Genomic DNA, 72,089 nt, shown 5'->3' on the forward strand with positions numbered 1-72,089 from the left:
ATCAGATATCTTTGAATTCCTGCTCATGAGTCTGATAGTGTTTTAGAATAGGCAACCATTACATAAAGCTGAGAATCACCAAAGTCGTACCATTAGCCCCTACCAAGATTAGTTTCTTGTGAGGGAAAATAGTTAATGATGGCCGCGTCCAAGCTCATGACTGGGGGACTTGAGGAGATGGCTAGCTTGATGCCCGAGTCGACGGTCAAGAGCGGAGAACTGAGCCTCACCCCAAAACCTTCAGATTTCTGGGAGGAATCAAGTTCCAGTCCTGAGGTAGAGGAATCTGATGATGGGGGAGAGCCAGAGCAACTGGCACCCAGTGAATCTCCCACAGAGTTGATCACCTGGGATGAAATGGGAGAGCCCCAGCCAGGAACGTCCCAGGCGTCCTGGAAGTATTGGTTCCTGTTGACCCCAGACATAGAATCTACCACGGTATCAACAGAGAGACAGCCTAACACGCAAGGGAGGGAGGAATCGCAAACCCCTGAAAGGCTAAGAGTGATGGAGGCCAAGATAGAATTGATGGAGTACATGCTAAGAAACCTGTCTCTGTCATTGGGGGGGCAGGGGAGGCACGGAGGAGAGCCCAGCTTCATGCAACCATCCCCCATCCTCCCATCTGGACCACCGGTGGAGTGGGGCTGGAGACAGCTCCGGGATGAATCTCCACCCCGCAGGGCTCGACCACCAGTGTCCCCACCCCGAAGAGGGAGAGCTACTGTAACCTGGGGCCCAACCACTCAAGCAGCCACTGATTCTGCTCCAACCAGAATGGGGGTGAGAGACTTTTCTGTCAAGTTTGATGGGGATCCAACCAAGTTATCCTTCTTTCTAACCATTGCTAAAAGTTACATGAGGCAGTTTGGAGCATATTTCCCTTCCGAAGAGGCTAAGATAACTGCCATTGCCACCAAGTTGAAGGGTTGAGTGGCTGACTGGTATGTTCAATTAAGTGAGGCTGACTCCCCTGTACTTGATTATTTCGAGGACTCCTTGTGGGCATTAAAGCTGCATTTTGAGGATCCTCTGGCCAAGGCAAGAGCTAAGAAGGTGCTGAAGGATCTTACCCAGGGCCAACTGTCTGTAGCTGATTACGCCCTGGAGTTTAAGGCTGTAGCTGGGAAAATTCCCGACTGGTCTCAGTCAACCTTAATAGAACGGTTTAAAGAGGGATTCAACTGGGATGTCCTACGGTGGGCATTGTGTAGGGACGACCCAGAGTCATTGTACAAATGGATCTGTCTGGCAGGCAAGGCTGAGCATGCTCAGCATACCTTCATGCAAACCAGAAGATCTGAAAAACCACCAGCCACCATGAGGGGACCCCGAAGTGCTGAGACTACTGCCCGGCTAGGCTATAGAGCCTGGGATGAGGAGAGAGATCAGTGCTACGCGAGGGATCAGTGTCTCCGATGCGGAAAGGAAGGGCATTGAGCAGCTGATTGCCCAAAAGCCAAGGCTGGAGATCAAGCGGGCAAGCCGCCAGCCAAATCGCCCCCCCCTCGCGGCGGATGACAGCAGCCAAGGGCGCAGCCAACGCTGAGGAAGTATTCTACTTCTCAGGAGACTGAAGTCGACTCTAAGGAGCCGGCGGGAAATGCCAGCCACCTGCCATGAAGAGCGCCTGCGGGCAGGTGGAGGAGGATGGGCGTGAGGATGCTATGGTGAGTGCTGACTGTCCCACTTTAGCAGTACAAGTGAAATTGGGCTCCCGCACAAAAACTACAGAAGTCTGGGCTTTGGTTGACTCTGGGTGTTCCAGGTGTTTAATTCACCCTGATCTGGTTGCTGCTTTGGACCTGCCTAGCTTCCCCCTCCAGCAGCCTTTGATCTTCACACAGTTGGATGGTTCAACAGTGGGGGGGGGGCGGCAACCCATTTCACAATGCAAATGGGCAGCCACCATGAGGCTTTAAAATTCGTAGTAGCACCTGTTGGCAATCCCTTGGTAATTCTGGGGATCCCCTGGTTGACCTATCAAAGCCCATATATAAACTGGGAACACAGAGCTGTGACGTTTAAAGATGGGTTTTACCAAGCTCCTACAGCGGAGAGAGCTGCACATGCAGGGGTTGGAAGGGCTGCGGCCGCCATGCCGTGCCCTAACTTGGCACATTTAAAAGGCTTGCCCAATTGATACCAAGACTTTGCAGACGTTTTTGGGGAAATGGAAGCAGATCAGCTACCCCCCCCACCCCATCGGAAAACTGACTGTGCAATAGAGTTGGTTCCCAATGCTCAATTGCCCAAGCCAAAAATTTATCCAATGACTCAGAAGGAGCTTGAGGCATTACAGGACTTTATTGACAAAAATCTGTCAAGGGGGTTTATTGAACCTGCAAATTCCCCAGTTGGGGCCCCTGTGCTATTCTGGGAAAAGAAAGATGGCATGCTTCAACTCTGTATGGACTATCGAGGGTTAAATTCCATCTCAATTTTCAACAAGTACCCTGTTCTGCTCATGAAGGATATGTTAGCTCATTTGTCTAAGGGAAAGATTTTCTCCAAGCTCGATCTTTGTGAAGCCTATTTCCGCATCCGCATACGAGCTGGAGATGAGTGGAAAACTGCTTTTAACTGCCCACTGGGTTCATTTCAGTACAAAGTCCTCCCTTTTAGGTTGGCAGGGGCACCCGGAGTCTTCATGCAATTGATTAATGAAGTATTACATGATCATTTGTTTAAAGGGGTCCTGGTTTATTTAGATGATGTTCTCATTTACACTGAAACCAAGGAGGAACACGAACGCCTCCTCAAACAGGTGTTAAGCAAGCTTAGAGATGGCACACTTTATGCCAAGCTTTCCAAATGTGAATTCCACAAGTCCCAACTTGACTATCTGGGCTATAGGGTGTCTGACAAGGGCATTGAAATGGACCCTGCAAAAATTCAGGCGATTTTAAGTTGGGAACGTCCCCGCACCAGGAAGCGATTGCAAAGTTTCCTCGGGTTCAGTAATTACTATCGCCAATTTATCCAGGGGTTCATTAGGATTGCTTTGCCCCTCACTGATTTACTCCATACCAAGGGCTTGGGAGAGACACGCAAAGTAAAAAACCCCAGGGCAGTGTTGAATTGGACGCCTGAATGCCAGGCAGCATTTGAGAAATTAAAAACCCTTTTCACTGCTGAGCCTATTCTACAGCACCCCGATCCTGAACGCCCATTTGTGGTCCAGGTTGATGCTTCTGACTCCTCAGTTGGGGCTATATTGTTACAGAGAGATTCTGAAAATCACTTAAAACCCTGCGCTTATCTGTCCAGAAAATTTTCTGAAACCGAACGCCGGTGGCATGTTTGGGAAAAGGAAGTGTTTGCTGTAAAAGCCACTTTGGAAGCCTAGTGTCACCTCCTTGAAGGCACTAAATTCCCTTTCGAGGTTTGGACCAATCACAGGAATTTGGAAGCCCTCCGCACCCCCTGGTGTCTCAGTCCTAAACAAATTCTCTGGGCTCAGTTTTTCAGTCATTTCAACTTCCAGTTAAAATGTATCCCAGGAAAGAAAAACTTTCTGGCTGATGCTTTGTTGCGTTTACCTCAGGATTTTGACCAGGGGGCAGATGTGGTTGGGACTGTTCTCACTGAACCACAACTGGGTTTGGTTGCTGTCACTCGGAGCCAGACCCATGCGCAATCAACCCCGCCCCCAGGCCAGTCTGGGAAGCGGAAGGTGCAAGTTCCTTGTCAGTTACAGAAGGACTTTCTCCAGGCGCTGAAATCTGACAGTTGGTTGCTAGCTAATACAGACACTGTTCCTTTTGAAAACGGTCTGGCATGGGTGGAACACCGCCTTTATGTACCCGAAACTTTAAGAGCTGAGATTTTACAGCGTTCCCATGATGATAAACTTGCTGGGCACTTTGGTTTTATCAAAACGTTACATTTGGTTTGTTGTCAATTCTGGTGGCCTACTTTGAGATGTGATGTAAAAGACCATGTGGCTTCCTGTCCTGTTTGTGCAATGTCAAAACGTAAGGGGGGGAAACCACAGGGGCTTCTACAGCCTGTGGCCAGCCCGTCCCATCCCTGGGATGAGATTTCTATGGATTTTATTGTGGATCTTCCTCCCAGTCAGAAGAAAACTGTCATTTGGGTTGTAAAATATTTTTTTTTCTAAACAAGCACATTTCATTCCATGTGCATCCATCCCGTCAGCCCCGCAATTGGTGTGCCTATTTCTCATCCACATCTACTGCCTCCGTGGTAGCCTCTCCCATTTGGTCAGTGACCGCGGGACACAGTTTACTTCCCAGTTTTGGAAATCATTTTTAAAACTGATTGGCACCAAACAAGCACTATCCACGTCTTTCCATCCTGAGACTGACGGTTCTACTGAGATTTTGAACTCCACACTTGAACAATTTCTTAGAGCATACATTAACTACCATCAGGATGATTGGGTGGAGTTACTGCCTTTTGCTGAAGTGGCTTACAAAAATGCTGTCCATCAAAGTACTGGGCAAACCCCTTTTCATGTGGTTTCTGGTCACAACTTTGTTCCCATCCCTGAACTGCCACAACCCCCGTCCCAAACATGTTCTGCCTCTGACTGGGCTGTTAAGCTGGCTGATTCCTGGCTGGTGATTCAACAAGCTTTGGCTGATGCCCAGGCTGCTTACAAGTTTCAAGCTGATAAGCATTGTTCCTTGCAACATGACTTCAAGATTGGGGATCAGGTGTATCTATCTACCAAATTTATCAAGTCACCACAACCCTCTAAAAAACTTGCTCCTAAGTGCATTGGTCCTTTCCCTATTGTTGGTCTTATCAATCCAGTTACTGCCTCACAATTTGAAACGCTTACACCCTGTTTTCCATTGCAGCTTGCTCAAGCCTGTCCACCACTCCTCCCGCTGGCATCCCCAACCTCCTCCTCCTGCTCCAATCATGATTGACGGCCAACAGCACTTTGAGGTCAAGGAGGTCATTGATTCTCACAAGCTTTGAGGCATCCTCCAGTATCTGGTCCGATGGAAACACTTTCCTCATCCTGAATGGGTGTCTGCTCGCCATGTTAATGCTCCTGATTTAGTTCACTGTTTCCACCTTGCTTACCCTTTGAAGCCTGCTGCTTAGTGTTTTCTTTCTTTTGGGGAGGCAGTATGTCATGTTCACTGTTTCAATGTATCATGTACATCGTAATGTTTCACATGCCATGGCACTGATGCACATTTCTGTTTGGGAGGGAGCTGCTGTGAAACCTTGTACCAAGCTCTGTATCTGTCTTCATTACAATGGAATGCATTTGTGTTATGTTCTCTGTTCAAGGCCTTTTCCCACAGACCATCAGAAGCCATTAGGAGCACCTGGGATTGTGAACTTGGGAAGATTCTACAGGGGGAGGGATCTCATTTGCACCGAGGGTTTTTAGTTTGCATTTGGTGCACTTTTATCATTCTCAGCTTTCTCTGTGATCCTGCATACTATTCTTTAATAAATCAGATATCTTTGAATTCCTGCTCATGAGTCTGATAGTGTTTTAGAATAGGCAACCATTACAGCACCATTTGGTTAAAAGTAAATTACCGACATCCTTTGGCATTGTCCATAAAGCTACTGGCCACATGATAAATGGACTGTATCAGATCTTAGAAGGGGATGTCTTTAAATACATCTGGACTTTCTGAAAACATGTCCTGTATGTTCTGTCACTTAAAAGAATGCAAATGAAATAACTAAATAAGGAAGAAGTGAACAGAGAAGTCGGCTTAAATTACAAATTCATGTTCTACTTTCCCAAACATTTGTGTTCACACAGATACACAACTACACACATATACAAACAATCCTGCATTGTTATATTGTAACAAGCATTGCTTCCTGTCACATGATGATGACTTAAAGTTTCAGACCTTCTGTGACAGAGCTTTCATTTTTTTTTTTTAATCTTGTCAGTATATTCTATCAAAGCATTTTCATAAAACAAGAGCATGTTGTACCCTAGAGGGATTTTATTTAATATTCAATTTCCAATGAGCTGTTTCTATAAAAATGCAGCATTTCCCAGAGTTTAAGCCATAAAATTGGTTACGATTTTCCATCACAAATAACTTTCCCCAACTTTTTACAAGGCATTAAATTTTAATATTTGATACATTTGATATTCTGCTGGATATACATTTTCTCTACTAATTATTTTGCTGGCAACATCTGCGTTCAGAAAATTGGAGTTCACTGAATAGGGTTACATGTACTAATAAGCCTAAAATCTCTTCATCCTGATGTTTAATTCATTATTTTTATGAGTATATTTGCAGGAAAAGATTTAATTTGTACGTATTAAGCATCTCAACCATGTAGCATCGTATTCAGGATGTATTTCATTACCTATAATCCCCAGTAATAAATCTCAGGTAAACATACTCAATCGTCTATCCATTGGTTTATTTTAAAAAAAGGGGGGGGACTATGAATTCATTAAGAAGGGAAGATAAAGATTCAGCATTATGTAAAATATCATGTTCATTTCCGCAGACAGCCTCTTATCCCTTTTAATTACTTCAGTCCCTCTGCAAGGCTTTAACCATTTAGTTAAATCTGAAATCTTAACGGGAAGTATATCAGATTGAACTTAATGGGACTTACTTTGGAGTAAACATGTTTGCCTAGGTTTGCACTATTAGGGAATAGGATAATTAATTTGTCCATAGAAACTGATTCTGCCAAGTGGAGCAATACCTGCTGAAACATATACTGCTGTGAGTCCTTGGCTTTGTCTCAAAGGATGAATTATACTTTAGTGCAATTAATCTTTCTTACACACTGAGCAGAAATGCAATCTCATAGTGAATATTAGTAAGATGGAGAGGTACCTCCTACCCTAAATGCAGTTTTCTGATGAAGCAAACCCAGCTGGATCATCATCATCATCATCATCATCACCCCCCACCACCACCACATTTCTTTATTTAAAGCATTTATATATCAGTTTTATATCAGTCTGTGATTAGAAGCTTATCCAAGTCTGTTGCAGCAAATCTAATCTTTTGCCATTCTGATAAACTGTGTTATAATAGTTTTCCCCATTCATTATACACTTATGAGGGAGCCAATACAGAAACTCCTACAGAGAACCAAACTATTATATGAAAGTTCTAAAACCATCCAATGCAATCATAATTTAAGTGGCAGTGGAAGCCATAGTACAGAGATTCCCAAAACCCCTGTTAAGGACATACACCAGACCTAAACAACTCAAAGAGGGGAAAGGGCCACATTGATAAATTATGAATAATTGTGGACCGCAGACAATAGCTGGTACACTGATCAGCTGTTTGGTGGCTCGGGTGTGGCATCAGCAATGGAGCTGGTGGTGTTGATGAAGCTTGGAGACACTGGAGGCCCTTGACTTTGGGGCGGCGGTAGATCTTTCCTTGTGGTGGCAATGTTTCATTTCAAATTTAAATTCCTTTTTTTTCTGCATTTTACTATGTACATCTTTTTTTACATGGGATTTTTACTTTAAGTTATGGCTTGGTACAGATTTTATAGATTTAGTCCATCATTCTTCCCCTTGTTGTGTTGTGACTGTTTCTTTAAAATGTTGCAACCACTTACAGTTTTTTGTTTGTCTGTCTCTGTATCATATCTAAGTAAAAGTTTATGTACACACCCTAACAGGTATTGCTGGTTTTCTACAAGCATTTCAAATTCTGTCTTTTTTCTTAATATCCCTCCTTCCTTCTTGAGATCTGATTTTATCCTTCCAGCAATTTGTAAGTACATCAACCATGTTATCTTCCAGCCTTCACTAAGTAGTTCTTGCTGTGTTTTTAATCTCTTCGTAGAGTCTGAGTGAACCATATCTACATATGGAATTACAGTTTTCTTGCTATAATTGTATCCAACATGAAAAGCATTTGAGGGAGAAGCTAGAGGTGAAATTGTTGGGCTTATTATTCCCTTTCTAGAATTCCATGCTTTTATCAAACTGTGTCTAATAATGTGTCCTTTTAAATTTTTATCCTCCTTTATATCTCTGTACCATAAATATCTATGAAGTCATTGGCTAATCCGGCTCCTTCCAAGACTGCCATTGTGCTATTTGGAGGTTTTATCCACTCTGTTATCCATGCCAGGCAGCTTGCTTTATGATACAGTTAAAAAAAATATGATACAGTTTAAAATTTGGAAGACCACCTCTCTCTTTGGAATCTTGTAGTATTTTCCCACCCCATATAAATTTATTGACAGTTTCTTGCCATTCTTGTAAAGTTCTCTCTGAAATTCTAATTGGTGCCATTTGAAATAGATACTTTATCTTGGGTAGTACATTCATTTTGATGATTGCAATCAATCCTACCCAAGGAAGCCAGACTGTAAGTGATTATGCTGCAATACTGCATCATGGGAACCATTCTTGCTTAAATTTGGTTAAACTTCTATTGTGTATATATCTGAAACTGAAACTGCAGAACCTGGGTTCTTTAACAAGCTGGATAAATGGTCACAATAGATGGAGTTGTCCATAGGATACAGCAACCATCCCCAATGTTTCCACCAAATATTGGTGACTATTGTATGGTCAGTTCTATACATTCTGTACACTCCATCTCTACAGCTCTATGGTCAGCTTTATATACTCCACAATTAAATTTAAACCTTATAATTCCTCAGCTAACATGGTTATTACTGAGAATTCTAGGAGTTGGAATCCACACCTTGGGAGAGGACCCAGGTTGTGAAAAACTGGTGTAGAGCATGACTACTTTTTGGCTTCATTTGACTTCAAAGTATTGAAGAATATTGCAGGATGCTAATCAAGTGGAAATGTATCAGGATTTGCTTTGAGCTATCCAAGATTCTGTTTCCTGCTGCTGTCTGCTTCACCGCACCTTCTGTGCCTGTTGCTGTCTTCACTGAGCACTTGTCTCAACCTTGCTGTATGTGTTTACAAGCCTTGGGTAGCCAGAGAGCAGGAGAAAAACAAGTGAAAAGCACTTCCAAATGAAAGAAATCTTGAGCAATAAAATATGGTTTCTTTCCCTGAAATATCAATATGGATCACTATATGGCAGAGACACTGCTTTTATTTCACACTTTTCCCCAATAGCTGTAGTAGGCATAACAATGCTATAATGATGTCACCATCTAGAACAGAGCTCAGATTTCTGACTCTTTTCCCCCTATTTCTTAAAGATCCCTCTCCCCAGTTTTCCAGGTATGTGTTTAGCCTATGCAGACATTAACACACCAGTTTGTCTTTTACTTCCAGCCAAAACTGGGGGCTTCCTACAGTGAAAAAAAAGAGAAGGTTGGAGCAGATGCAGCTTGTGAGCCTTATATTTTCCACCCCCTGCCTTGCAGATTTAAGACTTAAGATTGTCCATCCATTGATGGAATACTATCAATAGAACAGACTGCATTCTCCTCTACATCCCAGTGTGCATCCTAAATATGGGTCAAATTAATAATGTGATTTGTTTCACTAAATGTACTACTACATTTAAAAGTTCAATTGTACATATCACAATAAATTGTTTTTTAAAAAAAATCTAAGTTATATAAAGGTATTTTAACTAGAGGTAAAGTCAGAAAAAAGAAAGAGAAGTACCATAAGAAAGGTAAGAAGCTACCATAAATTATTACTATCAGGAGGAGGAAGTGTTCTCATAACACTCTTTATAAAATAATATATTCGGTGGTCTTCATACAGAACCTTACAATGGAATGGAAAGTCAATTCAAAGAATTGTGCCTTATGCAAGAAATTTAGTTGGAGGGCTGAGAGTTAATATTTGAAAGAGGTCATAAAAGTGTTAGGTATAACTTACCATTTGCTCCAAATCATGTGAAAATCAGATATTACATTATACTTCTGGGTAAGTTATTGGAAAAAGACCAAATAAGATATATAGGAGACATTTGTTTGTTTGTTTAATTACTATATTTCTTTGCTATCACAATCAAAACAACTTTCTTTGACTTCCATAAAAATGTGTAAGATAAAGGTAGGGAGGACCAAAACAATGAAGCAGCAGAAATGATATATTCAAAATAATCAGCAGGGGCTGCAGATGCCCAACACATTCTTCATTGATTCTTTTAAAGGACAGTTGCAAAGTATCAACTAAAGAAGCTGAATTAACTTTGGCATGTCTAGATTCAGAGAACAAAGGATTCACTATAAGCAAAATACTCTTCTTTATATATGCTTTCTATAACATATATTTATTTTTATTATTATTAGAGGTTAAAGCTTAGCTCTCTGACCATAGGGACTTCAATATACTTATATGTTAGGAAGAATTAATGGCTGTCTCCTTGTAGCTACTGATACTGGAAACCTCCATAGGGATGAGGTGTGGATTTTGTCCAACCACACAATAAATCTTAGGAAAGTTTCACAACGTTTCTTATTAGGAATAATAATAATAATAATAATAATTTAAAAGTTTAAAATGTTACAGAGCTGATCTTCAATTACAGATTATTGCTCTCAAACAACTGTAACATTCTCACTTACCCCAAAAGTACAAGTTCTAAAAAAAAATAAAGTAATTTTCTTATTTTGCAGCTTACTATTTATTTTAACAGGATAATTGATAAAGGGCTGTATGCCAATTATTTGCTGGCCTTTGTCCTTTTCTCCATAGTTAATATTCCAGTAAGTGAGTTTCCATGGTTGAAATCACTAAAATATAATAGAAACTGTTTTATGCTTTGGGAGTAATATGTAAGCACTGGCACATTCAAACATTCATTCAATTACATTTATGAGACAGGGCTCTTTCTACTGTTTTAATGAAGCAAAATGACCAGTACAAGAAGAAAGCTGTGAATGCCCAATTCCAACTCAAACCTACATTTAAAACTACATTCACTAAATTACCCTCTGCCCCTCTTCCCACTAAAGCATGTCACCCCCCTTCCCAATCCAGGTGGCTTCTCTGATATATCTTGCTTGCATGGCCTTGGGGTGCTCATGCCATAAATCCATAGCCATAACAATGCAGGTCACACTCCAACCTGGCACCCCCTCCCATCTGGTAACACGAAGTCTGTTACCACTGATAAGAGACTGATGGAAGATGCTCCGATAAGGGGTTCTTGGAACCTTTTGATCAGAGGGTCTGACATAATATGCATTCTATAGAAAGTATGTATTTAGGACACAACCTGGAAGATATAAAATCACAGGATCAGAAGAAAATGTCTTTTTTATGGGATCAGACTACAGACTATTTTTTCCAGACTATTTGGGGATGCCATAATTAAAAGTAGGACATTTTGCATGCAGAATTCAGGTCCCTGAGTGACCTAAAGCTGTTCTCCAAGCCATTGTTACTTACAGGTAGTCCTCATTTAGCAACCACAATTGGGACCAGCAACTAGCTGAAGCAGTTGGTAAGTGAAACCACACCTGTGCTTATGATCTTACTTCAGCTTTCCTTTGCTTTACAGACCTGCAAAGGTCATAAATGTGACGATTGGTCGCAAAGTTACTTTTTCATCACCATTGTAACTGTGAATGGTCACTGTATGAGGCAGTCACTAAATTAGGACTACCTGTACTGCATTGCACCATCTTCAATGCTTGAAATATCTCTATTCCACTCCTAATAGTTGCTATAAATTCTGGTTTAGAAGGGAACATTCATAGCTGCCATTTTGGGGTGCCTTTTCATATATAAATTACAAAAGATGTTTTTTCTAGCAAATTTCCCTAAGTCAACAGATGGGTTGGCTTGCTCATGGCTTGAGCTCATAAGAGAACCCTGCCAGTGTCAATGGGTGTTCTGCATAAATTCATTCACTGGAACGTATTCAATGAAGAGTCTTGGTGCAAACCAAGTCACTGAATAGTATAACTTAAAACTATTTTTGAATCTCCTTTGAGTTTCAGAAGGCCCAAACATCACTAGGCACAGCGAACTGATTGTACGATTCTTTGGAGGTGATATAGTAATTCTTATGTTGTATATATGCCATTTTCAGTGCTGAGAAATCTCTAGTCATTCAGCTTACGACTTCTATATTCACCCATATAATTATTTGAAATACATCACTGCCACTTAAGGTACCCCTACATTCCTCACTATATCCTAGCTAAAACTTGATCATGTTTCATGTTTTGTTTTTCATCTGCCTCTCTACAGTACTGAATATGTCTTCTAATTAATACATGAATACATAATGTGCTGTAATGCTCGGCATCTGTCCAAAGACCAAGTAGCAGATATTTAACTATCCATTAAAGCTCATCTATCCCTAGCTCAATGACCAGTATAACTGCTATAAAAATCAAGGCTATTTGTCACATTTGTATAAAAAACATAACATAGTTTAGCAGAGTCACTGACTAGTGCATTGACTGAGAGTATTGACTGGAGCTACTTTTGCAAAGCTAAATAGGATGATGGCTATTTAGGGTAGGGAGAAGCAATTAGACCAGATTACTCCCAGTCACATCAGGGAACACACCTCATTAACTTTATAGCAGGATTCCCCATGTCTTACCATTTCTCATGTCATATATTTGCATGGCTGAGAAATTTAGAAAAAATTAAACATAATGGTTGGGGGCACACATTATACTACACCATAACATGATTTGTTAGTTAGAATGATGGTTTACAAATCCCAGTGACTGGGTTCACACATCCTACAGGTTCACACAGAATAATGTTACGGCTTAGCACAAGGCGTGAATTCAGCCACTGGGACTTGTAAACCATTGTTTATGGCTTAGCATTGTGTGAACTACTTCACCTAAAGTTCATGGCCTATGGCTTAGCATTGTGCTCAACAAACCTTGGCTTAACATGATGTGCAAATTTAGCCATTAAAAATATAGAGCCTAGAAATAATAAAGCATAGTGGAATCCCATTTCACATTCATTATAACACAGTTTTTCCCCAGCCGCTTTTTCTAAATAAGAGGATCTAACATACAGTATGACCAATAAGTTGTTCTTCAGAACTCCTTGCTTAACAGAGATTAGAGTTTAATTATGAAGAAAGTGACAGTTGTGATGAATCGCTCCTTGAAACAGGTATCTTTTCTCTTGTCTCCGTTATGCTAAGCTGTATTCATTTGGTTCATCCTTTGAGAGGAAAAAGCAGGATGCCTCTTCCTGCCAAAGCCCTTCAAAACCAAGAGGACAGCTGATTGACACAGGATCTGATACTGTATTTCTCAGACAATGGAACAGAGACTTACATTTTGTTCCCTTTTTTAAAAAAAATGCTTGGAGCAGTGGCTTTCCCCCCACAATAAATTACTGTAAGTAAATATGTAAATTTATATTGTTTTCAGTGGAATATAAAAGGTGAAGTAGGATGGAAGCTATTATAACATTTTTCAAAACATTTACAATCTATCCCATTGGCAGAAGGAAATTTGCAAGCTGCTAACAAGATACAATAGGGAAGTTCACTGTGTACTGCAAGCATATTTCCCAAAGGTTATGGAAGAACGTTTAATGGAGGGAATCCAATGGGAAGATTTTTTATTGTGCATGCATCTCTCTCTACCATCCCTTTGCCAGCTACTCCCTTTGTTTCCATTCATTCAAACAAACAAGCTGAATGTGATTTTTATGAACACTTCTATGTATGGGATAGCTTTTCCAAAGAATTAGAAAGTATTGAACAAGAATGGAGAAGGGAGGGGGGGATCCAAGCCTCCAATGCCAAAACTGTTTATGAAGTTAATAGTTTTAGGGATCTCTAGAAATAGCTTGGATACATTTACATATCTGAACCCCCCACCCCCAAAAAATTTTATAAAGGCTGACCTCCATTGGAATTGTTATTAGAGTTCAGAGCTTTAAAACAAAAAAACCTGAGATCTCCTTGACCACATTCCCTTTAGTTGTAGGTTATGAATCTGTGAATCTATTGCTTCTCACAAATTGATTTGTGACTTTATATTCCATTCTGTTTTAGAAAATCTCATAGGAATCTAAGTGAATCAATACTGAATCAACCCAAGAGATCAACAAATCCAGCCTTTTCTTTCCATCATATTCAGCAAGGAGTACTAACTGTGGTGTTCAGTCCAGGAATGATCAGTTCCACATGAGTTGAAATAATAAGTGGTCCTACTCTAGTCACTAAAGGTATAATGATTTATAACTTTATCTAATAGACACATTCCGTATGAGGAAATAATATCTCACCATTTCTACTATAACTGACATATGGTTAACTGTCAGTGCAGGGATTTTACAGAAAGCTAGTTAGAAGTATAGGGAAAAAAGAGAAAACAATATAGTCCAAGGTAACCTCACTAGAGGTTTACCTGTGTAAACATGTAGCTGCATTTATAATTAGGTGCATATGGAAGTTAATTGTATTGGGATGGTGAGATGTCTTTGCCCTCTGTAAACAGGAATTACACCTGGGATATAAGCAGAGCTTGAAGTTAATTAAGTCTGCATAATTTTATGATTATTAAATTCATAGTGAACAAATATTGCAATGCTAAATTGATGTACAACTGCCAAGAAAAGTCTGCTAAACAAGACTAGAAGAGGATTATCTCACCAAGTTAAATCTATAGTGAACCATTATTAGACTACAAACAACACACACAAAAAAAATGATGGATACTCTCTTTCCTATTGTCTTGTAAATTTCAGTTGCATCTGGAAACGAGATGCAAAAGCCTATGCTACTTCTGGTGGTATTGTCCTACTCAAATCATGTAGACACTATAAGGTGAGATGTCTCAAAGAACTTTCAATAGGTAGGCATCAAAGTCACCCATCTCATTGTTTCCAGGATTTTTCATGGGGGAAAGATTAAAACAAAGAGAAAATCATAAAAAGTTTCAAAATGTTCAGGTGAATCACCTATTTAATTTCAATAATTATCAAAGCTTACATTCTAAGGCAAAATTTGCCAAGCCGCCAATCTAATTCTCTAAAATAACAACTAGCAGATAAATTACATTTCAACACAACCTGGAAAGATATGGAAAAGTAAACAACTGTAACAATATATTGACATTGGGACCTGGTGGCATTGTAGGGAAAGGCTTAAGGCATTCCTGGCTTAGGGCAATTGTTATCCTGTGGCCACTCTTATAGATACCTGGACTAGTATGGAAGATGCAGGGGAAGTAGACAGAAGCAGCAGAAGACTATTTTTTTTCAGCTCAGCTGATCTCCACATTTAAGTAGGTTGACATTGAGTTTAACAATATTCAAATCTAAGGCTAATCTCATTTGATCAGTAGTCCTACTCAGGTATTTGTATGCAATCCAAAAGAATTAGATTCCAAATGGGAGGTAAGAGCCAGTATGGTATAGTGGTTAAGGTATTGGATTAGGTTTGAGAAGACCCAGGTTCAAGTTCATTCACAACCATGGAAACTCAGTTGGTGACTTTGGTCCAATTTTCCTTATAAGGTTGTTACAGGGAAAACTGGGGGAAAAAAGAATCCTACACATGATGCCTTGAGCTATTAGAGAAAAGGTAGGATATAAATCTAACAAACAAAATAAACAACAAATTTAAGAGCATGTGCAAACCCCATTCCTATCTCAGCATTTTTCAAATGTGCTTTCAAAGCTTTCCAGAAAACCTGGCTTATCAGGGTTCCTGTTTCTAGGTAGGTTATCTGTGCATTCAGATCTTTTCTATAAACCAAGTAACAACCAAGTATGAAAGCTGTCATGACATGAAGGCAGGGCTTAGATGCCTATTCAGTTTAACCCTTCCGTACTGTAGACAAGCTAGTATATAAAACATGGGGTAGCAATCTGTCCCTCCAGTGTACCTTGGTATCCCTCAGATTCTCTTCCACAACTAACTTTAGAGTTAAGTTCCAGACTCCTTTGAAAATAAAAAAGAGAAACTGTATTTAGGAATTTGCCTGCCTAACCTGTGGGGTGATAGGGAACATCCTGGGAAGCTAGACGGGACCGGAAGGATGCTAATCTCCTCCCCATCAGAGGAGATGAACAGTGATATAAATTTAAATAAATAATAATAATAATAATAATAATAAACAATATGAGCAGCTTGGTTTTGAGTGGACCTGTGCACTTTCAAGGGGATGCTTTTTATTGACAAGCTTTAATCCCTTGCAACACTCAAAGGACTGGAGTGGGTCTTCACTGAAGAGCATCAGTTCAGAGTAGATATGTCTCCCCACATCCCAACACAGCTATTTTTCCACACCCACCATGCCACCTATTTGTGAAGCTATTCGTGAATACCCACAACATGCTCAAATATTCAGAGTCTGCCCAGCAGCCCAGAAAAAAATGTGTATCTTTAGTCTACAGATTCATCTAATTTTATTTATGAACATTTTAAGAAATATTTATTAAGTTGAAGACTGCCAGTCATTTGAAATGCCTGTAGGCAAATAGCATAGTTTTGAGCCTGAAAAAGAAAAACAGATTATCTTTATGGGTTGTACTTTACTGTGAGAATGTTTTTTTTCCATCATATTTTCATTTACTTATCCCATATTGGCTGGGAATTTTGTGAATTGTGATTCCAACACATATGGATGAAACCATGGGAGGGGAAACTGTTATAATAAGAGACATAAAGAATTTAACACGTATAGCCAAGACAAAGAGGAGACAAGAGTGGGCATAAATGTTGCAACCACTTATTTGGATTAAGCAGAGCATTGCCACATACATGTTCTTTTTGTTTGGTTGGTTGGTTGGTTGTTTTTATTGTGAGCACTTAGAACGTTTTCCTCTGGATGCAGGGAGAGGTAGAGGAGCATTGCTTTCTCCAGCAAATGCTATATGGATGGCCAGTGGTCATATTTACAGTATCTAAGTATTTGTAATAGCTATGCTATCTTCATGCTACTAGCAACTGAAAGTTGAATGCAAATAGCCTTCCATTTTAGCATTGACTATACTCAGCCACTTACTGCTGACACTGTAGATTTATTTGGTTCCATCTGAGGGTCAGATGGAGATTTAATCAGCCATTTGAATCTAATTTGTATTTGTGTTTATTTGTAGGGTTAATGGCTTGCTTTTATCTCAGTCCAGCCTTTTGTTTAAGGCTGTCAGAGTAATTCATTTATATTCCCAGACAGATAAACCTTTACAAATTTCATTATTTTGTTAAATAATGAAAATTCTCCAAGATATGCAACCTTTGGGGCTTGAAAGACTCCTAGGATGATTTGCAACATACTGCTTAGGAATGTCAAAAGTATTGCTTTGAGAGAGTGAGAGTTGAAGCTGGTGAGGCAGGAACCTCTGATTCTCACACCCAAAAAAGCCATTTCATAAACAAGGCACAGATGTTAGAAATCCTCCAAGCTGAGAAGCAAGTGGCCACTTGGCTTTTGTCTTGACAACAAAGGAAGAACAGAGACAGATTTCAAACATATAAAGACAGGATACTTGGACATTTCTAGACATAGAATTTCTTGGATGTATGGTTTTTTTATTCTCTGCAATAAATCTTGAAGCTGTTTGGGAATACAGAGCAAGAAGACAGTGTAATGGCCATACACCCTCTCATCATTTAGTGCCCACAATCTGTTCCTTAAATCAGAAGCAAAATGGTCACTAAGCGAACATGTGACTGAGAGAAAGAGAGAGAGAGATGCTGTGAAGATAACTGGTTCCTGCCATCTCATTCAGATAAAGTTCTCTCATGGAGCTACACCAGCATTACTCCCACTGTGGTGTGCACTGTTGTCAGGCACATAAATTTGGTCTTAAATGCTTGCATTGGTCAGAAAATGATTTTTTTTAATTACCATCATACTTGTGAATGGCTGCTAAATTAGGAGTGGCTGTACCTGGTGGAGGCCCTGACATCAACTACTTCATCCTACAACTCCCATTACTACAGGGGAACAGCTTGATCTCTGACCCCAAGATTAAGCAGTGTCTCCTGATCCTCAGGCAACCCTGCTGGCCATGGTTCAGTCCTCTAGTGCCTTGCTCCAGCATCAGAATAAAGTAGTGACTCTGTTGGGTTAATTATCCCAAATGATAACCAGCTAGCCCAGTCAGTGGGACAGAATTTGGCACAAGAAGCAGCTCTGAGACTGCTTCTGATTCAAAACCCTACAGAAGTTGCTGCTTTCTTTCATTCAGACATTTTATCCAAATAAGGCATCAGGCAAGAAAGCAGGAGACCTTAAATTCTAGTCCTGCTTTAGGCACAAAGCCAGCTGGGTGACCTTGGGCCAGTCCCTCTCTCTCAGCCCTAGGAAGCAGGCAAGGGCAAACCACTTCTGAAAAACCTTGTTAAGAAAACTGCAGGGACTTGTCCAGGCAGTCGCCAGGAGACTAACTTGAAGACACCAAAGGGAAAAACAAAACAAAACAAAACAAAAGCAGTCTGACTGATATGCAAAAGGAGCACAAATATTAACTGTCTTCCATATGTATTATGGAAAGTTTGAATACAGTATACAGTAAGAGTCTTCAGATGTCCTTCAGTCTTCATGCAACTTATCAATCATAACTTTCATGACATTGCAGATGACTTTTGGGGGGGATTACTATGGATGATTTCTTCATTTACTGAGGATCCTGCTCTTCACATAAAACAAGTTCAAGTAGCCCTTTGGTGCTTCACAGCAACAGTCTCTATGCTTACCTAGAAAAATACATCTTTATTCTGCTGCATTGGACCAGTCTAGCTACTGCATTTCCTCAGAAGGACCTCAGATGGATCTAGCTAAAGCTGAAACTATTCTGTCTTGTGAATTACTATTATGCACAGCATGTACAGTGCTTTGCCCATTTTTATCATTAACTTGTTCCTAATTTTGCTGTTCTCACTCTATTTTACCAAGAAAGGGATACCCCTTAAATGGGCTTTCAAGTCCCAACAAGCTTTCCTTCTGCTCAAATATCCATACAGTTTTGAATACACTTATCAACCCATCCTGTCCTAACAGTCAGGAATCACACTGAGACGAGGAATAGGGCTCTAGTGTTTATTGCTGCTACATAAGACAGAAAATCCTAACAAACTGAAGAAGCGTGGGAAAAACCCAGACAGATAAACCCCAAAAGTTAAGGCAGGTCTGATCTGTGTCTCTTTGAATGGCTGCTTAATTCCTCAGTACTACCCATGCGTTTTCCCCCCTGGATGGAGGCCCCCTCCTGCTCGCCATCAGTACTCATGACACATCCTCAGACATACATATCTCAAGGGTCCCCTTTGTGGTTTAGACTGATGTTTCTGGTTTGCCTATGGGTGCTGTGCTTTTATAAACCACTGGAGTTTGATGGCAACCTTGCTCCCCAATGTTTGCTTGTTTTTTTTTCCTCAAGGGCTACTTACATTTTACAGATAGTCCTCATTTAGTGACTGCAACTAGGGCTGGCAAACTGGTCATTAAGTGAAGTGGTTGCTAAGTGAAAATCACATGACTGTTGACTGTGCTTACAATTTTACTTCAGTTTTTCTTTGCTTCTTGCTACTTCCTTCAGCTGAACTGGGGTTCTTCCTCTTTTTCTTTGAGGACATCTTGGTATGAGGTAAATAAGTAAGTGAAAATAAGAGCAGAGAGATGCTGCAAAGGTCATAAATGCGAGGACTAGTTGCTAAGTTGTTTTTTAGCACCTCATAACTTCAAACAGTCACTGAATGAGGCAGTTGCTAAGTGAGGACTACCTCTAGTGAAATTATGACAGTTTTAACAAGGAGCTTCTGACTTTTGAAGATGCTTTTCAACATTGGTGACATGTCCTTTAAGTCATGAAACACCTAACAAGGTCTAAATTGTTCTCAGGAATTTGTAACACTTTACAGACTTCATACAGACCTATGCAATAGCAAGGCACATTTCTTTTCCCATATTAACTTTCATATGACTTACATACTTAGCTTGTGGAACCAGCAGGCTGATATTTTATCATATAAGCCATGGTATTTCTTGTGCTATAATCCTCCTCTCATGTTTATTGTGCAACCAGAAAATGTGGCTGACCACAAATCCTGCCCTGTGAGACTTATGGAGCCAGAAGGAAGATGTCTTCCCTAAAAGATCAATTGGGGGTCAGTTACAGCAGGATTCCTAGGCATAGGTTTGGGTAGATGACCTTCAGGGAGTGCCATCAAGACAGCTGGGCAATTTGGAGCATTTAAAGCGATCCTCCTCCTTGACTTTGCATTAGCATATGTATCAAGGCCTACCTTCACTTCATCATGTCAACATGCCAAGCTGGTCTGTTACAGACCCTCCCCTCAGAGGCCTTGAGACATAGTTTCCTTGGACTTTATTACTGTCATACTATGGGTCAAGGATTGGATGCCACTGTAGTAGTAGCTGACCACTAAGATGGCCTATTTTATTCCTTCCTGTGGCCTCCCCTCTACTTCAGAGGCAGTTCATCAATTTATTCAACATATTTCTTGGAGCTACAGTTTGCCTAATCATCTCATTTCTAATAGAGGCCCACAGTTCATGGCACAATTTTGGAAAGCTATGTTTCACCTATTCAGTGTACAGTAATAGTCTATTTGTCCTCTACCCATCATCTGGGTTGAAACAGAGGAGAAAAGATAAATGCAAATATTTTAGAGCCATCCCTTCATTTCAATGAAAACTACTAGCAAGACAATGATCCTGATTATGGCTGTGTTCATTTATTATAACTCAGCTCATACCTCTACTCATGTTCTGCCAATTCAAGCCATGCATGGTTACATCTCTTACCTACTACATAATGTTTTACAGCCCTTCCATCCCCTGGAGGCCTTCATTATCTCTAGGAACTGCATGTCACTACTGGATCATGTCAAGGCCTCCTACGAATGTTCTAATGACCATCATCATCAGGAATGTCCCACCCCACCCCACACTGCTTTTGGAGACCATACCTGTTTTTCTACCAAGATTCCTCCCTTCCACATAACTATCTAAAATGCCAAATGTATTGGATATTTTTTACCATATCGCACAGATAATTACAGTAATCCTTTTCTGCCATTTCTACTTACACTGAAAATATTGTTATTCCACTATTTCCTTCTGGTCCTCTAACACCCTTTGTATCTTTCTGCCATGCCATCCACTTCCATTTTGGTTGAGGGAGGAATAATTTGAAGTGTAATTATTGTAGATTCCCATCATTGGGGTGGGGGTGAGGATACATTTAGAATATTTAATCCATTGTAATAACTACCCAACAGGGTAAACAGTAGAGGATATGCACGCACCCCTCTTCTTTCAGTAGATCCATTTGCACTATCCTCATAAACCACAACCCCCTGACTGGCCACAAGTGTCTGTCAGAAACACTAAGTGACAACAAAAAACAAAACAAAACTGTAGGTGGTGAATTCTTCTCAACTCTAGCTGAGTATATGAAAATTCCTCCTCCTCCTCCTGAAAACTTCAAACAAGAGAGGAAGAGATTGAAAGAATTACAGGGGGGAAGGGGGGACTCGGTTACTCTAGTTGATGAAATGGATGAAGGGGCTTTCACCTTCCAATCTCCCATGTGTGGAGATAAGAGGAGGGAGAAGTTCCTGGCCACCATCAGGTCCATAGAGTGAGAAGAAGGTGAAGATAGAGAGGAAGATGATGTAAGGACTGAAGACGGTGATGTAGAAATCTGTGATTCTCATGAAAGAGTGACAGATAGCCAAAATCTTGAAGGCTAGGAAATAGGTGGTCACATAGGCTTGACTCAAAAAGACAGAAAGAAGAAATCCAGGGTTCAAACCTTTGGACTATCATATGTAAAGAAGAGGATTCTTGGACATTATTATTTATTTATTTTATGTATATGGCTGCAAATGAAATGCTGGGTGGCTAATAACACATTAAAAGCAATACAAAAGACAACAACGCAAATATAAAACCTGCAATGGTTGCTCAAAACAAACCCAGTGAACCTCATCAGTATCAATAACATTTCCCAGGCCAACTAACCACCTGACTCCTATGCTCTAGAGTACATGAAGGTCCTCAGAACTTTCTGAAGGTCTGAAAGGGTTGGAGCCACTCTAATCTCAGGGGGTGTTCCAGAGGGCAGGCACCACAACAGAAAAGGCTGTTTCCTAGGTCCCATTAGATGATATTCTTTAAAAGTGTGTCTCTCCTGTCAGACCTGGTAGGTTTGGGGGTGGACTAAAGTTGTACTGTAAATAACACAACCCCATTACATGAAGGTGACAACCAGCACCTTAAATTCTATTGGGAAGCACAATGGGAGCCAGCACAGACAGCAGAGGTGTAACATGTGCATATGGAAATGTGTCCATAACTGATTTAATCTATGTATTATGGACCAGTTGCTGCTTTCAGATGGTCTTCAAGGGCTGTTCCTTATCAAGAGCATTGCAATAATCCACTTAGAAGGTCACAAAGACATGAGTGACTGTGACCAGTGCCTCCTGGAGAGAGCACAACTGATGCATAAGACAAAGTTGTGCAAAAGCCCTCCTATACAGTAGAACAGAATATCTGCAGCTCAGGGTTGAGCTGTGGAGTTCTTGGTGCTGTCTGAGCTTGGTTGTTTGCTTGGTGAGCTTGGTTGTTTGCTTGCAGACATTTCATTACCCACTGAATGCACTAATGTTGTTACCTAGTTGGGTAATGAAACAACCATGCAAACAACCAAGCTCAGACAGCAGGAAGAACTCCAAAAGCATTCCTGCTCTGGCTGCTATCTGTTTTTTGAGCAGGAGTCATGAGTCCAGGAGGACCCCTGGATTGTACAGCGGTTCTATTGGGAAAGTGCAACCTCATCCAGAATCAGAGATGGAAGAACACTAAAGGGCCCTAAAATCCAAAGCTTCTCAGTTTGCAAGGGTTGAGAGGTTAAGGCAACAAGCTAGAAACCAGGAGACTAAGAGTTCTAGTCCCGCCTCACACATGAAAGCTGGCTGGGTGACCTTGGGGCAGTCATTCTCTCTCAGCCCAGCCCACCTCATAGGGTTGTTGTTGTGGGGAAAAGAGGAGGAGGAAGGAGTATCTAGTATGTTTGCCACCTTGAGTTATTTATAAAAATAATAAAGGCAGGATAGAAAATATAAATCAATCAATCAATCTAGACCTGCACAGCCTCCAAACACTGAGACATCATTTGGTCCATCTGCAGTGGGGATGTAGAGTTGGGTGTCATCAGCACACTGTTGATATTTCACCTTGTGCCGTTGGATGACCTGGCCCAGTGGCTTCATGTAAATGTTAAATAGGTACAGGGAAAGCATCAAGCCCTGAAGGATCCCACAGGGAGAGGTCCATGGGCTACATCTCACTCTTCCCATCAACACTGATTGGAACCAGCCTAGAGGATATAGGAAAAACAGAATAAACCTGTGTCTCCCATTCTTAACCCCTTAAGCCAATCCAGAAGGATACCAGAACTAATGGCATTGAAGGCTGTCAAGATATCAAGGAGATCTAAAATGGAAGCACCACCCTTATCCCACTACCACCAGAAGGTATCCACAAGTGTTATCAATTCTGTTTCAGTCCTTTACCCAAGTCTGAAACCTGACTGAAAAAAGTCCAAAAGTCTTTTCTTCCAGGATTCTTTGAAGCTGCAGTGCAATCACCTTTTCAATAAACTTCCCTACAAAGGGAAGATTGGAGATAGGGTGAAGTTATTAAAAATTGTCAGATTCAGCAATGGCTTATTGAGGAGGTAAACAACTGCTTCTTTAAGCATCAGCAAGACCAGCCCCTCCCTCAAGGATGAATTCACCACTTCCAGGATCCAGCCACAGTGGAATAATAGTGATCTCCCCAACTCCAGATCATGCTGCACACAGCCCCAACATGAAAAACAGAGCTGGTGACTGACCTTCATTATGTGTTTGGTTCTTGATGACATTGATCAAATCCACAGCAGTCACTGTGGTTATGAATTCCTGAGCTACCTCAAGTTTTTCTACCAAAAAGGCAAGTTGAAGTCACCCAAGACCATAAGCCTGAGAAATTCCACCACCAACCCAGCCATGGAGTCAAGGAATTCAGGAAAGGGGTTGCAATGCAAGAAGGGTGGTACAAGAGTAACAATCCTAACAATTAGATGAAGAATTTCATGTATTATGGCTTCATAATTCTCTGAAATAAATGTATCCATCTATCCTTCTTAAGTACATGTAGGATTTTGGAGTAAGAGAAAATCTAATCTCCATACCTGATTAAAAAAAACTGACAGTATTTATTTTGACCTTGATGCACCAGATGAGATGCTGAAGATCCTTGCAAATACAATAACCCTTTAATCCTTAATTTGCCCATGGACCTGCTCCTACCCCTGTTGCAGATCCATTAACTATAATTTCATCTTTGAGTGAAAGTCCTGATACTCAAGAATCAACTTTTTAGCATCATAAATCAAACATCTCCAAGAGGTTAGTTTTCCAGTTTGGGCTGTTATGTAATGGTTGCCCTAGCCCCAAATACTCAGACTCACAAGAGGCTGCTAAATGAAATCTGATTTATTTAGAGTACTAAAGGCAGATACAGAGAAAGCTGAGAATGAGCAAAAGCGCGCCAAATACAAACTTAAACCCTTGGTGCAAACGTATCCCGCCTCCCTCGCAACAGTCCCGCCCGACACAGGTGCTAGCAATCGTCAGAGTTGCTAGCCTGGGAAAGTAACCTTGAGCGCAGTAGATAATACAAATACATTCCAAAGCAAAGCCAAAAGATAACCGTTCCCATCCTCCCGAGAAAGATGAAACACGCATCCAATTAATGACATGCGAAACGTTACGATGCATCAAAGACATTGAAACGGCGAACATGACATACCGCCCTCCTAAAAATACACTTAGGGACCCGGTTTTGTGGGATAAGCAGAGTGGAAGCGGGCTACCAAAACAGGGGAAGCCACATCTGGTGCAGCGACCCACTCAGGATGAGGGAAATGTTTCCAACGAACTAAATATTGCAAAGAATTGCGAAGGCGTCTAGAGTCTAGAATTTCTTTAACTTCGAAGTGTTGCTGACCATCAATCATGATGGGGGTGGGAGGTGGAGGTTGACGATGCCATCGGTCAGAAGGAATAGTCGGTTTGAGTAAGCTGCAATGAAAAACAGGGTGTAAGCGTTTAAGGTTATGAGGCAAGTCAAGTTTAAAAGTCACAGGGTTAATCTGAGCGATAATCGGGAAAGGACCCACAAACTTAGGCGCAAGTTTCTTTGAAGGTTGGGATGACTTGATAAACTTTGTTGAAAGGTACACAGAGTCACCCACTTGGAATGCCGGTTGGGGGGCCCGCTTCCGATCAGCATATAGTTTATAATCTGCTTGTGCATCTGCCAATGCCTTTTGAATCATTGGCCAGGAGTCAGCCAGTTGTGTTGTCCAATCATCTGGAGTGACTGCACCAGCCGGAGGTTGTGGTAGATCAGAGATAGGTACAAAGTCTTTACCCAGGGCTACCCGAAAGGGGGTTTGGCCAGTGCTTTGATGCACTGCATTGTTGTAAGCCACTTCAGCAAATGGTAGGAGGTCTACCCAATTGTCCTGCTGGTAATTCACAAAAGCTCGAAGGTACTGTTCTAGAGTCGAGTTAAGCGCCTCAGTGGCCCCGTCCGTCTGAGGATGCCAAGCCGTGGATAGGGCTTGTTTCGTGCCCAACAGCTTGAGAAACGCCCGCCAAAATTGCGAGGTAAATTGTGTACCTCTGTCCGAAATTAAGCGGGAGGGACATCCGTGTAACCTGTACACGTGTACAAGGAATAGGCGAGCCAATTGACGGGCCGACGGAATGGACACGCAAGGGATGAAGTGAGCCTGTTTGGAGAAATAGTCTTTGACCACCCAAATGACCGTTTTGCGTTGGCTGGGCGGGAGCTCGACAATAAAGTCCATGGAGATTTCCTCCCAAGGGGAAGAAGGGGCTGCCACCGGTTGCAGCAGTCCTTGGGGCTTGCCCACCTTGCGCTTGGACATTGCACAAACCGTGCAGGAGGCAATGTAGTCTTTGACATCTTTACGTAATGTGGGCCACCAGAATTGCCTCCGAACGAGGTGCAAGGTTTTTACAAACCCGAAGTGACCTGCAAGTTTGTCATCGTGTGAACGGAGTAAGACATCTTTTCTGAGACTTTCAGGGACGTAGAGGCGGTCGGATTTCCAAGCAAAGCCTCTGTCAAAAGTAACATTGTCTTTATTTGCAAGCAACCAAGTATCCGTTTTCAGTTCTTTTAGAAACTTTTGTTGCAACTGGGAGGGAATTGACAAAGGACTTGGCTGAACAGCGCTTGTAGTGGGCGGCTGCTGCGCGCGCGTCTGGCTTCGCGTCACAGCCTGCATGCCCAATTGGGGCGCCGTCCATAGGGTGCTTACCACATCTGGCGCTGCCCCAGAGTCCTGAGGTTGCCTTGACAAGGCATCAGCCAAGAAGTTCTTTTTCCCTGGAATAAATTTAAACTGAAAATTGAATCGGTTGAAAAATTGAGCCCAACGAACTTGTTTGGGGCTCAGTTTTCGAGGGGTACTAAGAGCCTCCAAGTTTTTATGGTCAGTCCATACTTCAAAGGGATGATTTGCCCCTTCTAACAGATGCCTCCAAGCTTCTAATGCAGCTTTTACTGCAAATGCCTCCTTCTCCCAAACATGCCAACGCCTTTCAGTCTCAGAGAATTTGCGGGATAAGTAGGCACAGGGCTTGAGGCATCCTGCCTCATCCTTCTGCATCAACAATGCCCCAATGGAATAATCGGAAGCATCTGCCTGTACAACAAACGGCTTGAAGGGATCAGGATGCTGTAAAATTGGCTCTTTGACAAAAGCTGCTTTCAGGCGCTCAAACGCCGTTTGACAAGCAGGCGTCCACCTCAACAGCGCTCCGGGATTCTTGACTCTCCTAGTATCTCCCACCCCTTTGGTTCGCAGCAGCTCAGTTAGGGGCAAGGCAATCTCAGCGAATCCCCTTATGAACAATCTGTAATAGTTGCTGAACCCCAAGAAACTTTGAAGTTGCCTGCGGGTGCGGGGACTCTCCCAGTCCATGATAGCCTGCACCTTGGCAGGATCCATTTCTATGCCTTTATCAGAAATTCTATACCCCAAGTAGTCAATTTGGGTCTGATGAAAGGCACATTTCGACAGCTTAGCATACAATTCAGCCGATCTGAGTTTACACAATACTTGCTTTACCAGAGCGACATGCTCTTTCATGGTTTCAGTATAAATCAATACATCATCCAAATACACAAGTACACCTTTGAACAGATGTTCATGCAAAACCTCATTGATTAATTGCATAAATACCCCAGGGGCCCCAGCCAACCCAAACGGCAACACCTTATACTGGAAAGCTCCCAACGGGCAATTGAATGCGGTTTTCCACTCATCCCCCTCCTTGATCCGTACACGATAGTAGGCTTCTCTTAAATCCAGTTTAGAGAAGATCTTGCCCTTGGCCAGATGTGACAACATGTCCTTTATCAATGGCAAGGGATATTTGTTGGAAATTGAGACGGCATTTAATCCGCGGAAATCCGTACAAAGTCTCAATGTCCCGTCCTTTTTTGGGCGAAAAAGAACCGGCGCCCCCACGGGTGAATTTGCCGGCTCAATAAATCCGCGCGCCAGGTTTTTGTCCACAAATTCCCTCAACAGAGTTAGTTCCTTCTGAGTCATGGAATAAATTTTTGGTTTAGGCAATTGGGTGTTGGGCAACAGTTCTATGGCACAGTCCGTCTTTCGATGGGGGGGCAACTGATCGGCTTCCTTTTCACCGAATACATCAGCAAACATCCAGTACTCGGCCGGCAAGCCTTCCAGAGGAGAGGCCGGGTAAGGCGGAGTCGCAGCTGCCGCAACCCCCACCATCTCCTCTGGGGCACCCTTCCCCTCGGCCGCTTGATAGAACCCATCCCTAAACGTGATAGTTCGGTAGACCCAGTTTATGTGGGGGTTTTGCTGCACCAACCAGGGTACCCCCAACACCACCAATGGCCCCCCAACCGGAGCCACCACAAAAGACAGCTTTTCCTGGTGACTGCCCAGTTGCAAGGCTACACGCCCTGTAAAATGGGTGACCGGTTGGCCCCCTGCCACGGACCCATCCAGCTGAGTAAAAGCGATGGGTCGCTGTAAAGGGAACGTGGGGAGCTCCAAAGCCGCCACCACGTCGGGGTGCATAAGACAGCGGGAACACCCCGAATCAATCATGGCCCATACTTCCACAGTCTTGGATTGGGAGCCCAATTTCAATTTCACCATGAGTATGCGGTAAGTGCCACTCACCGATGGAGGCTCGCGCCCATCCTCTACCACCTGCCCAGCGGCGCCCTTTAGAGCAGGTGGCTGGCGTTTCCCGCCGGCTGCGGGATTTCGGTCTCCCCCTCAATTTCGAAGAACATCACATCGTCTCCCTCGGTTTCAGCCACCGCAGCTTTTTGCTTCCTCGGCAATGCAGGGGACTTTGCTGGCGGTTTTCCGGGCCGTTCCTCCACCTTTGCCTTCGGGCATGCTGCCACTCTATGCCCCTCCTTACCACATCTCAGGCACAAGCCTTTTGCGTACCGCTTCTCCCGCTCCTCGTCCCAGGGTCGTTGTCCCGGTTTCCCCCCGGTGGTCGATGGGCGGCTGGGCTTCACCTCCCGCCCCGACTTGGCGGTCCTCCGCTGGGCAAAGATCTCCTGTGCATGTTCAGCCCTCCCCGCCAGCAGGATCCACTCATACAGCGTGTATGGGTCGTCCCTCCCCAGGGACCAGCGCAGCACCTCTGTATTCAAGCCATCCTTGAAGAGCTCGATAATGGTGGCTTGGGACCAGTCATCCACCTTCCCAGCTAGCGCTTTAAACTCCAAAGCATAATCGGCCACTGATCTGAACCCCTGCTTGAGTTCCTTCAGGGCTCGCTTTGCTCTCTCCTTTGCTAAGGGGTCCTCGAAGTGTTGCTTCAACGCCCAGAGGAACTCCTCGAGACTGTCCAGTTCGGGCGCCTCCGACTGGCACATCTGGACATACCAGTCTGCCGCCCTCCCCTTCAGTTTGGTGGCAATGGTGATGATCCTTGCCTTTTCCGATTGGAAAAACGCCCCCCATTCTTCCATATAGGCTTTCGCGTTCGTCAGGAAGAACGAGAGTTTGGTCGGGTCCCCATCAAACTTGACAGGGAAGTCTCGCATGCCGCCTCCCGCCGCGCTGCGCCCCACCACCGGGGCTGCCGCGGCTTGTGTTCCCCTAGCTTGGGGCGGCACGGGGCCCCGGGGCGATCGCCCTGGCGATGCTGCGATTTCCATCCGGACCGACTGGTCCCCTTCGCGCCTCCGCACCACCCGTCGCCGTTCCGGGGACAGCCCCTGGGAAGAGGGGGTTGAATGCCTTTGGCTTGATTCTTCCCGGACCTCTCGCAACGAGGTCACATCCAAGCTCAGCTGTTTCAATATAGCCTCCAACGAATCCATTTTGGACTCCAACACTCGGATCCGATCCGGAGTGGGTGAGCCCTCCGTTGGCTGCACCTGCACCACGTTGGGGGACAATGGGTATCTCTGCCTCCAGGAGGGACCCCCCGCTGCCGTGGCATCTCCTTGGGTCGTATCCCAGGTGAGCAGCTCGCCCGGAGAATTTACGGTGGTCTCTGGGGCCGTTTTCAGCCCCCCGGCTTCACTCTCCGACTCGGAGCTCGCCTCCTCTCGGATGGCTGACAGCTCCCCACCTTGGGACGGTCGGCCGGACTGCCTCACGGTCGAGTCCGGTTCCCCTTCCTCCATCATCATGATGTCGGGTTCAGTCATCGCGGGCTCTCTCCCTCACAGGGTTAGACGCTTGTCTTTCCTGGACAGGGGCCAGCGGAGTTAGGAACTTAGATTCTCAGCTTTATGTAATGGTTGCCCTAGCCCCAAATACTCAGACTCACAAGAGGCTGCTAAATGAAATCTGATTTATTTAGAGTACTAAAGGCAGATACAGAGAAAGCTGAGAATGAGCAAAAGCGCGCCAAATACAAACTTAAACCCTTGGTGCAAACGTATCCCGCCTCCCTCGCAACAGTCCCGCCCGACACAGGTGCTAGCAATCGTCAGAGTTGCTAGCCTGGGAAAGTAACCTTGAGCGCAGTAGATAATACAAATACATTCCAAAGCAAAGCCAAAAGATAACCGTTCCCATCCTCCCGAGAAAGATGAAACACGCATCCAATTAATGACATGCGAAACGTTACGATGCATCAAAGACATTGAAACGGCGAACATGACATGTTAATACTGAAGAAAGCTATACGGTACTTATTATACTTATTAATATCACATGTCTTTGAACAGCACTCAAGAAACTTACAGCATCAATAAAAACTAATATTTCAAACAACCAACAATATAAAGCATAATAAGATCACCCAAAAAAGAAAAAAAAACCCAATAAAATTGTTGATTTGAATGTATTAATTGATTATCAAATTTCTCTTCTTCTCAGCAATAGATGGTTCGTGGTCCTGAGCCATTACACCATGCAAATGTAAACCATAGCATGTGCTAAATGACCCACTGTACTAAATAGCACCCTTCATGAATTTAGGAACTCAGAGGGCTCTATATATTCAATTCCCTATCCACTTATCTGGGAGACAGCATATCTGAAGTCAATGTGGTTTATTTTTTACAACACATGTATATATTTATATGATTATTGTGGTCAACAAACCTGAAATGAGCCAGAGAACTGTGAATAGCAGATACCAGTCCCTGTGGAATACATTTTTCTCTTTTATTGTGCTTAATATATATTTCCACATTTTACATTACATTATAGAAAATGTTCCGGTTTTTTACCTTTCAATTCTTAAATGCAACTATCTTATGACCCTACAGGGACACATTAAGCCTGAACATCTGGACTCACCACATGTTCTCTATTGAAAATTTAAAAATCAGTTTTGATTTATGAGCATTAAAGCTTAAAGTGGAGGTAAGATGCAATATGTTTAATGGAAGATATGTTAAGTCATCTCAAGTTTATAGAAACCTCATAATTATACGGATTATGAATGCATGGAAAATTCATTTTCCTTGTCCCTCCACACTTCTTGAAGCTAAATCCATTTTCCCAAGTCATAATCTGTATGAAGGTAGTATGCATGCATCACTGTACGTTCAACCTGTGTAGGGCTGGTCAAAGGTGCAAATTCTACTTGAATTTACTCAGCTTGATCTAGCTCAGCTGCTAGATTCCTTACAATGTGTCATTTCTACATATATTATTTTAAAAGGGTGGGAAAGCTTCAATTGGAACCAATTATCTTTGATATTTCAGATAATATGCAGCCATCCCTACTCATAACGATTGGCAGCCTTATCCCCCAAAAGCTTATCTGAGCCTCTTTTTAAACACATTCCCATATTCTATGGTAGCAAAACCCATTGTTTAACTAAAAGCTTTAAGAAGTACTTCCTTCTATCCATCCTGCAATCTCCAATCATTTGGTTTGGATGACCACAGTTTCTAATATTATGAAGGTAGAAAAGGGGGGAAAATATTGCTTCCCTCTCTGCACCAAGAATAACGTTGATAGCATTGTTGTTGTTTATTCGTTTAGTCACTTCCGACTCTTCGTGACTTCATGGACCAGCCCACGCCAGAGCTTCCTGTCGGTCATCAACACCCCCAGCTCCCCCAGGGACGGGTCCATCACCTCTAGAATATCATCCATCCACCTTGCCCTTGGTCGGCCCCTCTTCCTTTTGCCCTCCACTCTCCCTAGCATCAGCATCTTCTCCAGGGTGTCCTGTCTTCTCATTATGTGGCCAAAGTATTTCAGTTTTGCCTTGAATATCATTCCCTCAAGTGAGCAGTCTGGCTTGATTTCCTGGAGGATGGACTGGTTGGATCTTCTTGCAGTCCAAGGCACCCTCAGAATTTTCCTCCAACACCACAGTTCAAAAGCATCAATCTTCCTTCACTCACCCTTCCTTATGGTCCAGCTCTCACAGCCATATGTTACTACAGGGAACACCATTGCTTTAACTGTGTGGACCTTTGTTGTCAGTGTGATGTCTCTGCTCTTAACTATTTTATCGAGATTTGTCATTGCTCTTCTCCCAAGGATTAAGCGCCTTCTGATTTCCTGACTGCAGTCAGCATCTGCAGTAATCTTCGCACCTAGAAATACAAAGTCTTTCACTGCTTCTACATTTTCTCCCTCTATTTGCCAGTTATCAATCAAGCTGGTTGCCATAATCTTGGTTTGTTTGAGGTTTAGCTACAGGCCAGCTTTTGCACTTTCTCCTTTCACCTTCATCATAAGGCTCCTCAGTTCCTCTTCGCTTTCAGCCATCAAAGTGGTATCATCTGCATATCTGAGATTGTTAATGTTTCTTCCAGAAATTTTAACTCCAGCCTTGGATTCCTCAAGCCCAGCATGTCGCATGATGTGTTCTGCATACAAGTTGAATAGGTAGGGTGAGAGTATACAGCCCTGCCGTACTCCTTTCCCAATCATAAACCAGTCCATTCTTCCATGGTCTGTTCTTACTGTTGCTACTTGGTCGTTGTACAGATTCTTCAGGAGGCAGACAAGATGACTTGGTATCCCCATACCACTAAGAACTTGCCACAATTTGTTATGGTCCACACAGTCAAAGGCTTTAGAATAGTCAATAAAACAGAAATAGATGTTTTTCTGAAACTCCCTGGCTTTTTCCATTATCCAGCGGATATTGGCAATTTGGTCCCTAGTTCCTCTGCCTTTTCTAAACCCAGCTTGTACATCTGGCAATTCTCGCTCCATGAATTGCTGAAGTCTACCTTGCAGGATCTTGAGCATTACCTTACTGGCATGTGAAATTAGTGCCACTGTTCGATAGTTTGAACATTCTTTAGTGTTTCCCTTTTTTGGTATGGGGATATAAGTTGATTTTTTCCAATCTGATGGTCATTCTTGTGTTTTCCAAATTTGCTGGCATATAGCATGCATTACCTTGACAGCATCATCTTGCAAGATTTTGAACAGTTCAGCTGGGATGCCGTCGTCTCCTTCTGCCTTGTTATTAGCAATGCTTCTTAAGGCCCATTCAACCTCACTCTTCAGGATGTCTGGCTCTAGCTCACTGACCACACCGTCAAAGCTATCCCCGATATTGTTATCCTTCCTATACAGGTCTTCTGTATATTCTTGCCACCTTTTCTTGATCTCTTCTTCTTCTGTTAGGTCCTTGCCATCTTTGTTTTTGATCATACCCATTTTGGCCTGGAATTTACCTCCGATTTTTCTAATTTTCTGGAAGAGGTCTCTTGTTCTTCCTATTCTATTGTCTTCTTCCACTTCCACGCATTGCTTGTTTAAAAAGAATTCCTTATCTCTTCTGGCTAACCTTTGGAATTTTGCATGTAATTGGGCATATCTCCCCCTATCACTGTTGCCTTTTGCTTTCCTCCTTTCTTGGGCTACATCTAGTGTCTCAGCAGACAGCCATTTTGCCTTCTTGGTTTTCTCTTTCTTTGGGATGTATTTTGTAGCCGCCTCTTGAACAATGTTGTGGACTTCTGTCCATAGTTCTTCCAGGACCCTATCTACTAAGTCCAGTCCCTTAAATCTATTCTTCACCTCCACTGCATATTCCTTAGGAATATTAGTGAGCTCATATCTAGCTGATCTGTGGGTCTTCCCTAATCTCTTTAGTCTGATCCTAAATTGTGCAATAAGACGTTCGTGATCTGAACTACAGTCAGCTCCAGGACTTGTTTTTACCGACTGTATAGATGTCCGCCACCTTTGGCCGCAAAGGATGTAGTCAATCTGATTTCAGTGTTGTCCATCTGGTGAAGTCCATGTATAAAGCCATCTCTTAGGTTGCTGGAAGAGAGTGTTTGTTATGCAGAGTGAATTGTCTTGGCAAAATTCTATCAGCCGATGTCCTGCTTCATTTTGTTCTCCCAGGCCATGCTTACCTGTAATTCCAGGTGTCATTTGACTGCCCACCTTAGCATTCCAGTCTCCCGTGATGAAAATAACATCTCTTTTAGGCGTGTTTTCCAGGAGGTGCTGCAGATCCTCATAGAACTGCTTTACTTCAGCTTCTTCAGCATCTGTGGTTGGGGTGTATATTTGGATCACTGTGATGTTAGATGGCTTGCCCTGAATTCGAATTGAGATCATTCTATCGTTTTTTGGATTGTATCCAAGCACTGCTTTCGCCACTTTACTATTAATTATGAAGGCTGGGGAAGGTAATGGCAACCCACCTCAGTATTCTTGCCGTGAAAACTAAATGGATCAGTACAACCAGAGATATGTCGGTATACCATCGGAAGATGAGACCCCCAGGTCGGAAGATGGTCAAAATGCTACTGGGGAGGAACAGAGGATGAGCTCAACTAGCCCCAGACGTGATGGCGCAGCTAGCTCAAAGCCGGAAGGACGGCTAGCGGCCGACGGTGCTGGTGGTGAACGGCGAATCCGAAGTTCTAAGGATCAACACACCATTGGAACCTGGAATGTAAGATCTATGAGCCAGGGCAAATTGGATGTGGTTATTGGTGAGATGTCAAGATTAATGATAGACATTTTGGGCATCAGTGAACTGAAATGGACTGGAATGGGCCACTTCACATCAAATGACCACCAGATCTACTACTGCAGACAAGAGGACCACAGAAGAAATGGAGTAGCCTTCATAATTAATAGTAAAGTGGCTAAAGCAGTGCTTGGATACAACCCAAAAAACGACAGAATGATCTCAATTCGAATTCAGGGCAAGCCATCTAACATCACAGTGATCCAAATATACGCCCCAACCACAAATGCTGAAGAAGCTGAAGTAGAGCAGTTGTATGAGGATCTGCAGCACCTACTGGACAACACGCCTAAAAGAGATGTTATTTTCATCACAGGAGACTGGAATGCTAAGGTGGGCAGTCAAATGACACCTTGAATTACAGGTAAGTATGGCCTGGGAGAACAAAACGAAGCAGGACACAGGCTGATAGAATTTTGCCAAGACAATTCACTCTGCATAACAAACACTCTCTTCCAACAACCTAAGAGACGGCTTTATACATGGACTTCACCAGATGGACAACACCGAAATCAGATTGATTACATCCTTTGCAGCCAAAGGTGGCGGACATCTGTACAGTCGGTAAAAACAAGGCCTGGAGCTGACTGTAGTTCCGATCACGAACTTCTTCTTGCACAATTTAGGATCAGACTAAAGAGATTAGGGAAGACCCACAGATCAGCTAGATATGAGCTCACTAATATTCCTAAGGAATATGCAGTGGAGGTGAAGAATAGATTTAAGGGACTGGACTTAGTAGATAGGGTCCCGGAAGAACTCTGGACAGAAGTTGGCAGCATTGTTCAGGAGGCGGCAACAAAATACATCCCAAAGAAAGAGAAAACCAAGAAGGCAAAATGGCTGTCTGCTGAGACACTAGAAGTAGCCCAAGAAAGAAGGAAAGCAAAAGGCAACAGTGATAGGGGGAGATATGCCCAATTAAATGCAAAATTCCAGAGGTTAGCCAGAAGAGATAGGGAATTCTTTTTAAACAAGCAATGCGCGGAAGTGGAAGAAGACAATAGAATAGGAAGGACAAGAGACCTCTTCCAGAAAATTAGAATCATTGGAGGTAAATTCCAGGCAAAAATGGGTATGATCAAAAACAAAGATGGCAAGGACCTAACAGAAGAAGAAGAGATCAAGAAAAGGTGGCAAGAATATACAGAAGACCTGTATAGGAAGGATAATAATATCGGGGATAGCTTTGACGGTGTGGTCGGTGAGCTAGAGCCAGACATCCTGAAGAGTGAGGTTGAGTGGGCCTTAAGAAGCATTGCTAATAACAAGGCAACAGGAGACGACAGCATCCCAGCTGAACTGTTCAAAATCTTGCAAGATGATGCTGTCAAGGTAATGCATGCTATATGCCAGCAAATTTGGAAAACACAAGAATGGCCATCAGACTGGAAAAAATCAACTTATATCCCCATACCAAAAAAGGGAAACACTAAAGAATGTTCAAACTATCAAACAGTGGCACTCATTTCACATGCCAGTAAGGTAATGCTCAAGATCCTGCAAGGTAGACTTCAGCAGTTCATGGAGCGAGAATTGCCAGATGTACAAGCTGGGTTTAGAAAAGGCAGAGGAACTAGAGACCAAATTGCCAATATCCGCTGGATAATGGAAAAAGCCAGGGAGTTTCAGAAAAACATCTATTTCTGTTTTATTGACTATTCTAAAGCCTTTGACTTGTGGACCATAACAAATTGTGGCAAGTTCTTAGTGGTATGGGGATACCAAGTCATCTTGTATGCCTCCTGAAGAATCTGTATAACGACCAAGTAGCAACAGTAAGAACAGACCACGGAACAACAGACTGGTTTAAGATTGGGAAAGGAGTACGGCAGGGCTGTATACTCTCACCCTACCTATTCAACTTGTATGCAGAACACATCATGCGACAAGCTGGCCTTGAGGAATCCAAGGCTGGAGTTAAAATCTCTGGAAGAAACATTAACAATCTCAGATATGCAGATGATACCACCTTGATGGCTGAAATGAAGAGGAACTGAGGAGCCTTATGATGAAGGTGAAAGAAGAAAGTGCAAAAGCTGGTTTGCAGCTAAACCTCAAAAAAACCAAGATTATGGCAACCAGCTTGATTGATAACTGGCAAATAGAGGGAGAAAATGTAGAAGCAGTGAAATACTTTGTATTCCTAGGTGCAAAGATTACTGCAGATGCTGACTGCAGTCAGGAAATCAGAGGACGCTTAATCCTTGGAAGAAGAGCAATGACAAATCTCGATAAAATAGTTAAGAGCAGAGACATCACACTGACAACAAAGGCCCGCAGTAGTTAAAGCAACGGTGTTCCCTGTAGTAACATATGGCTGCGAGAGCTGGACCATAAGGAAGGCTGAGCGAAGGAAGATCGATGCTTTTGAACTGTGGTGTTGGAGGAAAATTCTGAGAGTGCCTTGGACTGCAAGAAGATCCAACCAGTCCATCCTCCAGGAAATCAAGCCAGACTGCTCACTTGAGGGAATGATATTCAAGGCAAAACTGAAATACTTTGGCCACATAATGAGAAGACAGGACACCCTGGAGAAGATGCTGATGGTAGGGAGAGTGGAAGGCAACAGGAAGAGGGGCCGACCAAGGGCAAGATGGATGGATGATATTCTAGAGGTGACGGACCCGTCCCTGGGGGAGCTGGGGGTGTTGACCACCGACAGGAAGCTCTGGCGTGGGCTGGTCCATGAAGTCACGAAGAGTCAGAAGCGACTAAACGAATAAACAACAATGAAGGCTACTCCATTTCTCCTGTGGTCCTCTTGTCCACAGTAGTAGATCTGGGGGTCATTTGATGTGAAGTGGCCCATTCCAGTCCATTTCAGTTCACTGACGCCCAAAATGTCTATCATTAATCTTGACATCTCACCAATAACCACATCCAATTTGCCCTGGCTCATAGATCTTACATTCCAGGTTCCAATGGTGTGTTGATCCTTAGAACATTGGATTCGCCGTTCACCACCAGCACCGTCGGCCGCTAGCCGTCCTTTTGGCTTTGAGTTAGCTGCGTCATCACGTCTGGGGTTAGTTGAGCTCATCCTCTGTTCCTCCCCAGTAGCATTTTGACCATCTTCCGACCTGGAGGTCTCATCTTCCGATGGTATACCGACATATCTCTGGTTGTACTGATTCATTTAGTTTTCACGGCAAGAATACTGGGGTGGGTTGCCATTACCTTCCCCAGGGATCGCATTTAGTCTGACCTCTCTGTCATGACCTTCCCATCTTTGGTGGCCCTTCACCGTTTAGCTCATGGCATCACTTAGCTGCTCAAGCTCCAGCACCATGACAAGGTAACGATCCTTTGCTGAAGATAGCATTATCACAAATATATCTTTCTATTTATACTGTGAATTCAACCATGTTTAAAGGGAAGAAGTGGAGGTCTAATCTGATTGATAGATCTTGCTATTTCAATCAGACTAAGAAATCTCTTGGTAAAACCAACCTTACAAATCATGGGGGTGGAGGCAAGTGATTTATAACAGTTGGCTTTGTGTGCTCTCAATATGATTCCTGTTACATCAATCCTAAATACTTGAGAGCACTCTCCAGCAACTCATGAAGACCAAAACTACCCCATTTGCTTCTCATGAGAGCAACAATAAATACAAATTGATGGTTGTAGTTATTATTACTCACATCCTCACCTGCACAATTTGTCTCAGATCAATTAAAACTACTGGTGACATAATTGCTTGCACCTGTCATTGAAAGGCTTTGGCTGGAAATAGCTTTTCAATGAACAAGAGACATTCCTTTTATGCTTCATTCTTGGCATCATTCACTTTGCATTGTGAGTTTACTCTGATTATGCAGTATTGTCCAACTTTTTCCTGACTCAGTTGTGTAGATTCATAAGTACAGATCTTTCAATGCAAAAATCTATCAATGTGAACAAATCTATCACTTCTTGGTCTTTTGGCTAAGAATGAGTGTAGTATCCTATCTATCTATCTATCTATCTATCTATCTATCTATCTATCTATCTATCTATCTATCTATCTATCTATCTATCTATCTATCTATCTATCTATCTATCTATCTATCTATCTATCTATCTATCTATCTATCTAAGATGCTTTGGAACCAGACCTCCCCAATTTTTTAGCCCAGCCATGCTGACTAGCAATTCTGGATGCTGCAATCCCAACATACCTAAAGGAATCGAGACAAGGGAAGTCTGCTTTTGGATACATCCATCCATCCATTATCATTGCTAAACAAAATATCAGGATGTGTTTGTGCAGAAGAACTTAGGTAGAACTTAGAAAATATGGCCCCTACCCAGACATTGAAAAAATGTTGATTTGTGACCTCAGCTGTCTAAAACATCTTTCAGTGTTGCAGGAAAATAATCAGAGAGTATGGGTTTTGTCTCAGCACTTTCGTCTGTGAAATTTATTTTGATATGGAAATAGAGCCCCACTGGGAAAAAATGTCATTTAAGCACATAGAACTGTTGCCACTTGGCTTTCACAGATGAAAGTAGCACAGCACATTTCATAGAGGGGAAATGGATTCACTTTCTGGTGGAATTATATCTATTTTAACGGTCCATTTCTCTATAGCATAAGTTTGGGGCCTGGCTTAAGAACCTTATAATTTACATTTTGACAGCATGGTTAAGCTACAAAAGTAAGAGGGGAGGCAAAGAAACAAGAACAAAACAAAGATAAGTGGAGCTGTAAATGAGTAAAGGATCTCAGTGGACAGATATGAGTTTATGGCTGCACTAGCCAGAGATTTCTAAAGCCACTGAAACTAGACTGTCATGCAGCTCTAGAAGCAATGTACTAATTACTCCTTGGGAACTTGCAATTTGTTCAAGATGCTGCACTTGGAAGATATACAAAGGAGAAATAATCTATCCAATTTGTTCAAGGCAGCAAACTGAATAAAACACTAAAGAAATGATGGTCTACAGGTATGCCTCTTAAAGGACAGTATCACATAAGGTTTCTATATTTGTTTTAATTTTTAATCTGTTCTGTTTCTCAGTGGCTTTCAAATAACCAAATGTTTAAAGTATTTCAGGTGCTTAGATTTATGGCATTTAGCCAACTGTATGAATACTTGAATGGAACACGATAAGGCAGATGTTGGAAATTATGCCTCTCTACCTGTTCCTAAAATAATGGCCAGCATCCCTCATGTGGCTGGAACTTATAGGAGTTCTTCCAGGAACATCTGGAAGATCAGTGGTTTGTAAACTCTACTATAAATTTAGTGAACAACTGTGAGGTTTCATTGGCTAAGCAGGTTTATTTCATGGTGTTACCTAAAATTACCACTTTTTCCAAATACTATTTTCTATCAGTTGATAGAGAATATGTCTGTTAATAAGACTAGAAATATTGCCTGTTCTACATTCATATCACTTGACAGCCAACTAGGAATAAGTCAATGCACATGTACAAGCTTCATTTCCCTTGTTTTGTTTTGTTTTTGTTATTTACTTTGGAAACTATTAATATCATGCTGGCATTTCAACTTTCTTTCATCTCCTGTCCAATTCTAATATCATTCCAAAACACTTTCTGCTTTAGAAAAGCTAACCAACTATGCACTGCAAAGATTCTAGTTGGGTTTATATCCACATTATTCAAAGGGATCATTGGAAAGTTTCTTCACCTTATTTGTATTCTGAGCCTTAGTTTCATAAGAGTTAGTTTCATAACTTTCATCATAAGAGAAAAAGAAACAGTAATTGGTTGGTTTGTTTTTCATTCTAATGACAGCTTTAACAAATAGACAATGGCTAGAGAAAAGAATTCAGGTGGAGATTAATTTGAGCAGCACTGTATACTAAGGAGACATGAGATATTTTAAAAAGGGGGCCATCTATTTTAGGGTTTGCAAAATACTATTACTAATTTTGCAGGATGATTGTTGTGCTAATCTATTGGGACATCAGCATAGTCTACAGCTATATACAGTACATACAGTGAGTTCAAATGAGAGACAAAACCTGATATCTTGATATCAGGAAGAGTAATAATGAAAAAAAACATAGTATTTTTCTTAAGTATTACACACATTTTTGGTCACTTAATTCCTACATACAAAATGGGGCATATTGGTTTTATGGTGCTCTGGATGAAAATTGTTCATGGCAAATCTTTGCAAATAGCTGTGAAAAATCCATTTTTTTTTCTTATTTCTTTTGAAAAATCCATTTTTTCTTATTTCTTTTACTATGACCAATGTGCATCTCTTTCCAATCAAGCAATTGGAACTGGACACTGGGCTCTAAATATGAAATCAATAGGACTGAACACAGCCTGCTTTCTTGTCTAGATATCAATACAAGTAAAAAAAAATCTGTTCTCCTTCAGATTTAGGCAACTAAGAGGAAAGCTTAGCCAAAATCTATTCTCATTTTGCTCAGTGCCAGCCTTGTGGTGATAGGAATTAACAAGTGTCAATTCAGATAGGATGACCAGTCTTCTGCATCATTTTTATGCTGACAAAGTGCTGAAATGGAGCTCTTTGATGAACAATCAAACTGCTGGGTGAAATGGGGAAAGATTGAAGCATGACACTTGCAAAGAGTGAAAAACTTTCTTTGACAATTTGTTACAGCTAAGTCCAAGACATTTCACACACACCCCACATCCCTGCTTGCAAAAAGAAACCCAAAGGAAGGATTTTTAAATACACATACCTTTTTTTTTACTGTACATGAGGCTTTACAGCCAATATCTCAATATATTCCTTTACCTGGTTAGAGGTAAATGCAGTGCCTGTTTAGCTTATGTCTTGTAAGTGAGAGAAAATGGGACAGCTGGCAAAACAACAGAAGCCTGTTTCTTCCTACTTTGATAAAAAGTAGAGAGGAGGCAAGAAGTAAGAAGCACTCATCCACCATTCATCCTAAAGGAACATTGTCTAATGAGGATTTCAGTATCATTCTATTGAACCAGGGACCTCCCACTATGGGGATTAGGTTGGGATGTAGACATCATATCTGTAGTTTTGGGCATAAGCTGTGTGCTTCCACAAAATTGCTTTTATTAGGAGGCTGGACTATTTACAAAATGGTTTCTGCAGTGGGGATGATAATAAAACATTCATTTACCAGTAGGCCAGTACTTCCTACAATTCCCTCCCTCCCTCCCTTTGACAGAAAAGGCAAGTGTCCAAATTAACCTGCTATTTTTATTTTCTAAGTAGTCTTATAAAATCCATGTGACTCCCACTGATATTTTGGGAAGATGAAGCTTGAAACTCTTGCTTTGCTTTATAGAATGATACCTACCAGTTTTTTTAAAAGGCTCATTTGTTTAAGTCAAGTTTAGTTTGGAAACACAAGAGGTATTCTGAAGTTTATCATGGCAGGTCCAAATTTACCCTGATATGTTTTAGTAGAGGAAGATTTCAAATAATTTTGAAATGGAGAGTTAAAGCTACGATAACATATAATGCAAGTGAAGCCATCCAGATTATTATATGGGTCATCCAAAACTATTGTGTGAATCCAATCATGTGGTTTAGTTAAACTGCCATGGTTGAAATAAACCTGGCTTTGCATGACATGAATCTTGTCACTGTACAGAAGTGGAGACATGCTGTCTCCACCATTATGTAACCACAGAGATCCTGGATTTGTCTGACAATGGAAGGCATGAGTTCTAGACAAATATTTATTCTAGTTCCTATTTCAGAAGTCAAATATTATAAAATAATGCAAATTGTTCAACTGCATGTCTGACTTCTTCCATGTACATGAGTATATTTTCTCAAATTAAGATCATGGAGGATACCAAAGTTTTTATGATTTATATGCAGCTTTTCAAAATGTCCCAAAAGTTCTGAGGTCATGGTCTGTGATAACATCTTTATAGAGCTTCAGGCCATTGTTTGTAAAGGGCATATCTTCTGAATCTTGCCCATAGAAATTGCTATGATTCTAATGGAAGAAGGATGCACTACTACTTCTTGTACTATATTGTATACACATTATACTGTTCCCTCTCAAGGTAAATAGTGTTATGAATAAGCAGAAAATAAGAAAGAAATAGCAATGCAAAGAAATTTAGACACAAAATAAGAAAAAGGATGGAAATGTAGCTAAATCTACTTTTTACCAAACCACTCACTACACATCTCCATACTTTTCTATCCTTGTAAACCATGTCTGCTTCCTTACTTCTTCCACATCCATGCACTGCTTCATATATGCCCCACATATTAACTTGATGGTTTGTAGAAACCTGAATTTTTCTGTACCTTTGTTGAAACTTCTACCTGCAAAACACTTCATTTAGGGATTTTTTTTCCTTTCAGTCAGTGTCCCTACAGCGATGTATGCTTTGTTTACTTGTAAAGTGGAAGGAGCCATGTAGAGTTGTAAACAACTCAGATCTATAGGGATAGAATTTCCAGGTATTTGGGAAATGCAGCCTCCCTCATAATGACAGTGGTTGTTATTTGGATGACAGCATTAACATGACACAATATTTTAAAAAGACCTTTAAAAATAAATAGGAGATGTGATAAACTTGGTAAAATTATACAAGAAATAAGTTTGATTTCCTGCATGTGGGCAACTGTGGTGACTAGCATCTCTTAAATAATGAAATTTTCTCCAAATGCCTCATATAAAAATCATATGATAATGCTAAGACAGCCCAACAATCCATCAAAGTAATTAAGTCAGTTAATTAAAAGTAGCTTCAGAGAACTATAATTTTGAACTGGGTCATAAAACTGGGGTATGCATTACTTTCTTACAATAATACTGAATGCTTAATGGCAAGTGAAAAGTTGGAATGGTCAGAACGTAGTAGTGTCCACATACTATATTCAGATAGCACATCAAAATTCCAGGGAGTTAGAGAGAAACAATTTTGACTAAATCAAAATTTATGGTACCAACAAAGAAATGAGCAAGATATGACTGAAAGCAGGTAAAAATATCATCAGAATTTAGGTATACTGTACATGTCTGGATACATGTAAAGTTTAAATAGTCAGCATATAATATCTTATTGTTTAATGTAAACTTCCTCCTCGGTCATTTATCTGAAGATAATTTGTCCCATAAAAGCACAAAAATGCCACAATTTCTATTCATCTTCAAAATGAAACTTCCCTTCCAGCTTCCATCTCTGCTCAAAACATGTTTAGATAAGCTTATTTCTCCCTATGGCTCACCTGCTTACTGACCATATCCAAGCTGGTGCTTGCCAAAATTAAACTTTTAGTTGACTGGAAATTTGCTTCACTCAGAGAAGAGGCTTCCATTTTTCTGCCTCATGCTCAGGATGCTTTATAATTTCATGTGAATTTCTTTGGGAGTTGTTTTTGTACTTACACTATTGTTATGTAGTAGCCAAGGATTGTAGCAGTGGTGGTAGAAGCAGTCTTCACCATCACTGTCATTCATCTGTAGTTATTCTTGCTTTCTACACTTCATGATCTGAAAACATCCTAATGGAGAAGGTCCCTCATGACATTTCTCCCAGTTTTTAACTGAAGTGAGGGCAGCCAGGGAGGCTGCAGACCACTGGTGAGATGATAATAAAATGAAATGCCTACATAAAAAAATAAAATTCCCTTCTGACCCTTATGGGTGGTATGTGTCTTTCTCAACCTTGGGTCCTCTACCAGAGGCCTGGGAGTTTGAGGGTTCTGCACAGTATCTTAGCTGTTCCTAGCACTGTACTCTTCTGGACAGAGAGTTCTGATGTTGTTCCTGGGATCTGTTGGAGCCACTCTCCCAGCATGGGGGTCACAGCCCTGAGTGCCCCTACCAGCACTGGGACCACTTTGGCCTTCACTTTCCACATCCTGTCTCATTCCTCCTTCAGGCCCTGGTACTTCTCCAGCTTCTCATACTCCTTCTTCCTGATGTTGCTGTCACTTATTATTTTGGCACTGCTACATCTATCACCTACATTATACCTAATATACTACATTAATAAAGCTTGTGTCATCCTTTCACTTTTTTGAAATATCTTTTTTTTTAATTGCATTTGTGATCAAACTAATTTATCTTGTTCTATTGTTAAATCTTGTCTCAATTTCCTTTGCATTTCCAAAATGTTTACATTTATTCCAAAATAATATACTATTTCATTGAGTGGGTTGATAAAGAAGAACATTTTCAAAAGCAGTTCTTCGGAATGAAAGACATTAGAATCATTTGTACAATTGTTTTCAAAACAGCACAAAGATAGACTCAGAAAGTTCAGTTATGATTGTATAGAAAAAATGATCCACAAAGAAAGAAAACAGGAAGACTGCTGAATATTGAACTGCTTTTTTTCAATCATATCAGTTTAGTGGGCAATGCTGACCCAAAATAGGGCAGAGAGAGAAAAATCAGCACAGTGCCTCTTGATGACCTTGGGTTGCATCAAAGTAGTGTAACATCTTTGGGTAAAGTAATATTATTGGAAGATCTGTCTCAGTACAGCATATATTTAAGTTAAATTACACTGCTTTATGTAAACATGTAAAGAAAACAAATATTTTATCTTCAAGTTTATATTTCTACAAACTGAAACTGGTATAAATCTAAGGAAACAAAACAAATTGTATTAAAATGTTATCCAATAGTTATTTAAAGATACCAGATGTGGAACATTCAATGGCCTTTAAAATTATAGTGTTAATGGGTTATATACTGTCTTTCTTATACACATATACCATGAAACACCAACTATGGGCACTGATACACATGGAGATGCAAATGGGATGACTGGGGGCGGGGGGGACTTCACAAACTTTGCAGAGACAGCAGTGGGCTGACTATTAAAAAAAAAGTTTAACCCAGTAACGTTTTCACATCTGAGCAGAATTATCAAGCAAATATTCAAGTTAAATCCAAAGATTATTCATGAAGAAAAGAACTTAGAATATCCAAAATCAGGATCTGCATATCTGAGTTTCCAGGGACACCAAAAGCAGTAATAAAGATTCAGTCATTCAATATCAGGTTAAGAAAAAGATTTAGCTTAAGAAAAACACCCCAAATGGGGAGCACAGATTTTGTAATCTCTTACCTGCCTGATGAGAAACTCCCTTGATCCAAGCTGGAGTGTGGAGGATGTCCTTAGGTAAATCAGAGGCAAAGGTGTGCTTAGCACTTCCAGGTAGAAACCAAGTCCAAGGACTTCCTGCCCAGTTTGGAGATGAAATGTTCAAAGTCCCTTTTTCTAATGGAAAGAGTTCTAGTCAGTTCTTCCCAAAGGCTGCTGCTTCTATTCCTTCTGCCTTTACAGAGAGAAACCCAGTGCAGAGATATGTCAAAGAGCATCTTTTTCTTCCTCACCTTTTCTCACCCTCTCTCTAATTGTGACTTCAGTTTTATTCTGCAGACATTAGTCAAGTGGTAGCTGACAGACAATTGTGCTGCCTCCCTCCCGGCTTAAGTGAATGTGCCTGTGGTGAAAGGAAGGCAAACCCCCCTACCAGAGCATCACATCACTCTGTAGACAAGAGCAGCAAGGATGTGCTGTGCTGCTCTTCAGCAGCTAGACAAGCTTTAAAGGGATCCCGGCAAAGTCATCCTGCTCTACTCCTAGAAGTCTCACACTGATAACTTATGGGTGGCTTCTGTGCACTGGGATGTCTTTCTTGTTTCTCAGGCATTGCTCAGACGACCTCTTCTGAGGTACTTTTTTTTTGGGGGGGGGGGATTTTTATGTGTTATATGTTAAAGTTGTTTCCTATAATGGGGAGGGGGGTGTTTAATGAAACTGGAGTTCGAACTTGGGCATGCGCACAGAAACTGAGTCTAAAACCAAGCTGCTTAAAATTGTTAAAATTAAAATATGTGTCACTCTATGGAGGGAAAGGGCTGCTGCTCAGGGTGAGAGAACATGTTTTATTCTGAGGGGGCAACCTTTTGGTGAGCAGGGGTTAAACCTTCTGTTTTTGGTGTGGGGAGGAGGGTTGAGAACTGCAGTTGGCAAGACTGTGATATAAAGTACATGGAGCACCTTCACTAATGTCAATAAGCCCAGATCTTTTTTTCTTTTCTTTTCTTTCCTTTCCTTTCCTTTCCTTTCCTTTCCTTTCCTTTTTTCTTTTTTCTTTTTTCTTTTCCTTTCCTTTCTCCTTTTCTTTCCTTTCTTGTCTTCCCCACCCCCCATCTTCCATTAGCAGGATGTTCCACACTTTTGATCTCTGCAGAATTTACCTTCAGCATCATAACCAGAGATGAGAAAACTCATCATAGCCAGAAGAAAAGAAAACTTGCAGATAGAAGTAACATTTTATTTTAAACCAGTCATCCAGTTCCAGTTTTGGCCAGCTATAACATAATCAAAGTCTGGAATACTTGTCCCTGGTGTTGACATATGAAAAGCTGTATCTCATAAGAAAACAATCTAAGCCTCTTTTTAAACTTATTTAATTAGCTGAAAAGATTTGTCAGCTTACTTTAAACTAAAAAGCTGTCCAAGGCAAGTTCTGACATACAAGCATCTAACGACTGCTTCAAACTAAAATATTTAAATTAAGTAACGAAAACTAGTAAAAATGCCAGTGTGACAACACTTCATCCAGTAGTAATAGTTACAATAAATTACATGTTAAATATTATTGTATTCCTGCTTAGATGGGTCTTTTAAAAAAGTCACTAATTAGTTCTATGCAAAATCTAATGAAACTGTCACTGAGATTACCTCCTATTACAAAATAGCACAAAGTACATGTTTGAAGAGTTCCAGTCTGCAGCACTGTGGCTTCAAACAGCACCCAAAATAACACTAATGAAACTTTCCCTTTATTGTTTCAGTCTCTCTCCTCCTTCCTTCCTTCCTTCCTTCCTTCCTTCCTTCCTTCCTTCCTTCCTTCCTTCCTTCCTTCCTTCTTTCCTTCCTTCCTTCCTTCCTTCCTTCCTTCCTTCCTTCTTTCCTTCCTTCCTTCCTTCCTTCCTTCTTTCCTTCCTTCCTTCCTTCCTTCCTTCCTTCCTTCCTTCCTTCCTTCCTTCCGGTAGATGGTGTTAATACTAAATTCCTTTATCTATATTATTTAAATGTTTGTGTTTTCCCAACCAACTACTCAAAAATAGGAGGGGGAACCAAAGGAGGGAGGAAGGGAGGGAGGGCAGGAGCCCTATTTCATACCAGTTAACCCACATCCAACTGTTCTTCTGTGCTTCTGATCTACTCTACTTTCTCCATTTCAACTCAGATGATAATTAATTGACTCGGCGTGATCTTTGGTAAGAACCAGTGGTTTACTGACTCATTTATTGATCTGGGATGGACTTGGCAGTTCTTCAAACTTCTGAAATAAGGAACATATTGATAAAGGAAGTCAAGTAAAGAGTGGGTGGTCCATTTTCCTTACATCTCCTAGTTCACAGAACAGACTGCTTGTGCTGGAATGAATAGGCTACCAAAGTAAACCATCAGGTCATGTAAAGCAACATACTGGATTCTACACAAACTATTATTTGTTAATCTTAGCTGATTTACTAATAGTCCAAACCATGCCTCTAGAGAAGTTCTTCCTCAAAGAGATGGTCAGATATAAACATAAGCTCTTTGAATTTCTCCCCAGATTTTTAGGCACTGTTCCTCATCTCATTCATTTCCTTCCATGTACTATTTGTCATTCATCCTGCACAAGCATGGCACAAAAACAGTAGATTCTTTCCATTTTAGAAAAAAGAAAGTGTTCTCCCTAAAAATCCACAAGCATTCATTTTACTATAATAAAGATTTTTTTTTTATAATAACTTTATGAATTTTTTAGCCAAGAAAGATAAAAAAACTAACAGAAACTAATGTTTAGGATAAGGAAAAGAGAAAAAGTAAAGAAGGGACAAAGAAACAAAGCCAAAGGTTCATTTAAAAAGTAAGACAAGAGAAATATAAGGAACTGACTACCATTTTTCTTTTACAACAATTATAAATTTAAATTGAACTCTTACTCTAAGGTTACAACATAACTTTCATTTTTTCTATATTCTATCATCTAGTATTTTTCTAATCATCAAACCTATATAGCATAATCCATTTTTTTTTTCTGTTTTACACAAAGAGCCCTTAAGGGGTTTCCAATCAGTATTGAACTTAATCAGTGTCTTTTCTTTAATCAAAGCTGTCAGTTTAGCCATCTGACAAGCTCCATCATCTTCATGATCCACTCTTCCATTGTGGGTATTGTCAAATCTTTTCACCGTTGTGCACATAAGAGTCTTGCTGCTGTTATCATATATAAAAACAATGTTCCATGAGTTTTTTCCAACTCTTTATCAATCAGGCCCAAAAGAAACATCTGTGGCTTCAGTGATATATTAATCTTCCAAATCCTCTGACTTAATATATGTGTTTGAATTCATTTTTTAAGCTTTTTTACATGTCCCCACCAAGCATGTACAAAGTCCCCTCTTGTTGTTCAAATTTCCAGCATAGATTTCCACCTTTATACATTTTAGACATTTTTTCCAGTGACAAACAACACATCATGACTGGACTTTACGTCAAGGGAAACCTTTACCTTTACCTTTAAGAAGAAAGTATTGAGGACCATTTTCAGTTCTTTGGAGAGAACAGATTGAATCCACAGAATACATTTTTAAATCAACAAAGGAAGCAACAAATACTGTCTAATGCACATCACAAATTATACAATGGAGACTGGGTATTTTGAATTGATATAAGAATGAAATGGGGCAATCTGGATAAAATGAGCTGTAACTCATATGTTCTGACGGTGGAATTAAGAGTAATTAAGAGAGGAGGTGCAACATCTCCCAAAGCAGTCCTGATATGGTCTAAAAAGCCATTATGAGAGCCTGATATTAAAAGTTGTAATTTCATCAAACTCTAATATTTGGAGCATGTTTTGTCACATTGTATGAAGTACAATGTGAAGTGCACATTGTATGAAGGTAGTGTGATGCACCTCATGAGGAAAAGCACCTTGTCAAGGAAGATTGCCTGCAAACCACACACCTCTAGCTAATAACTTATTAAGTGTGTATCTGTTTCTCTCTCTGTGTAGTATAGCTATACTTTCTGTTCTGAAATACTGTTCTTCATTATCATTATACTATTCTACCTGTAGTACTGCTATAAAGGTTCATACGGAGGAAAATAAAATGAAATACTGCATTTATTGTATGCTGCCCAGAGTCACTTCCTATGAGATGGGCAGCTATATAAATTCCCATGAGATGGGCAGCTATATCAATTATATGACTAATTAAATAAATATTTAAAATATTATAAAAATAATCTTATTTATAGGATGTTTTCAAAAGTGAAAGCACCCTTACAAGCAACTAGCACTATGCTTAATTAAGGATTTCCAGACTCAAGGTAAAGAAATCTCCCATTTTGTTTCTACACCCACTCCCAATGCCTGGAACATCTGTTTCCACACAATTCTTGTATTCATCCCATGGTCTGATGCCCAGCATATAGGCTAAAGAAGGATGTACCTCCTGTCTGCATTGTCTCTGCAAGCTGTGTCAATTATGCATTTAGAGCATTAGCCAAATTGCCTAATTACTCTCCAGTCTCACTTTGTGAGATCATCCCCAAACTTTCTAAGTCCCACTAGCAAAGAACTCACTCTTCCACTCTGATGCCTTTAACCACATGAAAAAGTGAGTTGTCACTTGATGAAATATTTCAGCCCTCAAATAATGGTTGTTGGCCCATTCTGGCAATGGGAAAACAGGGCAGTGTACAGTAAATAAGACAAGGGTCTCAGGCAAGGGTCTCAGACAAGTGTCCTACCTGGCTCACTGTCGTATCTGTTGTGGCTGGCAGCAGCTCTCTAAACCTTAAGAGATCCTCCATGAACTTGTCTAGGGTGCTGGAATTGAAAGGTTAAAGTTAATGTTTCAAACGTTTTATCATAAACTGTATTTGCTTTAACAACTTTTTTGCTAAAATTAAAAATTTTGGTTGTTGTTGTTTCTCCTTGCCTTTCAAACAATTTACAAATATGCCCATCAGTTACTATAGTAAAATATTGCAGATATTAACACTGCAGACTCATGGAGGATGTCCTAGTTACCATAGAATTGTTCTGATTTCATTCTCCAGAATCAAAGAGAGAAATCCAACATTGGGAGTCTATTCTTAGCCTTTTAACCTCTGCTGCTGCTGCTGCTACTGAAGTTATAAAGCCCAATCTCTGATTTAGAGAAAAGAAAATGTGCAGGTATTGGTCTGGGGTTATGATACAAAGGGCTATAACTCCAATACCTCCAGATCTCTGGCATCTTGATCTGCTTTCAAATTATCATATAACCTAATCTCTGATAGTATAATTTCATTCTTTGTTGCAATGGAAGTCATTATTATCACTATCACTATCAATTATTGTTGTTGTTTTGTGGCTGAGAAAGAAAACTGAACAGAAAAAACATGGATGCTTTAATTAGTGCAATTTCCTACACTTAGCAAGGAGTTGGGAATCCATGAACTAAATATTTCTGCATTAACTACATTTCATGCAGAAATTCATGAATTAAATAGTTCCTTCCAACTGTATGATTCTATGAAATAAAAATTGTCTTATTCCACTCTATCATCAAGGACCTGATGAAGCCCCAGCTATGTCTGATATTTAATCTAAAGCAACATTTAAGATAAAAGATACTGTGTGTCTAAAAAACTTAATAATTAAAACAATAAACTTTTTCTCATGTCAAAATTACAACAGAGTAGGCAGGACTCTCTATCAAGAGGGAGGGATACAAATGGGATACAAATGGAATAAATAAAATACTCCATAATTGGGATCCACCACCAAAAATATCAATTTCCTCAGGAGTTGTTATCCATCATGTTACCAGTGCTGGGAATACACTGAATGAAAAGGCCACACATACCATTTTCATGTAGTATTGAGGGATACTTGGTTCAGCATCCTTGCCTTTCCTTTCTGTGTTTGGGTATTGGGACATAGCAGCACAAATAGAACAAAAACAATGAATGGTCCGACTGATTTTATTCCTATTGTATGTGCCTGTTTTATTTTATTTTTATTTTTATTTTATCAAATTGTATGCCTTTTAAAGGCAACTCTAGGTGGCTTCCATATTAGGATGAGTACAACATAATAAAAATAAACAAAAATATCCAGCAGCACAATGGGGAAAGAACAAAGCACAACCCAGTAACAATCATAAGGAATGACCCTATCCAATATCAAGGAGTGGATTGTAACTCACCCTGTTGAAAGGCTTGAGAAAGCAGGGTTGGAGCCATATGGAATTCTTGGGGGAAAGTTCTTCTAGAAGGCAAACACAGCTACTGAGAAGGCACATCCCACATCTGTATTTCTTTCGGGGGCCCTGGTATAGCATCCTTTTGGAATGATGCTATTTCAGAATATTGTGTTTACAGTCCTATGATATATGCTAGACCTTGGTGAGTGTGGCCCACTTTTCAAGGTTGTGTGAAAGCATGAGGTAGAGTCTCCTGAGATCTTGGGCTTTCAAAAACCATCTAGTAGAGTTAAACACTGATGGTTAACATCCTTACAATTAAGAAAGTAGTCATCCAGATAGCCCAATTTCAAGACAGAAAGTAATTTAAAGGTTAAAAATATATCTTTAAATTGAGGCCAGAAATATAATAATGTTAAAACAAATATCATTATAGAAGTAGTGTTGAATGTTCATGCTATTCTATTGTTGATATAAAAGTGGTCATTTTGGACTTGGCCACATTCATTAGATTTTTATTCATTATTTTCCTGTTCTTTGATAGGCTGGTTGAAACTTGCTTTGTGTTACTTTTTCTCTTGTGATTGTTTTTTTTCCCCCCTCTACTAAGATGAGATTGCCAAATAGCAAGCTTGAACAATTTTTAGATCATCAGTTTTATAATTGCCCATATTTGCTCATTCACATATATTGCATGGGTGAATAACTCTTAATTGTATTTTTGTTGCACAATTTTTTCTATCCAATTTTACATGTTTTCAGTGGCAGACTGAAGAATCATTACTGAGTCTAAGGGGAAAGCTATTTTGGAATGTAAAGGAGGGATTCAAATCTCTTGGGGATAGTCAACTTTCCCAGTTTAGAACTTCTAAATGATTATTTCAGTTTGCTGTCATTCTGCCATTCTTTCTAAGTAAAAAGAAGGAAAGGAAAACAATATACATATAACCTTGAACCTTGCCAGAATTACAGGGTTTCTTTCTTTTTAATAGCAAAGGTCTCAAAACATGCCTGTTCAGAAATTAGTATCAGTTCTAACAAATCAAATAGAACTGTCAACACACTTTTGATCGGTGTCCAAAGTTAACAAGCAAAAGAAGATACAAGTCTCAAAGTAGCATTTGATATATATGTATGCACATATTGTACATATAAAAAATTGTAATTAAATTTAGGGAGCTATTTTATCAAAATTTGTTTTTTCCTCTCCCTCCCGGCATGCAGAAATCCAACAGAACAGGCCATAGCAGTTGGGGGTAAAATAATCATTCCCACTAGAAAAGTAAACTTCCCGTAAGCCCAATGCCCAACCCCCCAAATATATACAAATAATAAATAAGGGTTTACTGAGGCAGAAATTCTTATTGCCAGTCCACACAAATCCTTTAAAGGTCTCTCCCTCCCTCTCTCTCTCTCTTTAAAAAAAAAAAATCTTAAAAGCCTATAGACAGTAGATTTTGCTTGGAGGATTAGATGGCTAGTAATTATTATTTATAGTTATATATTTATATATTTTTAAATATATATATATTAGGTTGCATCTCATCCCAAGAGCAATTAAGTCATTCATTCAGTTCGTACAGGCATGAATAAAAGCTAATTATTACTATAGCATTTTCAAGAACTGTTTTCTAAATATTACTTTGCTACTAATGTGCTTTCAACTGCTCTTAGTTAGGAATAGGATGCAGTGGTTCTCCAACAGAGAAAAACATAACACACACAGGCACACCACACATACACACCCTAACCATGCTTCTCAGTATTTCTCAGTTAGGCTAGCAATTAATTATACAAAAGATAATGGCAAAGGTTATTTTCAGTTCTTCAGCAAAGGATCGTTACCTTCTCATGGTGCTGGAGCTTGAGCACCTCAATGATGCCATGAGCTAAACCGTGAAGGGTCACCCAAGACAGGAAGGTCATGACAGAGAGGTCAGACTAAATGCGATCCCTGGGGAAGGTGATGGCAATCCACCCCAGTATTCTTGCCGTGAAAACTAAATGGATCAGTACAACCAGAGATATGTCGGTATACCATCGGAAGATGAGACCCCCAGGTAGGAAGATGGTCAAAATGCTACTGGGGAGGAACAGAGGATGAGTTCAACTAGCCCCAGATGTGATGACGCAGCTAGCTCAAAGCCGAAATGACGGCTAGCGGCCAACGGTGCTGGTGGTGAACGGCGAATCCGATGTTCTAAGGATCAACACACCATTGGAACCTGGAACGTAAGATCTATGAGCCAGGGCAAATTGGATGTGGTTATTGGTGAGATGTCAAGATTAATGATAGACATTTTGGGCATCAGTGAACTGGAATGGACTGGAATGGGCCACTTCACATCAAATGACCACCAGATCTACTACTGTGGACAAGAGGACCACAGAAGAAATGGAGTAGCCTTCATAATTAATAGTAAAGTGCCAAAAGCAGTGCTTGGATACAATCCAAAAAAATGATAGAATGATCTCAATTCGAATTCAGGGCAAGCCATCTAACATCACAGTGATCCAAATATACGCCCCAACCACAGATGCTGAAGAAGCTGAAGTAGAGCGGTTCTATGAGGATCTGCGACACCTACTGGACAACACGCCTAAAAGAGATGTTGAACAAAATGAAGCAGGACATAGGCTGATAGAATTTTGCCAAGACAACTCAATGTCCATAACAAACACTCTGTTCCAACAACCTAAGAGATGGCTTTATACATGGACTTTGTTGAGGTTTTCCTACTAATAGATTAAGACTGCTATTGTATCAAAGCATTTTGGCCAGGTGAAGGGGTTGCATTTGATTGTCTCCTCTCACGTGCTTCATGCAAAATAGCCTGGGGGGAGGACCTGCCCGGACTTGTCTTCTCACTTCCTCTCTCTCTCACTGCCGATATGTAGCGAGTAAGGCTTGCTCCAAAGAGAGCTAAGTCCTTTAAATATGTTTTTGCTTTTGTTTTTGCTTTCTGTAAATAAATTATTTTTATAGAAATGCTTGGTGTGTGACTTTTTTGACCTCTCCTGGGCTAAAGGCTTTCCCAGCATCTGCAACAGGTTATGGGCCCAGTAAACAACGCAGTAAAACCCAGAGAGAAAAGAGAGGTCAGCTCCACACCTCGTGCACAATTTAAAGGCAGGTAGCAAAGACCTGTGAAGATTTTCTTTGGAGCCACCTGGAGATTTTCCAGCAACTGCCGGTCTGCAGGACTTAGAAGCTAGCTGAGGTGACTTGCAAAAGAAGGAAGAAGCCATGGCTACCTCCCAGCCCTCAGCGATGCCTCTGGAGAGCCTATCAGAGACCAACTATTTGAATTGGGCCCTGAAGATGGAGATGTATCTTCGCAGAGAGAATCTTTGGCTGCCAATTGGTGAGCAAACCCCCCAAAATCCCAGTGCTGAATGGCTGAGACAGGATGAGCGGGCTAGAGCCACCATTATCTTGGGAGTTGAGGACAATCAGCTAGTCCACGTGCGAGGCATGCAGTCTGCAAAGCAACTTTGGGACGCTTTGAGAGACTTATATGTAAAGGCAACAGCAGGGAGTAAAGTTACTCTGACGAAAAAGCTGTACAGAGCCTACCTTGCAGAAGGAGAAAGCCTTCCTGAGCACCTGCATTTTATTCAGCAGCTGTTTGTTGAGTTGCAGGAGAGAGGAATGGAATTTACACCTCTCACAAAATCCTATATCCTCCTGTCCTCACTGAATGAAACGTGGGACACGCTGATTTGTACCCTGGAGGCTATGCCTGAAGCAGACCTCACCCCATCGTATGTTACACAGCGCTTACTCGCTGAATGGGAGAAGAGAGAGGAAAGATCCCCCCCCATCTCTTCTGGAAAGCTGCAAGACCAGAAAATGAGGGAAAAGAAGGGAAAGGAACCTGAGGCCACAGCGCTAGCAAGCCAGCGATGCTTCACTTGTGGTTCAGCTGGACATTTGCAAAGAGACTGTGCCATGAGACCCAAGAGTAGAAAGACAGAGCAGAAGAACACAAGGGCAACACAGAAGAAGGCTCTTCAGACAACCCAAATTGCACAGGTTGCTGAGAAGGGTAATTCTGATGTATGGGTGTTAGATTCTGGGGCCAGTTGTCATTTATGTAATTGTAAAAGCTCTTTTATGTCACTGTCTAAAACTGAAAGACAAAGTGTATCTTTGGCTGATGGGTCTGTCACCAAAATTATGGGACAAGGTGACTTGTATTTATCCTGCTTAGGAGAAACTATAAAAGGTGTGTTGTATGTGCCAAATTTACAATCAAACCTTTTATCTGTGGCACAATTGGCTGCAACAGGGTATATCATAACATTTAAGAAAAATGGTTGTGAGATACGTAAAAATGGGAAATTGTGTGCTACTGGTATGTTAAAAGACTCCTTGTACCTTGTGCAAAATGCAAGGAAGCCAAGCTGCAAGGCTGCAGTTGGCAACACACCATATCATGACCAATGTGTACACCTGATGCACAGGAGATTTGGTCATGCTAATATCAAGTATATAGCACAAATGCCACAGCTGTGTGCTGACCTAAAGATAAAACCCTGTGATAAATACTTAGATTGTGTAGTTTGCAAAGAATGCAAAACACTGAAAGCTCCTGTGAGTAAGCACAGTGACAGAGTTACAACTAGACCTTTGGAAATTGTACACTCTGACATTATTGGTCCTTTTGCTCCAAGTCTTGGACAAGCAAGGTATGCAATGACCATCATTGATGATTTCTCAAGATACACATTTATCTACATCTTAAAACATAAAGATGAGGCATTTGAGAAATTTAAAAGTTTTGTGACATGGGCAAATGGAAAATTCCCTAGGCCTGTATCTGCACTCCAATGTGATAGAGGAGGAGAATACCTTTCTCACAAATTCAGAAGGTTCCTAGTGGAAAAAGGGATAGAACAAATTCTTTCTAACCCGTACACCCCACAGCAAAATGGTGTTGCTGAAAGAAAGGGCAGAACCTTGCAAAATGCGATGGAATGCATGTTAAAAGATTCACGATTATGTTTTAAGTTCTGGGGAGAAGCTTTATCGACTGCTTGTTATGTTCAGAACAGGTTGTATAACTCTATGATTCAGGACACTCCATTCCATTTGTTTTATGGTGTGAAACCAAAGGTAAGCCATCTTAGAGTGTTTGGTAGCACTGCATGGGTTCACATTCCAAAACAGCAGAGAAGGAAAGGAGGCCCCACAACAAAGCCATCTTTGTTGGCTATGAACAAAGCCAGAGGAGCTACAGGTTCATAATGGGAGAGAAATTAATAATTAGCAAAAGCGCTTCTTTTGCTGAACAAAACTGGGGGAGATTAAATTCTAGCTCTCCAGTTGAACTGACCACCACAAGAGAACAGCAAGGACTTGCTGATGGTGATCTTTTGCCTGATGAGGACATTAAATCAGAAAAGCAAACTGAAGATCTGTCTGATGAGACAGATGCTTCTCAGGAAAGTGATAGGAGTCAAAATTTAAGCCCTGTATTACCTCGCAGATCTCAGAGGAGTAATAAAGGCGTTCCTCCATCACGTTTTCAGGCTGAAACAGTAAAGGCTTTTCACATATTCACAGAACCTGAGTCTTTAGAACAAGTGAATGCTTTACCACCTGAGATTGCACAAAATTGGCATTCTGCCATGCAACAGGAATTAGCATCCTTGAAAGAAAATAAAACATGGAAACTGGTAAATCTACCTCCCAATGAACGCTGTCTGGGTTGTAGGTGGGTTTTCAAACTGAAAAGGGATGCTGATGGCAAAATCCAAAAATATAAAGCAAGGTTGGTTGCAAAAGGGTTCACTCAAAGGAAAGATTTAGACTTTGACAAGACTTTTGCACCAGTTACTAAAGGTGAATCAATTAGATTACTGTTAAAAGTTGCTGCACTCAAGGGAATGTCAGTTAACCACTATGACATTCAAACTGCATTTCTCTATGGTGATTTAGACCACAGATTATACATGCAGCAACCCCCTGGCTATGAAAAAGGGGAGAATCTAGTCTGTGAACTGCAGAAGTCAATCTATGGGTTAAAACAAGCTGCTAGATCCTGGAACCAAAAAGTAGATGAAAAACTGCAGAATTTTGGTTTTGAAAAAGGAAAAGCAGATCCCTGTGTATATATGAAGAAGGACAAACAAAGCTGTATGTATCTGTGCATTTATGTTGATGATTTGCTGCTGTTCACATCAACAGAAAAACAAAGGCTTGATTTTGAAGCCTGCATGAAAAGCCATTTCATATTAAAAAGCCTTGGAGTTGTGACTAATTACCTAGGTTTGGAAGTACACAGAGACAAGGATGGTAGCTTTCTGTTAAACCAACGTAGTAAAATTCAAAAGCTCCTAGAAGATTTTAATATGCAAGACTGTAAACCAGTCTCTACTCCGATGATAATAGATTTTCAGAAAGATACAGGAGAAACTCAATTAACTGAGGCAGAGAACTATAGATCTGCAATTGGAAGTTTACTGTACATTGCAAATCATTCTCGCCCAGATATCTCAAATTCTGTGGCCATTTTAAGTAGACAGGTAGAGAAGCCTACATCTACTGGAAAAGCAGCATTGAAGAGGTTAATGAGGTATTTGCAAGGAACAAAGAATTATTGCCTGATGCTAAATGCCTCTGGAACTGAGAAATTGCAGGCTTTTGCCGATTCTGATTGGGGAGCAGATGTCAGTGACAGAAAATCCACTTCTGGGATTTTAATTCAATTTGCTGGATCTAGCTTAGGCTGGCATTCTAGAAAACAAACACTTGTTGCTCTTTCCACTGCAGAAGCAGAGTTTTATTCTCTAACACAAACCTGTAATGAGGTTACATGGTTTAAACATTTGTTAAAAGACATAGGCATGGAAGTGAACCAGCCTATAACTGTTTATGAGGATAATCAAGCTTGCATTGCTATGGCAAAATCTGAAGCCTGCAGAAGTAGAACAAAACATATCGATATTAGATATCAATATATCAAAGATATGATAAGCAAAGGAGAAATAATGTTAAAATATTGTGAATCAAAAGACATGATTGCTGATATTTTAACCAAACCTCTTCCTGTACCAAGACACAAAGAGTTGTCAGAGAAGATTGGTTTGCAACTTAATCTATAGTGTAAAAAGGGGAGTGTTGAGGTTTTCCTACTAATAGATTAAGACTGCTATTGTATCAAAGCATTTTGGCCAGGTGAAGGGGTTGCATTTGATTGTCTCCTCTCACGTGCTTCATGCAAAATAGCCTGGGGGGAGGACCTGCCCGGACTTGTCTTCTCACTTCCTCTCTCTCTCACTGCCGATATGTAGCGAGTAAGGCTTGCTCCAAAGAGAGCTAAGTCCTTTAAATATGTTTTTGCTTTTGTTTTTGCTTTCTGTAAATAAATTATTTTTATAGAAATGCTTGGTGTGTGACTTTTTTGACCTCTCCTGGGCTAAAGGCTTTCCCAGCATCTGCAACAGACTTCACCAGATGGACAACACCAAAATCAGATTGACTACATCCTTTGCAGCCAAAGATGGCGGACATCTATAGTCGGTAAAAACAAGACCTGGAGCTGACTGTAGTTCAGATCACGAATATCTTATTGCACAATTTAGGATCAGACTAAAGAGATTAGGGAAGACCCACAGATCAGCTAGATATGAGCTCACTAATATTCCTAAGGAATATGCAGTGGAGGTGAAGAACAGATTTAAGGCACTGGACTTAGTAGATAGGGTCCTGGAAGAACTATGGACAGAAGTTCGCAACACTGTTCAGGAGGTGGCAACAAAATACATCCCAAAGAAAGAGAAAACCAAGAGGGCAAAATGGCTGTCTGCTGAGACATTAGAAGTAGCCCAAGAAAGAAGGAAAGCAAAAGGCAACAGTGATAGGGGGAGATATGCCCAATTAAAGGCAAAATTCCAGAGGTTAGCCAGAAGAGATAAGGAATTCTTTTTAAACAAGAAATGCATGGAAGTGGAAGAAGACAATAGAATAGGAAGGACAAGAGACTTCTTCCAGAAAATTAGAAACATCGGAGGTAAATTCCAGGCAAAAATGGGTATGATCAAAAACAAAGATGGCAAGGACCTAACAGAAGAAGAAGAGATCAAGAAGAGGTGGCAAGAAAATACAGAAGACCTGTATAGGAAGGATAACAATATCGGGGATAGCTTTGACGGTGTGGTCAGTGAGCTAGAGCCAGACATCCTGAAGAGTGAGGTTGAATGGGTGTGATAGTTGCCTTAATTCCAATGAAACGCTTAGACTCAAAATGGCAATTCAGGTTCTGAGTTTATTTAGAAAAGGGTGCAAACAGGTAAAAAGCTGAGAATGAGAAAAGCGTGCCTAAACTCAAACTAAATAGCATCTTACAAACAGCAGCCCAGCCCCTCCCTCACATACAGTTCACCCCACATTCCCAGGTGCTCCTAACGAGCTCTGCTGCTCAACAGGCAAAGAGACCTTGACATTTCAGAGATAGTCGAAACACATTCCTTCTGGCACAGATCAGCACGTCTTCAGTACAAGGCTCGCAGCAGCACCCTCCCAGCCAGAACACGTATCAGCACCATGGCAAGCGAACCATTACGATGCAGAAACATCGGAACGGTGAACATGACAATGGGCCTTAAGAAGCATTGCTAATAACAAGGCAGCAGGAGACAACGGCATCCCAGCTGAACTGTTCAAAATCTTGCAAGATGATGCTGTCAAGGTAATGCATGCTATATGCCAGCAAATTTGGAAAACACAAGAATGGCCATCAGACTGGAAAAAATCAACTTATTTCCCCATACCAAAAAAGGGAAACACTAAAGAATGTTCAAACTATCGAACAGTGGCACTCATTTCACATGCCAGTAAGGTAATGCGCAAGATCCTGCAAGGTAGACCTCAGCAATTCATGGAGCGAGAATTGCCAGATGTACAAGCTGGGTTTAGAAAAAGCAGAGGAACTAGGGACTAAATTGCCAATATCCGCTGGATAATGGAAAAAGCCAGGGAGTTTCAGAAAAAAACATCTATTTCTGTTTTCTTGACTATTCTAAAGCCTTTGACTCTGTGGACCATAACAAATTGTGGCAAGTTCTTAGCAGTATGGGGATACCAAGTCATCTTGTCTGCCTCCTGAGGAATCTGTATAACGACCAAGTAGCAACAGTAAGAACAGACCACGGAACAACGGACTGGTTTAAGATTGGGAAAGGAGTACGGCAGGGCTGTATGCTCTCACCCTACCTATTCATCTTGTACGCAGAACACATCATGCGACATGCTGGGCTTGAGGAATCCAAGGCTGGAGTTAAAATCACTGGAAGAAACATTAACAATCTCAGATATGCAGATGATACCATTTTGATGGCTGAAAGCGAAAAGGAACTGAGGAGCCTTATGATGAAGGTGAAAGAAGAAAGTGCAAATGCTGGCTTGCAGCTCAACCTCAAAAAAACCAAGATTATGGCAAGCAGCTTGATTGATAACTGGCAAATAGAGGGAGAAAATGTAGAAGCAGTGAAAGACTTTGTATTTCTAGGTGCGAAGATTACTGCAGATGCTGACTGCAGTCAGGAAATCAGAAGACGCTTAATCCTTGGGAGAAGAGCAATGATAAATCTTGATAAAATAGTTAACAGCAGAGACATCACACTGACAACAAAGGTCTGCATAGTTAAAGCAATGGTTTTCCCTGTAGTAACATATGGCTGTGAGAGCGGGACCATAGGGAAGGCTGAGAGAAGGAAGATCAATGCTTTTGAACTGTGGTGTTGGAGAAAAATTCTGAGAGTGCCTTGGACTGCAAGAAGATCCAACCAGTCCATCCTCCAGGAAATAAAGCCACACTGCTCACTTGAGGGAATGATATGAAAGCAAAACTGAAATACTTTGGCCACATAATGAGAAGACAGGACACCCTGGAGAAGATGCTGATGCTAGGGAGAGTGGAGGGCAAAAGGAAGAGGGGCCGACCAAGGGCAAGATGGATGGATGACATTGTAGAGGTGACGGACTCGTCCCTCGGGGAGCTGGGGGTGTTGACGACTGACAGGTAGCTCTGGCATGGGCTGTTCCATGAAGTCACAAAGAGTCGGAAGCGACTAAACAAATAAACAACAAACAATTTTCAGTTATGGATGGCCAAATCTGTCAGTTTCTTTCCATTTCTCTTCCCTATCCCCATCCATTCTTAAATGAATTTCCAAATAACTGGAGGATCTTTTCTATAAGTTTAGTTAAAAAAAAAAATATGCACATTTCTCCTTCATTAGATAAAGAAAAAACAACAGTGAAGTTGCAATCCTCTGCCCTCTAGGTTAGTGTCTTGATTACAGGATTAATTGGATTTCTCTTTTCGAATTGGGGCTGAAGTCTCCTTTGAGTTGAGCCCAGTTCCTGGTGACTTCATGAACATACCTGTTCCATTTCCTTTATCTGGGATCTTTTGGGGGATATATTTTATGACTTACCAGTGTGGCCAACAACCCTATCATATCATGATATTCTCCCATCCAAATACTAACCAGGACCAGTCCTGCCTAGCTTCTTATCCTATACAGCACCATCTAGGTAGTGCCTCCTACTGTAGATTAATGTGCAGTGCCAAGGTGTTTGGGGAGAATAATTCAACACCACTTTTTAAAACTGGAAAGACTGGTGTTATAAATCCTTAAAAGGGTGGATAATGGGAGCTGGGTACATGAGAATTCTCTCTCCGGTTCTGGCCCTGAGGAAATAATTAAGCTGCGTGTATAACCTTCAATTATTGGGTGTGAATTTTATTAATTTATTAATTTGATTTATATTACCTCCCCTCTCCCCCAGTGGGGGACTCTGGGCAGTTTACAATAAAAAGGCTAGTAAAAAACATCTAAGCCTCAGTCACCATTTAAAAACATAAATAAGATAATAAATATAAAATCCAAGAGGGGATGGAATCCCAATCAATAGGGGGTGCTATGGAACCAACCACCCCCAGGTGGAGCTTTTACCCTCCTTGTCCCAAGCAAGGCATCAGAACCAGGTCTTCAATTTCTTCCGGAAGACCGGGAGCGAGGAATCCTGTCTCAACTCCAGGGGCATGGTATTCCAAAGGGCGGGCATTGCTGCAGAGAAGGCCTGCCTCCTGGACCCTGCCAGATGCAATCCCTTTGTTGATGGGATCCGTAGCATGCCCCCTCTGCCTGACCGGGTGGGGTGGGTCAATGTTATGGGGATGTGACAGTCCCTCAGGTAGCCCTGGTCCTATGCCATGCAGGGCTTTAAAGGTGATAGCCAACACCTTGAATTGGACCCGGAAGCAAACTGGTACCCAATGCAGCTTGCGTAACAGTGGTGTCACATGTGCTAATTTCATAGCACCAATAATTGTCTGTGCCACTGCATTCTGGACCAGCTGAAGCTTCTGGATACTACTCAAGGGTAGTCCCATGTAGAGCGCATTGCAATAGTCTATATGGGAGATGACAAGGGCATGAGTAACTGTTTGGAGGGCATCTCAATCCAGCAATGGGCAGAGCTGGTGCACCACCCGAAAATGTGCAAAGCCCCCCCTGACCATGACTTCCACCTGCTCTTTGAGCCAGAGTCACAATCCAGGAGGACCCCCAGGTTCTACACTGGTTCCAAATGGGGCAGTGACAACCCATCCAGAACCAAAGATGACAACTTCCTGGAAACTGAGGGGCAATCAATCAACAGCCACTCTGTCTTACCAGGGTTCAGCTGAAGCCTGTTGTTCCCCATTCAGACCCCCACAGCCCCCAGGCACTTGGAGAGGGTGGAGACCGCATCACTTACTTTACCCGGGATGGAGATATATATCTAAATATCAGCATACTGATGATACCTGATCCCATGGTGACAGATGATCTCACCCAGTGGTTTCATGTAGATGTTAAATAGGAGAGGGGAGAGAACTGAACCCTGCGGCACCCCGCACAGCAGGGGTCGAGGGTTGGATCTCTCATCTCCTATCACCACCAACTGGGACTGGCCCTGGAGGAAGGAGGTGAACCAACGCAGAACCACGCCGCCCACCCCCAACTCCCTGAGCCGTCCCAGAAGGATACCATGGTCGATGGTATCGAAAGCCACTGACAGGTCAAGGAGTGCAAGGATGGATGCACTGCCTCCATCCTGCTCCCACCAGAGATCATCCATAAGTGCGACCAATGCGGTCTCTGTCCCATATCCTGGTCTGAAACCTGACTGGAAGGGGTCTAGATAATCCGTTTCATCCAGGATTCCCTGGAGCTGCAACGCCACCTCTTTCTCAATCACTTTCCCCAAAAAGGGAAGGTGGGAGACAGGGCGAAAATTGCCCAGTATGGTAGGGTCCAAAATTATTAAGCTTAATTTTGAAGCTTAGTAAATAATGTGTGCATGTTCTGTTTCCTAGAGGGCAGCTTTTGCTCATTATAATGATCACAATTAAAAAGGAAAAGAGAGGGAGAGGGAGCGGGCTCAATGCTCTCTTCTGCTTTACTATGCTCTGATCATACAGCATTATGATGATGAATCACTCTAGGGAATTGCCCTCCAACTCAGGATCTAAAATTGAGATCTACTATTTTTTTCAATGCATTCCTGAGCTATGGAAAAGAGGAGAATGAAGGAAATATATTCTGGTTTTAGAACATTGCATCTTTTTATCACAGAGCTAAGAGTAAAACTTCATGACAATATGAACTGATTTCAAAGAGATAGTTTTGCTTTAATTATTTCCAGTAAAGATAGAACCATTTGCGCTGATTTAATAGATGTCATTGCACCAACTGCAAGCCGGAAGACCATCTCTATACAATTAATTACTTCTCTCAGAGGTTGAAAGAAGTAAAGACTGAGACCATTAGTCTTCAGTCAATCCTCAGGAGGGCTTCAGTTACTTTCAACTGAGTTCTACTCATTCCACTCATTCTACAAATTTGTATGAATTAATCTAATACAAATCAGAGAGTGGTTGGACAGGCAGGTGCAAAACCTACTAGGAAGCTTACTAAGAACATGGATGCCAGAATCAAAAGGAAGCCAGAACAATAAACTCTGCTTTAGACCATAGTAAGTGGTCAGCTATCAGGAACAGTGTCTCATCTTCCATCTTAATGAACGTATTGTAGCCCCAAAATATGGTGCCATCATGGTGGAAGAAAGGAATGCCTTGACCAGGGTACAAACTTCTCCTGTGTTCATATTCCTGGGAGGAAGGAAGGAAGGAGTCTCTTTATGAAATCTACATGCCCACCTCCAATGATTCTTCCCCTTCCTTTTAGCACTGTTGCATTCCTCCATGAGGTGAGGAGATGTTTAAAAAAGTCTATGGCTCCATCCTGTCAAGCCTATTCTTCAATCACCAGAGTTATTGAAATTTCTTAAAATCCAGTTTCCCAGTAATACAACTCTTCAGGACATCCTAACTTTGATTTTATAATATAATCTTAATTGTTAATTATCATTTGTTTTCATAAGAAAAACAGGAGAGGAATTAACTTCAAGAAAGGGTGTTTTTTTTTTTTTTGAGATTTCACTTTTAATGGAGAGTTCTTAAGGTTTATAATTGTCATGGGCTATGCAAGGGTTACACCAACATTTTAGACAAAACACACCCATGCACATCTATAATTAAACACACAAACAAGCACACCTTCTGAGCTTATTTATTTATTTAAAGCATTTATATGGCTGCCTAATTCAAACAGTGTGGGTCTGGACAGCATGCAGTAAACCAATGAATAAAAACACCCAACATAAACATACTTGCTTTAAAAAAATAACAATTAATTGGTGCTCCAGAAAATGTAATTGTAATATGTGGAATTTGTGTGTGTGTGTGTGTGTGTGTGTGTGTGAGCGAATACACTAGGAATTAAAACAACATAATTTATGTTAAGGGATAAGACATGATCCAGAATCCCCCAACTTTTTAATAAATAAATAACCTCAAAGTACAAGAATCATGTTGCAGTCCTGAATTCTTTTATTATTTTTCTCAAGAAAAAGTCAAGAAACATGTAAGCCTTCAGACTTACTAGTTGAACCTAACCAATCCCTAAAACTCCAAATCAGCTTATCGAAACACACCCATACCCATATTCAGAGCCATACACACCTGGACAGTATCATGTCATCATTTCTTATTCTCATGATTACCAGATGATTTCTCATTTCTGATACTTGTCAGTTTGAGGGATTTATAAAAACAAGCAAGCACGGAAGTGGAAAAAAAAACAATTGTATCAGCAATATTTGTTGTGTGCAATACTTGTTTTTAACCCTTGAAGCTCTTTTTATATAATTTTGAGAAAACAAAACAAAACAAACAGAACTTGTAAATAACATAAGCAATTCAAACTGAAGTGTATATTAAAGCATAAATAATGTAAGTTAATAACTAATATGGATAAAAACAAAGAAAAGAGAATGAGAGAGAGAGAGAGAAAGCACACACAGTATACAGTAAGAGAAAGGGGGGGAGGAAAAAACTGCTACCCTTCAGTTTTTAAATAAAGTGAACTCACAAGGAATCAAATCATCCAATCTCTTCTTGTCATCAGTATAGAACCAATTCAAAGGCTGAACGTCTGGATTGGAATCTAGCTTGCAGTAGTCAGTTATCCTTTTTCCTTTACATAGTAACTGTACAGACTCATACAACAGACATACTTGTCTTCTCAGAGTTCATGGTTTACTACTCATTAGGGTAGAATCTGCACAATGCCCTGTATAAAGATTTGTGTGTTCCAACATTGCCAAGTAAATATTTGGGAAATAATTATTTTAATCCTCAAAGACCAGTTCATATAATTATCACAAAGTGCGTCCACCTTTTTAAAGCACACGTTTCATTACCTTTCATGGAAGGTCCTGCAAGGCCAGACAAGTATGAATGGAAATTCAAAATTGAGATGATGTGATTAAATTCCATGGGCAACACTGTAAGTTTCAGACTACTAAGGAATACTGAGAAATGTAGAATGTAAGCTATTAATATCAGGGGGGCGGGGACACCCCTGAGTAAGGAAGGACTGGACAGCAGCTCTTAGATGCAATGAATTCACATAATTAATTATTTCACATCATATATACACACATATATACATCATAACCACACACACACACAGGTAACAGTCCTATTAAGCCAGTCAACAGTAAATGCATTATAATCTGAAATAACATGAGCATCCAGCAGAGAGAACAAACTCTCAACAGATCTGATCACAGTTATTGCCAGACCACTATCCACTCATAAATGGCCGAGTTAAATAATTTTAGTCCGGTAGAGAAATAGTGATAAGTTAGCATTTGGGGCACTATTTAGCTATTTTGTGTTACTCTTTAATATACTTCTTATGGCTAGACAACAAAGTAACCACCTCCATTAGATCAAAGAACATGGGCAGGACTTCTGTTCTTTGGATATCCAGTCCCAACTCATTTAAGACTTACCAGCTAATTCTAAGGTCTTAAATTTAGCTCAGAAATAAATAAGCCGCTGATATAGTATCAATGTTATATAATTCCTAACAGCTGCCCCTGTCAGCATCTTGGCAAATACATTTTGCAGCATTGCCATTTCTGCCATTGGATTTAAGCATATTAAAATAATAGACTGAATGGTTATCTTATTATGGTTCACTGTGCTCTTGACATTTTGATTCAGGAGCAACTGTGTCTGAAACACCATCAAAGCAAAGACAAGACATTTCAGGACATGAGGCCACCAGGATCTCCACTGCCAAAGCTAGATCAAAGAATTTCTCCTGAATATGCATCTGCTCCTTCAGAAGGAGAACAACCCAATCTAGAATAGACTGCCTACCTAATTCCAAGGCTACCTACTCACAGACTTCCATCATACTCAGTGTGTTCATTGTAAATTTACTGCCTCATCCAGTCCGTTATTACCTTCAGGCACTTTTCATCTGCTTCAGGTGACAAGATGAAATATAACAGAGCCTCTCTACACACAGCAGTTCTGCTGGTTTGGCATACTGTGCTGTGCTCCCATGATGTCATTATCCTAGGACAACTGACCCAACTTTCATTCAACTCAGCTTCAGTCATAACATTTTGCAACTTGTGACTATGGAGCTTCATTTTCCCATTTCTGACTTCTACTACTTCAGGTGATCTGAACTTGGAACTGCCTTGCAGATTTCAAAGTCAACCTTCTCCCTGAACAAGGATCTTAATTTATCTAGTCATTTTGTAAACAGTTTCACAACCTTTGTAAAAATAGATTTTCTCTATTTATAAAGCAGCATGCTCCAAACTTTTTGTTTCAGTACCTCCAGGAGCCATCACTGTTCACCACCACCACCACTCAAATATACCCATAGTGCAACAGTCATGGCTGCAACTGTTGGGAAAACATCTGGCTACAAAACTACTATGGCATGCCATCATCATAACTTTCAGCAGAAAATTATATGCAGGAAAAGTGATGTCTGGGTGCCAGGCAAAACTCTTCCAATTAATAGTTCTGCAAAAAAGACAGAAAAATGCACACAGCAGTTATTGAAAATGGAGATGGAGGGTGGGAGAGAAGATAGCCATTTATTGTTTTCCCTCATTCGATGTAGAGCAGTAGGGGGAGGGATGCACTGGGAACAATCATAACTTGGGGGAAACGAACTGACTTAAACGACAAGTTTTGCAATCTCCCCTTGGCCAGTTGCAGGGAACACTGATTAGCTCATGGTGTTTCCAAGTTTTTTTTAACCTTCCAAGAGTGGTAAGGGTGAGAATAACCACACAGTCTTTGGAGAAATTGCAGAGTAGAACAATGCTGTTGTGAAGAGCCCTTGATCCATATATTGATGATACCATGTTCCAAATATCCTACTGTTTACATCCAGGAAGTGTAGTTTCTCCAAAAAATAATGGTCATAGGATTCAGGAAAAGTCTTTCAGTGCCAGTTTCTTGGAATTATACTGCACATAGGAAACATGGTATCAAAAGTCATCAAAAGATACACAAAAATGAGCAAGGATACATTCCTCCTTTTAAAGTTATTTCAGGGGAGTTTCAGTGTAGAAACTCAGCTTATGGCCTCAGCCCAACATAACATAAGATAGAATGAAAAAAAAAATAACAAAAGAAATTAATAAAAATATTTAAGAATAAAAGAGTACAAGAGGTCAAATAAAGAAAGATCTTATGCCCTGCCAGAAAGGGAACCGTAGAGAGATGGTGGCAGATGGAATCCTCGGAAGCCAGCAAACAAGCAGCACCATCCCAGTTAGATCTGCATTGAAGTTCCATCCCATGGGGATTCTTGGTTAGCATAAATAGGCTTTGAACCATAATTAAGCACACCTACTTTTCAATGGTCTTATCTCACTGGATTAACTAAGGATAAGGGCGACAAATCTATCTTATCTTGGAATGCTTTATCTTCCTGCAAAGAATGAGACAATCAAGGCTAAGGAGTCTGTGTTCATACCAAGTGGTGATGAGACCAGCTCAAAGTTAAGGAGTATCTGTTTCTTAGGGTTAATTGGATTGAAGATGGGAAGAATCACCCTACTCTACACAGGTGTCTCACCAAGGATAAGGCAGAACAAATTATATTCCAAATATGACCCTTTAGTGAGTAAAATTAATGTTTGCTTAATTCTGTGCTGCAATACTGAACCATTACCTAAAATATAAAATGATATAGAGTTCTATGGACCATATACCTGTGGAAAAGAGCTATACACCACTACTCAATTTCTCCTTGCCAATCTCCAGCAAAACCAGCAGCACTACATTCCTTAGGCTGAAACCAGACAGAAATGAATCAAGGTGATCTGCCTTCTCCAAATGTCTCTTGGGCCATTAAACCTTCCCCATTCTCTCACTTTTATTCTATTTTAAGGTTTCTGGATTATGGGTGGTATCTTTCTTTCAAAAAGATATCAACCATTCCTTATACCCATCAGGTCAATTTCCTCTTCCTCCCCATTCTCTACTGTAAAATCCACAAGCAAGGCACAAAGGAAAAAGTTGAATATTTCTAACACAAAAGTTGAATATTTTTAGAGTACACTGAACCTTTGTAAAATCACGATTCAGGATATATCAGGGTGTGCACATTATCAGGTCACAGTAATTGAAAGTGATCTCATACAGTGATTCAGTGGTTTATGGATGCATTTAATGGACAACACAATGGGGATAGTTGTGATTTTGTCCTCAAAAAGCCCTGCAAAGCGTCTAATAGCAGACTTCTAAGTAATCCCAGAATAATGCTAGAGATTGGCTATCCAATTATGCAATGGTGAAAGTGAAGTGAGCTTTCTTCATTGGCTTTACTATTACATTGTAAGCATTGTAACTGTGCAATACCACTATTTAACTTTTTCTAAGAGTAATGCCATCTACAATATATCTGGGCAAAAGATATAGAATGAAAAGATGAACTTGTCTAAGCTTCATGCATAGGCTGTTGTTTCTGTTAATCTGTGTGTCAACACTTAATTTAGAATTTGCAGGTTGGATACCAAAGAAAGAGAACACCAAGAGAGATACCAGGATGGTGATAAACCTTAAAAAAAGGTTTAGTAAGAAATTGCTCCTAAATAGCATCAGGAGGATATGACCCCAAACAGCCGGTTGAGGCCTAATGGAAGGGAAGGTTCATGTTCTGGAACTTGACTCATCAGGAAGCTGGGAAAAAAGGGGTGGATTTTACAGCCTATTTTGCCCACTCCCCTGCCCTTTGGAATCCTCATCTCAGTTCTGGGATAACTATCAAGGGGAAATTAATGTTTGCATTTGCATACATTGAAGAGGAAGAGATTACAAGAAAATAAGCTAGTACACAATGGGTGAATACACAGTGAAGGGAATGCTTTGGTGTATACAAGAAAGCCTTTAGGGTGAAACTGATTAGGGTCTTTGTTAATTTCAGATAGCAGCACAAGCTGACCAAGGATGCTGATTAACCTGTGCCTACCACATTTTAGGGAAGAGCTGTGCTAAAAAGCAACTCCGGAAGAGATAGCTTGTTTAGGCAATCTCTGCCCTCTGAAAGGGGAGAAATTCTGTGAAAGGGAAAAGGGGAAAGGTAAAAAATACAAAAAATACAAGTTAGGCAGTCAGGCCCAGGACAGCTCTCTTTATATCAACCATAAAAGTGAGTGATTTTCTTTTTTCATGAGTCCACTGGTAACTGGTAAAATAAATGTTTCGTTTTTTGTAATAGTTAACTATCTTGACAGAAAACAACTGCTTATCTGATCTAGTTTGGTTTCTAAGGCAAACTCTATTGATGTGCGTGTTTTAGTGTGTAAAATTTGGTGATACAACTTTGACATCAATTATCCACACACATTGCCATTTACTATCCTGGATAGCGATATGCTTTTATACTTTGTGCCATTTCATATTTACTCCAGAGACAGAATGTGAAAAAAGAGTTTATAGAAAATGACATATATATGGTATGAAAGAGCACTAATAGCAGATCCTTCAGATATCTTCTTTCCAGAAAGAGAAATAAGAAATGACATGTAACATTGAAATCATACATTTCTACAGTTCGAGATAACAATCCATTCTCTGTAAAAAGATTTCTATTGAGTTTCAACAGTGTTCAGAAATCCTAGAAAGCAAAACAATAGAAATGTGACTGCTATAACAATACAGCTAGGCACAAAACTGATTTGTATTGGTCATTTTAATATACTCTCAGGTTGCTTAGGCAGGAAAAGCTACCTAAATTGTTGTTTTTAATTTATTAAAATGTATTAATTTATACCATGGAATGCTATCACTATAGAGTACTAACAGGATTTCAAAAGCAATTTTAATCCAAGAAAAAGTACAAGGGAAAAAAAAGTAGGGTAGGGAGTTATTTTACTGTGTTTAGCATTTTAGGGTGGGTTAACTGCAACTGTTCACCTTCTCATAGTATACAAATATTAACAAATTTAGGTGGTGTCTATTTATGCATGGTAAAATGGTTAGAGTGACAGTTTCCAGGGTGACAACCCAGAGGCTGGTGTCTCTATCTCCAACTGTGCAGGGTAAGAGAAGATGCCAGACCTCCTTTGTTCTGTATTTCTGAGATAGATCTGCTGCCACCCCTCATGTAATTTACAATAGTTACTAAGCTTCAGCTTCAACCTAAGGTGATTCAGACATAAGAGTTTTAAAGACAAAAACTCCTTTCTTCCTCAGACTTTTCGGTAAAGTTCATGTAAGAACCAGATACCTCAGAATGGCACAAAGTTATTTCATAGACTTTGCAGAAATAACTTCAATCTCTAGTTTAACACATTTATTTAAAAAAAGCAAACAAACAACTAGAAAGAAGTTAATAGTAGTCAACATTTTTAAAATAAAATGAAATAGAGAGTTTTTAACTAAAATGTATCAGATGTACAGTAGATACTTCTTAGAACTTTTTTTTTTAAGTTATATGGCATAATCTTTGATTATACTTACAAGGCAATGCCTAAAACTCCACAGTGGGGACTGACCTTTACTGTCCACATCATCTTGAAGGTCAGACAAGAGGATTTCTTAGGATATTGGCCATAGCTTCCAGAAAGGGTAATCCAG

Source organism: Candoia aspera, chromosome 2, assembly GCF_035149785.1.
Source record: "Candoia aspera isolate rCanAsp1 chromosome 2, rCanAsp1.hap2, whole genome shotgun sequence".
NCBI lineage: Eukaryota > Metazoa > Chordata > Lepidosauria > Squamata > Boidae > Candoia > Candoia aspera.